Below are 69,336 nucleotides of genomic sequence, written 5' to 3'. Positions count from 1 at the left end.
GCTTATTTTCTGATAACATTTGGTTGTCTTCAGACAAGAGCTACGCTGGGCTGTGTCCTGAGATGGTGTGCGTTGGCGACGTATTTCTTCCACCAGCTGCACGGCCTCAATTACGCCACGCAGCTCCTGTTTGTGAAAGTGGGCGGCATGCGTGCCAGCTTGCGGGAGCTGCCTGTCTTCTACCAGGAACTGCTATGGGTTTGGAACTACGTCGCTTCCAGGCGGAGCTCTTACCCCTCTCGGGAGCAGCGGCTCTCCTTCGGGAGCTGTTGCTCAGGAATCCGCACCTCCACGACCGTGGGTTCGGGTGGCTGGCGGAGCACAAGGCTGTGCCTGGCAAGGTGACCAGAGTCGGGGATCTGCTCGATGGCGGAGGAGCGGGCTGGATGGCGCCAGAGGAGCTGGCGTGGCGCCTGTCCTGGGCCAACGTCCGGCTCGCGGTCCAAGCCATTGAGTCGGTGAAAATGGCACTGGGCCCCGGCTCCACTAGGTGTATCGAGGCGGCTTGAGCACGTGGGGCGATACCGTCCGAGCTTGCCCCCGTTCAGACGGAGTTCCTAATCGGCGCCCGGCCCCGAAACTCCCCTCGGAAACCGGCTCCTCACAACTTGCGCCGTCTCGAGGAAAGACCCTCCGTGCCTTTTCATTCCGCGCGGAGGAGTTTCCTGTACGGGCTGCTCCTGCGCAGACACCACTTTGCTGTCTGCGTCTGCCGTCCGGACACGCCTTGGCGTGGCGTCTTGCTGACCGGCGGTGGCGGAGGTCCCCAATGGAGGGCTCTCTATGCGGGAGTCCTCCCTTGTTCCATCGGGGACTTGGCCTGGAGGGTGTTGCACGGAGCGGTCCCGTGCAATATGGTTTTAAATAGGTTCACGGACCCCCAGGCCGCCTGCATTTTTTGCGGCCTGGAGGAGTCCGTGTTTCACGTTTCCATAGAATGAGAGAGGTTGCAGCCCCTCTTTCATTACCTGAAGAGGCTGCTCCTCGATTTTTGGTTGCACTTCAGTCCCACGCTCCTGATCTACGGTCACCCTTGTGGGCCTGGCTAAAAAAGCCATCAATTGGTCCAGGGGGTCGTTCAGCCGGATTGCCTGCCTCTCTTCCGCGGCCATGTTCGCGCCCGGGTGGCCCTGGAGATGGAGCACGCGGTGTCCGCCGGCACGCTTGAGTATTTCCGCCACCGGTGGGCGCCGCGGGGACTGGAGTGCCTCGTCAACCCGGAAAACCAAATTTTAATTTGATTTAAGTTTTAGTTGAACTTTTGTTAATTTACAGTCAAATTTGTTGTTGGTCCCAACTAAAAGAGTACACTGGGCTGTGTTTACACAGAATGTGAGGTGGCAGTCCTCCTTTCATTCATTATGTGAAAGGAGCTGCTCAATTTTGGGTTGCACTTCAGTCCCACGCTCCTGATCTTCGGTCACCCAGTGTGGAGGGAGCAGGCAGATGAGAGGACCTTCTCGGAGGACTGCTCCTGGGCCTTCCCAAAAAGGCCATTAACTGGTCCAAGCAGCGGGCGGTTGAGTGTTGTTCGGCCCGATTGCCTGCCTGTCTTCCGTGGCCATGTTTGCGCCTGGTTCTCCCTGGAGATGGAGCACGCGGTGTCGGCCAGCATGCTCGAGCCCTTCTGTGACGGGTAGGCTCCGCAGCGACTGGAATGCATCATCAACCCCAGCAACCAAATTTTAAGTTTCATTTGATGTTTTAAGTTGCAGACAATTTGTTTAAACACCCAATCTAGTCTAATAGAATTGTCCTAATTCAAATCTGGGAGTTCCAACTGGCCTTTATGGGATACTTTTCTTGGTGAAGATCATTTCTGTTGGTGGGGAGGGGGTGAAGAACAATACTCTCTTCATGGAGTCCCATTGGCTTAGAACCACACTGCACTAGGTTCCTATGGCTAAAGCTGCCACTTCTAAGTCTAATGGAGAGTTGGAGAATAGGGCAAGGTAACTATAGGATAAACAATTAGAGACGTGGTCACAGTGTTAGAGCTTTATCTGAGTTTTGACCTTGGGTGAAAATCTGAGGTTATTCTCAACATACCTGTATCACATGAACACGTGTGTCAGTCCACTAGTCCCACTTTTCCTTACTTCATCTTTCATTCAATAGTGTTAGACCTTTGATGTGCTTTCTTAGCCTGTTCCTTCCTGTTGATCCCACAGTGTTGTGGTCCAATCAGGAACACAAGGTATCCATGGAACCCCAGCACCATCCTTCCCTGACCAGATTGAGGGAAACCTCAGTAATTCTCATCTCAGAATGATTTACTGGACTTCCTGTTCCACCAGAGAAGATTCACCAGTCTCCTCGCCTCTTTCCATTTGTACTTTCCTTCTCGACAGTCAAACATCAAGAGAGATTAATCACTAAAACAAGTCTATAACAGATAGTCTCTTCACATCAGTGGAACAAAGTCTACACAACCAACACTACACACAGTGATTGCCAGCAACTGGGTCCAGGCAGCAGAGGGTCATTCGGCCGACTGACTGCCGCTCTTCCGTGGCCACGTTCGTGCCCGGGTGTCCTTGGAGATGGAGCACGCGGTGAACCCGGCACGCTCGAGGCCGCCTGCGACCGGTGGGCCCCGTGGGGACTGGAGTGATTCATCACCCAGCAACCAAATTTCAACTTAATTTGTTAAGTTTCACTTAATGTTTTGAGTTTAGTTAGTCTCTTTGTTTATGGGTTGCTCAAAAAGAGTACACACAGTGATTGCCTCTCTTCCTGCAATCCCCCCAATCCCGTCAGCTTAACTCAAACATCCTTTCCCCGGCGGATAGACCAGACTTACCCCAGTACATGTCAAATACATGGAATGTACTCGTGCAAAAGGTAATATTTAAAACATTACAAAAACACACATACACAGTTAACCATCATTTAAAGCTGGCATGAATCTAATAATGGGGGTGAGGCGGACCTACAAATACAAAGGGATCGGGATAGGTGGGTGGAAAATGGCATATAATGTGGGAAAATACAAAAGAATGAGACTAGGGAAAAGAAAGACTTGCATTTCTATAGCGCCTTTTACGACCACCGGACGTCTCAAAGCACTTGACAGCCCATGAAGTACTTTTTGAAGTGTAGTCACTGTTGTAATGTAGGAAGCATAGCAGCCAATTTGCACACAGCAAGCTCCCACAAACAACAATGTGATAATGACTGGATCATCTGTTTTTGTTATGTTGGTTGAGGGATTAATATTAAAAGAAAGCACAATTTACACTTCATCTAGAGCCATCCTTTGTTTCTTAACCTGTCCCATTACCATCTCCCTTTGCCTTGAATATCTCTCAATGTCTCTTAATCTCTCCTGCCGTCCATCCTATCACAGACCGTCCCTTTTGTTCTTTCCTCCCCTCCCCCCTTTCCCAGCCTCTTCACTTGCTTAAGAATCTGTTCCATTTCTGGCTTTTTTCCAGTTCTGACGAAAGGTCATCGACCTGAAACGTTGACTCTGTTTCTCTCTTCACAGACGCTGCCTGACCTGCCGAGCGTCTCCGGCATTTTCTGTTTTTATTTGAGGGATAAATAGGACAACCCAGCCTATCCAATCTTTCCTCATAGCTAAAATTCTTCAGCCCAGGCAACATCCTCGTAAATCTCCTCTGTACCCTCTCTAGTGCAATCACATCCTTCCTGTAATGTGGTGACCAGAACTGCACGCAGTACTCTAGCTGCGGCCTAACCAGTGTTTTATACATTTCAAGCATAACCTCCCTGCTCTTATATTCTATGCCTCGGCTAATAAAGCAAGTATCCCGTGTGCCTTCTTAACCACCTTATCTACCTGTCCAGCTACCTTCAGGGATCTGTGGACATGCACTCCAAGGTCCCTCTGATCTTCTGCACTTCTGTGTCCTACCCTTGTGTATTCCCTTGCCTTGTTAGCCCTCCACAAATGCATGACCTCACACTTCTCCAGATTGAATTCCTTTTGCCACTGTTCTGCCCACCTGACCAGTCCATTGATATCTTCCTGCAGTCTTCAGCTTTCTTCATTATCAACCACACAGCCAATTTTTGTATCATCTGCAACCTTCTTAATCATACTTCTTACATTCAAGTCTAAATCATTGATATATACCACAAAAAGCAAAGGACCCAGTACTGAGCCCTGCGGAACCCCACTGAAAACAGCCTTCCAGTCACGAAAACACCCTTCGACCATTACCCTTTGTTTCCTGCCTCTGAGCCAATTCTGGATCCAACTTGCCCCTTTGCCTTGGATATCATGGGCTTTTACTATTGTGACCAGTCTGCCTTGCAGGACCTTATCAAAAGCCTTGCTAAAATCCATATAGATTACATCAAACGCACTACCCTCATCGACCCTCCTCAAAAAATTCAATCAAGTTAGTCAGACAGGATCTTCCCTTAACATATCCATGCTGACTGTCCCTGATTAATCCGTGTCTTTCTAAATGAAGATTTATCCTGTCGCTCGGAAATGTTTCCAATAATATTCCCAACACTGATGTTAGGCTGACTGGCCTGTAATTATTCGGTCTATCCCATTCTCCATTTTTAAACTTCTTCTTCTCCTTCGGCAGTCCCTCCGAACCGAGGATGACTTGCTTCCACATTTAAAACGAGTTCTCAGGTGACTGATGAGTCCAATGCAGGACCTGCAGTCTCTGTCACAGGTGAGGCAGACGGTGGTTGAAGGGGGCGGGTGGGTGGGGTGCTTGGGTTGACGTGCGCTCCTTGCGCTGCCTGCGCTTAGCTTCCGCTTGCTCCCGGCGAAGAGACTCGATGTGTTCGGCGCCTTCCCGGATTCTTCTACTCCACTTTGTGCGGTCTTGGGCCAGGGATTCCCAGGTGTCGGTGGGGGATGTTACACTTTTTCAAGGAGGCTTTGAGGGTGTCCTTGATGCATTTCCTCTGCCCACCTGGGGCTCTCTTGCCGTGCCGGAGCTCCGAGTAGAGCGCTTGTTTTGGGAGTCTCGTATCGGGCATGCGGACAATGTGACCCGTCCATCGGAGCTGATCGAGCGTTGTCAAAGCTTCGATGCCGGTGATGTTGGCCTGAGCGCGATCACTGACGTTGGAGTGTCTATCCTGCCAATGGATTTGCAGGATCTTGCGGAGGCAGCGTTGGTGGTACCTCTCCAGTGCTTTGAGGTGCTTGCTGTACATGGTCCCTTTTTAAACAACGGTACCACGTTAGCAGTCCTCCAGTCCTCTGGCACCACACCTGAAGCCAGAGAAGATTGGAAAATGATGGTCAGAGCCTCTGCTATTTCACACGCACTTTCCATTCGCCTGACCCGCTTTGCAGACTCACTGATCTGGTTGGATGTTGCCTCAAACCCACAGATACCTGAAAATGACCAACCCACTGAACCACGCAGAACTATTAAAAAGACACTGACTCGCAAACAACGGAGGATTCAATTAACCTGGGCAAGGTGGCCCTCAACTGGTCCAGGCAGAGCGCAGTCGATGGGGGGGGGTGGTGTTCGCTCCGGCTGCCCGCCTCTCTTCCGTGGCTACAACCAATGCCTGGGTGTCCCTGAAGAGGGAGCACGCAGTGTCTGACGGTTCCCTTTGAGGCTTTCCCTAACCGGTGGGCACCAGAGGGACTGCAGTGCAGAGTGGATCCAGGGAACTCAATTATAATTTAAAAGGTTTTTATTTTAGTTTTGTCATAATTTGGAACTTATTGTTTGTGCCCCTTTAAAAAGGGGGTAACTTATGGTTTAAATGTTTCTGATTGATGATTTAATCGTCCCAATGGATTAGCCGAAAGATAAGCCTGTGATTCCAGATATTCAAACTGTGTTTGAGGAAAGTCAGGGCGATTGGGATCCTTATTTTTTTTCTATAAATTTAAATGCCCCAGCTGCTGTGGATGGATTTCAACTCACGTCCCATTAATCAAAGCCTCTGGATTACTAGTTCAGTAAATTTACCACTAGGCTACTGTTCCCTTCCCTTGGGGTCCTTATTGCCTTGTCAGCCAATGACACTCATTTTTCAAAGTTCTGATTGGCTCTGGGAGTCATCTCCCCCTCCTCCCTTTACTTGATCCTCTTTTTGTGAAAACATAAATTTAGACAACTAAAAACTGTAAATAAACCATTAAAACTTCAAATAAACCTTAAGAATCAAATTAAAATTTGGTTTTCCAACCCAATTGTGCACTCCAGTCCCCGCGGCGCCCACCGGTCAGGAAAGTGATCGAGCGCGCCGGCGGACACCGCGTGCTCCATCTCCAGGGCCACCCGGGCGCGAACATGGCCACGGAAGAGAGGGAGGCAATCCGGCCGGATGACCCCCTCGACCGCCCGCTGCCTGGACCAATTAATGGCTTTCTTTGCCAGGCCCAGGAGCAGACCCACGAGGAGGTCCTCCAAACCGCCCGCTCCCCTCCGCACCGGGTGACCATAGATCAAGAGCGTGGGGCTGAAGTGCAACCAAAACTTGAGGAGCAGCCCCTTCAAATAATGGAAGAGGGGCTGCAACCTCTCACACTCGATATATATATGAAATACGGACTCCTCCAGACCGCAGAACAAACATGCGGTCCGGGAGTCCGTGAACCTACTTAAATACCTATTGCACGGGACTGCCCTGTGCAACACCCTCCCGGCCAAGTCCCCAATAGAACAAGGGAGGACTCCCGCATAGAGAGCCCCCCATTGGGGACCACCGCCTCCGTCGGAAGGTAAAACGGCACGCCACGGCGTGTCCGGACGGCAGGCGAAGATGGCAAAGTGGAAGGTGTGCAGGAGCAGCCCGTACAGGAAACCCCTCCGTGCGGAATGAAAAGGCACGGAGGGTATTTCCTCGAGACGGCTCAAGTTGTGAGGCGCCGGCTCCCGAGGGGGGGTTCGGGGCTGGGCGCCGACAAGGAATTCCGTCTGAACGGGGGAAAGCTCAGACGGGATCGCCCCACACGCCTGAGCCACCTCGATACGCCTCGTGGTGCCCGGGCGCACTTTCGCCTTTATCGACTCGATGGCATCGGCCGCGAGCTGGACGTTGACCCAAGACATGCGCCTCGCCAACTCCTCCGGCGCCATCCAGCCCGCTCCTCCGCCATCGAGCAGATCCCCGACTCGAGTCACCTTGCCAGCCACAGCTCTGCGCTCTGCCAGCCACCCGAACCTGCGGACGTGGAGGTGCGGATTCCTGAACAGTGGCTGCCGAAGGACAGCCACCATTCCTGTCGGGGGAGAGCTGCGCCTGGAAGCGACCTGATTCCAAGCCCATAGCAGTTCCTGGTAGAAGACAGGCAGCTCTCGCAGGCTGGCACGCGTGCCACCCACATTCACAAACAGGAGCTGCGTGTCATAATTGAGGCCGCGCAGCTGGCGGAAGAAATACGTCGCCAGCGCACACCATCTTGGAGGAATCTCAACATACAGGTATCTCTGCAGCGTCTGAAGACGGAAAGTCGCAGCCTGGGTGCGAAGGCACACCAGCGCCTGACCGCCCTGCCTAAGCGGGAGACTCAGAACCGCGGCAGAGACCCAGTGCATCCTGTTGTTCCAGAAGAAGTCGACGAGCTTCTTCTGTATCTTGGTGACAAACGCAGGGATCAGAGTAACCAACCGGTACCACAACATGGCGGCCACCAGTTGGTTTATGACCAATGCCCGACCCCTGTAGGACAACACTCGGAGCAATCCTGTCCAGCGTCCTAAGCGAGTGGCGACTTTGGCCTGCAACTCGTGCCAGTTCGCCGGCCAGGCGTCCTCGGCCGGGCTGAGGTAGACTCCCAAGTAGAGGAGGTGCGTAGTGCTCCAGGCGAAGGGCCTGAACTCCTCCGGCAGGGAGTCCACCCGCCACTGACCCACCAGGAGTCCGGAACATTTCCCCCAGTTGATCCTGGCGGAGGATGCGTCCGAGTAAATCTGCTGGCATTCCCGCATCCTCCGCAAGTCAACGGGATCCGTGACCATGAGGAGCACGTCATCGGCGTAAGCCGAGAGGACCACCTCCACGCCCGGCCCTTGCAGAGCCAGTCCCGCCAACCTCTTCCGCAAGACGCGCAGGAAAGGCTCTACGCAAATGGCATATAACTGGCCGGACATGGGGCATCCCTGACGCAACCCCCTCCCGAAGCGAAGGGGCGCCGTCAAGGACCCGGTAACTTTAATCAGACACTCCGCGGCAGCGTACAGAAGTCGGATCCGGGCGACAAAATGCGTCCCGAACCCGAATGCGCGCAGAGTCCCGAAAAGATACTCGTGATCCACCCTGTCGAACGCCTTCTCCTGATCCAGGGAAAGGAAGGCAACTGACAGACCAGCCCTCTGGGAATGGTGGACCAGGTCCCGGACCAGATGGATGTTATCATGGATAGACCGGCCCGGGACCGTGTAGGACTGGTCGGGGTGGATCATGTGGGCCAGCACGGCGCCAAGGCGAGCAGACATGGCCCTGGCAAAAATTTTGTAATCCGTGCTGAGGAGGGAGACCGGGCACCAGTTCTTAAGGAGGTGGAGATCGCCCTTCTTTGGCAGCAGGACAATCATCGCCCTGCACCAAGAGAGGGGCATCTCCCCGGTCGCCAAACTTTCCCCCAGGACCCGCGCGTAGTCGCCCCCCAAGACGTCCCAGAACGCCCTGTGGAACTCCACGGTCAGCCCGTCCAGCCCCGGGGACTTCCCCCTAGAGAGCTAGCGGAGGGCGCTGGTCAGCTCCTCCAGACTCAGAGGAGCGTCCAATTTTTCGGTGCCCTCCAGGCCGACCTTCGGCAGGTCCTCCCACAAAACTCTGCGCGCATCCTCGCTGGACGGATCCGGTGAGAACAGAGCCCCGTAATAGGCGCGGGTCTCCGCGCGGATTCCCTCCAGATCCGAGACCAGAGATCCATCGTCGGCCAGCAGCTCCAAGAGCTGCTTAGGGACCCCCCGTCTTTTTTCCAGCGAGTAGAAGAAGGGGGAGCCGCGGTCCAGGTCCCGCAGGAACTGGATCCGCGACCTCACGTACGCGCTTCGGGACCCGACGAGCTGCAGGTCCTTCAGCGCGCCCTTCTTCTCTTCGTACACCAACCGCAGGGCCGGGTCCTCGACGACTTGACCGAGATGGGACTCCAGGTCGAGCACCTCCTTCTCCAACCGCCCGACCCGGGCCTCCCGCCTCTTGGTCGACCCCCTCGCATACTCCTGACAGAAGAGACGGACGTGAGCCTTGCCCACGTCCCACCATAGCCTCAAGGAGGGGAAGCCCCCCTGTTTCCTTCTCCAGCCAGCCCAGAACCGACTAAACGAATCCCGGAACCGTGCGTCCTCCAGCAGCAGGTTGTTAAAGTGCCAGTACGCGGACCCCCCCCGCGCGCGCAGCGGAACGAGCTCCGCCCACACCAGGTGGTGGTCCGTGCATGGCACTGGCCGCATGGAAGCCGCCGGAACGCAGGAGACGTATGCCCGGGAAATGTAGAGGCGGTCGATTCTGGATGCTCCTCTCCCAGACCTCACGCAAGTGAAGGCGCTGGAGTCGGGATGGAGATTTCGCCAGACGTCCACCAAGTCGAGGGACCCGACCAGGTCCCTCAACTTCTCCATCGCCGCCGGGCTTCGCAGGCCGCCCGTGCGGTCCTTTGCCTCGAGGGTGCAGTTAAAATCCCCCCCGAGGATGACGCACTCGCCCGCGTCGATGGAGCCCGGAAGAGTGGACACTTCTTCAAAGAAGCGCGCTTGCTGCGCACCGGTCTGAGGGGCGTACACGTTCACTAGACGGAGCGGCACGCCCCCCAGGCGAACAGTGACCTGGAGCAAGCGGCCCGGCACGAGCTCCTTGACCCCCAAGATCTCCGGCTGAAAATGCGGGGCCTGCAAGATAGCCACCCCACTGGAAACACTGGAGAGGTGACTCATGCTGACCCCTCCTTGCCACTCCAGGAGCCACGTGGCCTCGTCTCCCGGAACGGTGTGGGTTTCTTGCAGGAAGCACACCGCATACTTCCCGTCCCGAAGGATCGAAAAGTTATTAAATCTGCGGCTAAATGTTCTGATTGGCTCTGGGAGTCATCTCCCCTCCTCCCTTTACTTGATTGGTGCTCTGAGAGAGGCTGCCACTTCTGATTGGGTATTGAGGAATGTCACTCATCATCTAGGCGGCCACGCCCTGGATTATCCAGCGGTATAAATATTAGGAGTTTGGGGGGTTGGTTAAATCCCAGCTTCTTACTTTAGCAAAGTTTAGATTTAGCAAAAAATAATAATTAGGATGGCTTCTCAAGTGTGTCAGAACTACCACAAGGACTGTGAGGATGCTGTCAACAAGCAGATCAACATGGAGTTCTATTCCTCCTATGCTTATCTCTCCATGGTGTGTCTTGTATTTCTGACCACTTCACAATGGAGACTATGTAATGTTACTTTACTAAATTCTGTGCTGTGTCTAGCCCATCCCTCAATCTATGCACAGTAAATTCATTTTTTAAAGCTAAAATATAATGCAATTTATCATTTTGTGTGTCCATTAACAAACTGCCTCTCTGGTCCTTGCAGTAACTGAACCATATTATGAGTATCTTAATGACTCTCTTTCCTGGGCTCTTGAGTGTGTTGTTGAAGTTTATATTTGGAATACACTCTGCATTCAATGTGTGGAAATCAGAATTGTTATCCTCAATTCTAAATCACTCCATGGCCTTTCCCTACTTTGCTTTTGCAATAAGGGGATGTAATCTTAAAATTAGAAATAGCCCTTTTAGGAGGGAAGTCAGGAGGCACTTCTTCACAAGGGTGGTGGAGATCTGGAACACTTTTTTTTTTCTTTACCTGCTTTTCCCCCCCAGCTGTGGATGCTGGGACAATTGGAGCTTTCAAGACAGATGCTTTTCTTGGGTAAGTGCCTCAAGGGGGATGGAGTAAAGCTACAGGTCAGCCATGATCAAATTGAATGGTGGAGCAGGCTCGAGTGGCTGAATGGCCTACTCATGTTCCTAATATTAACCTTAGTTTTAACTGTCAGTTTGTGCCCTTCTGTCTTTTCGCTAACTCCCTTTGCCGTACTGGTGGTAAATCCGTCAGCCACTTTGACCCTACTCGGGAACTCTCCCTTAACTCTGCTTTCCTACTACTTGACCTTGACCAAGCACTTCAAATTCTGAAGGTTTATGAACCTTTATTCCTTGGTATGTGGTTCTCCTCTGAAATGCCTTGATTAGTGTTGAAGGTGCCAAATTAATGCTGCTTGTGGTAATTTTAGTTCCATGGGATGAATGTAGCCAGTAAGATTCAGACCAGTTTCTCCTCTTTGATGTATTACATGAATTGTGTACTGTGACTAGACTCTACTTTAATGGGTTTGTTTCTAGTGCCCCTTGGCAATAGATCTGAGCCAATATTTGCAAGTTACTATTTAATCTGCTCCCACCACCCTTTCAGGCAGTGCATGCACTTGAGTTTCCTCCTGTAGCCTCTGGTTCTTTTGCCATTTCCATTGGCCAGTTTCCCTATTGCTAGGGGTCAGATTGTCCACTCTCTACCAGGTTAGTGAAGTAAGTAGGCCTGTGCTAGTTTTCATGTACAACGAGTTCAGTGAGACGTTAAACCTTTGAAAGAAAGCAAAATCCAGGTTGGCTTTATGTACAATACCCATGATAGATCTGCCATTGGATACCCAACTACTTTTCTGATCTCTCCATAGTCCTTCTACTTTGACCGGGATGATGTTGCCCTGCGTCACTTTGCCGAGTTCTTCAAGGAGCAGTCGCACGAGGAACGGGAGCACGCGGAGAAACTGATGAAATTCCAGAATCGGCGTGGAGGCCGAATCATCTTGGAGGACATCAAGGTTTGGCTCAATAAACAAGTGACGTTCTGTCTTGTAAGATTCGAAATTTTCAGCAATAATCACGCAAGAAAACAGGATAAAATAAGACAGTTTATTGACCAAAGTAAGCTTGCACAGGAAAAAACCTTTGATAAAAGGGCATACAAAATGGCCGCCGGGCCTCGTGATCAGTTTTCTGGACCATTTGATTTCTGTTACTGCAAGCCAGACAGGCTTGTGGATTGAAGACAGTAAGCCCGCGAAAGCCAGTATCGGGGAACCGAAACTCAGGGAAACAGCATACATATTCAATGGATTCTAAGTACAGGATGGGGCCCATCAAGATATGGGCGGACAATGCACGAACACTTATACCCATTTAATGTACAAAGGAGAAACCGTTTAACAGCCATCAAGGGAAATCTCCAGACCGATCAATATGCGAACCGAGTCACGATGACAATGTAAAAGACATTAAAAGACATTATCGGCCAGGAAGGCCAGTTAAGTTATCACCGGCTCCCGTTACAAGACAAAGCGCCCCTGCAGAGATTTCTGCCCGCCAAAATTAATACAAAGACAAGACTATGATTTGGCGGGAGATAAGACTGTCCCAAAAGGGTATAACTATGGATTGAAAGTCCATCAAAGTTACGGACGGTGACGGTTACACAGATCCAGGATCAAGCGCGCCTCTTCTACCTCAGTAGCTTCGGAATCGATCAAGACGCTTCGTCTTTTTAAAGACGCTTCGGACGGACAATTTCGGTGAAAAGACAACGTGGTCGGTGTTCAGCCAGACAAGGCTCGGTGACGACGAGGGTGGCCCGGGTACTGTTGTCGGGAGATCATCGACGACCCAGGCCGAAGGAGAAGACACCCTCTGGAAAGCCACCGAGCCAGGCGGGAGCGAGAAAGGTCCTCGACATACCATTCGGCCAGAGACCTTCAGATTCTCCCATTTGCATCCAGTTCTTCAACAGCTTTTAGCTGATCCAACCTTGATGAGCGCTCATCGAGGCTGTGTCTACCCCGCCGCCTCGAGAGAGAGAGAGAATATCGACTGCGCCAGAAGTTTCCAAATCCACGTGACGACGGAAAGCTGTGCCAAAAGGCTGCGAACCCCCTTTTTCGCGATTTTGAGAGTGGTGAGCATGATCCCGAGTTCCTCAGGTCAAAACTTAGTTTAGGTATAGGGGAGGGAGTTAAGGGTAATCGTAATGTGTTTTCCCTTTTACGATGTGCCGTGTGTTCCCCATTTCCATAGAGTCAAGTTCATAAATTTGTGCATGATTGTAGTTACTTTAATCTGTGCCTATGACATGTATTTTGTAATGCTTCAAACTGTTTAAAAATAAAAGCATCCATTTCGTGCTATTCAACCTGGTCTATTGAGTCCTTTCTCTGCACTACAGTTCTCTGCATCTAAGTCCAAGGTCTAGAACCGTAGGGGAGAGTGGGTCGAACCACTCAAGGGTAATTATTGCACAAAGCCTGGCAGGAGACCAGAACGAGCAAGAGAAACCCCCTACAGTCTGGGACCCGTAGACTGATTGTTTCAAATACTTTCTAAAGCCATTGGTTCCAATTTATAACAAACAGGCCATTTGGCCAAGTGGGTCCATGACAGAGTTTATACTCCACGAGCCATGCTTCATCTAACCCTATCTGCATATCCTTCTATACACCTCTCCCTAGTACTTATCTAGCTTCCCCTTAATTACATCTGTTATTTGACTCCAGTAGTTGTGTTGGGGTGTCTCCTGGGTTCTTAAGGGGGTTGGGGTGAGGATGGGACAGTTGGCCTTATGTGGACATTGAGAATAAGTGTGTCGCAGTGGTTCCAGGATCTAAGCATCTATTGTACAGGAATTACTAGATCATTTGAGCAAATTTACATCATCTCAATTACACCACTTGACTATCCTCCAGTCCATGAGGATTAAAATCCCAACTCTAGAGGAAGTGGGGGGAGCTTGGATGTTCCTTGATATCTGCTACTGGCTATAACTAGTTTCACTTTTTTTGTTTCTTTCAGTTGTGTGACTTCCTGGAGACCCACTACTTGGATGAGCAAGTGAAGATGATCAAGAAGCTTGGAGATCACATCACCAACTTGAAGAGACTGGGAGCCCCTGAGAATGGCATGGGAGAGTACCTGTTTGACAAGCACACCCTGGGGGAGAGTGACTGAAGCTTATTGTGTTCAGTACTCATGTTTATATAATTGTGTGGGAGACCCTGTCCTTCAGGGAATGATGGGTTGTGTGACTTTGTACAAAGAGCTGTGAGACCTGGGCTCTATGTAATATCAACTGTCACTAACTGTAAATAAACTGTCCAACATTGGACTGGATTTTGTCTCCTTGTAAATTTGAGTGGTTGCTTATTTTCTGATAACATTTGGTTGTCTTCAGACAAGAGCTACGCTGGGCTGTGTCCTCTGAGATGGTGTGCGTTGGCGACGTATTTCTTCCACCAGCTGCACGGCCTCAATTACGCCACGCAGCTCCTGTTTGTGAAAGTGGGCGGCATGCGTGCCAGCCTGCGGGAGCTGCCTGTCTTCTACCAGGAACTGCTATGGGTTTGGAACTACGTTGCTTCCAGGCGGAGCTCTTCCCCCTCTCAGGAGCAGCGGCTCTCCTTCGGGAGCCGTTGCTCAGGAATCCGCACCTCCACGATCGTGGGTTCGGGTGGCTGGCGGAGCACAGGGCTGTGCCTGGCAAGGTGACCAGAGTCGGGGATCTGCTCGATGGCGGAGGAGCGGGCTGGATGGCGCCAGAGGAGCTGGCGTGGCGCCTGTCCTGGGCCAACGTCCGGCTCGCGGTCCAAGCCATTGAGTCGGTGAAAGTGGCACTGGGCCCCGGCTCCACTAGGTGTATCGAGGCGGCTTGAGCACGTGGGGCGATACCGTCCGAGCTTGCCCCCGTTCAGACGGAGTTCCTAATCGGCGCCCGGCCCCGAAACTCCCCTCGGAAACCGGCTCCTCACAACTTGCGCCGTCTCGAGGAAAGACCCTCCGTGCCTTTTCATTCCGCGCGGAGGAGTTTCCTGTACGGGCTGCTCCTGCGCAGACACCACTTTGCTGTCTGCGTCTGCCGTCCGGACACGCCTTGGCGTGGCGTCTTGCTGACCGGCGGTGGCGGAGGTCCCCAATGGAGGGCTCTCTATGCGGGAGTCCTCCCTTGTTCCATCGGGGACTTGGCCTGGAGGGTGTTGCACGGAGCGGTCCCGTGCAATATGGTTTTAAATAGGTTCACGGACCCCCAGGCCGCCTGCATTTTTTGCGGCCTGGAGGAGTCCGTGTTTCACGTTTCCATAGAATGTGAGAGGTTGCAGCCCCTCTTTCATTACCTGAAGAGGCTGCTCCTCGATTTTTGGTTGCACTTCAGTCCCACGCTCCTGATCTACGGTCACCCTTGTGGGCCTGGCTAAAAAAGCCATCAATTGGTCCAGGGGGTCGTTCAGCCGGATTGCCTGCCTCTCTTCCGCGGCCATGTTCGCGCCCGGGTGGCCCTGGAGATGGAGCACGCGGTGTCCGCCGGCACGCTTGAGTATTTCCGCCACCGGTGGGCGCCGCGGGGACTGGAGTGCCTCGTCAACCCGGAAAACCAAATTTTAATTTGATTTAAGTTTTAGTTGAACTTTTGTTAATTTACAGTCAAATTTGTTGTTGGTCCCAACTAAAAGAGTACACTGGGCTGTGTTTACACAGAATGTGAGGTGGCAGCCCTCCTTTCATTCATTATGTGAAAGGAGCTGCTCAATTTTGGGTTGCACTTCAGTCCCACGCTCCTGATCTTCGGTCACCCAGTGTGGAGGGAGCAGGCAGATGAGAGGACCTTCTCGGAGGACTGCTCCTGGGCCTTCCCAAAAAGGCCATTAACTGGTCCAAGCAGCGGGCGGTTGAGTGTTGTTCGGCCCGATTGCCTGCCTGTCTTCCGTGGCCATGTTTGCGCCTGGTTCTCCCTGGAGATGGTGCACGCGGTGTCGGCCAGCATGCTCGAGCCCTTCTGTGACGGGTAGGCTCCGCAGCGACTGGAATGCATCATCAACCCCAGCAACCAAATTTTAAGTTTCATTTGATGTTTTAAGTTGCAGACAATTTGTTTAAACACCCAATCTAGTCTAGTAGAATTGTCCTAATTCAAATCTGGGAGTTCCAACTGGCCTTTATGGGATACTTTTCTTGGTGAAGATCATTTCTGTTGGTGGGGAGGGGGTGAAGAACAATACTCTCTTCATGGAGTCCCATTGGCTGAGAACCACACTGCACTAGGTTCCTACGGCTAAAGCTGCCACTTCTAAGTCTAATGGAGAGTTGGAGAATAGAGCAAGGTAACTATAGGATAAACAATTAGAGACGTGGTCACAGTGTTAGAGCTTTATCTGAGTTTTGACCTTGGGTGAAAATCTGAGGCTATTCTCAACATACCTGTATCACATGAACACGTGTGTCAGTCCACTAGTCCCACTTTTCCTTACTTCATCTTTCATTCAATAGTGTTAGACCTTTGATGTGCTTTCTTAGCCTGTTCCTTCCTGTTGATCCCACAGTGTTGTGGTCCAATCAGGAACACAAGGTATCCATGGAACCCCAGCACCATCCTTCCCTGACCAGATTGAGGGAAACCTCAGTAATTCTCATCTCAGAATGATTTACTGGACTTCCTGTTCCACCAGAGAAGATTCACCAGTCTCCTCGCCTCTTTCCATTTGTACTTTCCTTCTCGACAGTCAAACATCAAGAGAGATTAATCACTAAAACAAGTCTATAACAGATAGTCTCTTCACATCAGTGGGACAAAGTCTACACAACCAACACTACACACAGTGATTGCCAGCAACTGGGTCCAGGCAGCAGAGGGTCATTCGGCCGACTGACTGCCGGTCTTCCGTGGCCACGTTCGTGCCCGGGTGTCCTTGGAGATGGAGCACGCGGTGAACCCGGCACGCTCGAGGCCGCCTGCGACCGGTGGGCCCCGTGGGGACTGGAGTGATTCATCACCCAGCAACCAAATTTCAACTTAATTTGTTAAGTTTCACTTAATGTTTTGAGTTTAGTTAGTCTCTTTGTTTATGGGTTGCTCAAAAAGAGTACACACAGTGATTGCCTCTCTCTTCCTGCAATCCCCCCAATCCCGTCAGCTTAACTCAAACATCCTTTCCCCGGCGGATAGACCAGACTTACCCCAGTACATGTCAAATACATGGAATGTACTCGTGCAAAAGGTAATATTTAAAACATTACAAAAACACACATACACAGTTAACCATCATTTAAAGCTGGCATAAATCTAATAATGGGGGTGAGGCGGACCTACAAATACAAAGGGATCGGGATAGGTGGGTGGAAAATGGCATATAATGTGGGAAAATACAAAAGAATGAGACTAGGGAAAAGAAAGACTTGAATTTCTATAGCGCCTTTCACGACCACCGGATGTCTCAAAGCACTTTACAGCCCATGAAGTACTTTTTGAAGTGTAGTCACTGTTGTAATGTAGGAAGCATAGCAGCCAATTTGCACACAGCAAGCTCCCACAAACAACAATGTGATAATGACTGGATCATCTGTTTTTGTTATGTTGGTTGAGGGATTAATATTAAAAGAAAGCACAATTTACACTTCATCTAGAGCCATCCTTTGTTTCTTAACCTGTCCCATTACCATCTCCCTTTGCCTTGAATATCTCTCAATGTCTCTTAATCTCTCCTGCCGTCCATCCTATCACAGACCGTCCCTTTTGTTCTTTCCTCCCCTCCCCCCTTTCCCAGCCTCTTCACTTGCTTAAGAATCTGTTCCATTTCCGGCTTTTTTCCAGTTCTGACGAAAGGTCATCGACCTGAAACGTTGACTCTGTTTCTCTCTTCACAGACGCTGCCTGACCTGCCGAGTGTCTCCGGCATTTTCTGTTTTTATTTGAGGGATAAATAGGACAACCCAGCCTATCCAATCTTTCCTCATAGCTAAAATTCTTCAGCCCAGGAAACATCCTCGTAAATCTCCTCTGTACCCTCTCTAGTGCAATCACATCCTTCCTGTAATGTGGTGACCAGGACTGCACGCAGTACTCTAGCTGCGGCCTAACCAGTGTTTTATACATTTCAAGCATAACCTCCCTGCTCTTATATTCTATGCCTCGGCTAATAAAGCAAGTATCCCGTGTGCCTTCTTAACCACCTTATCTACCTGTCCAGCTACCTTCAGGGATCTGTGGACATGCACTCCAAGGTCCCTCTGATCTTCTGCACTTCTGTGTCCTACCCTTGTGTATTCCCTTGCCTTGTTAGCCCTCCACAAATGCATGACCTCACACTTCTCCAGATTGAATTCCTTTTGCCACTGTTCTGCCCACCTGACCAGTCCATTGATATCTTCCTGCAGTCTTCAGCTTTCTTCATTATCAACCACACAGCCAATTTTTGTATCATCTGCAACCTTCTTAATCATACTTCTTACATTCAAGTCTAAATCATTGATATATACCACAAAAAGCAAAGGACCCAGTACTGAGCCCTGCGGAACCCCACTGAAAACAGCCTTCCAGTCACGAAAACACCCTTCGACCATTACCCTTTGTTTCCTGCCTCTGAGCCAATTCTGGATCCAACTTGCCACTTTGCCTTGGATATCATGGGCTTTTACTATTGTGACCAGTCTGCCTTGCAGGACCTTATCAAAAGCCTTGCTAAAATCCATATAGATTACATCAAACGCACTACCCTCATCGACCCTCCTCAAAAAATTCAATCAAGTTAGTCAGACAGGATCTTCCCTTAACATATCCATGCTGACTGTCCCTGATTAATCCGTGTCTTTCTAAATGAAGATTTATCCTGTCGCTCGGAAATGTTTCCAATAATATTCCCAACACTGATGTTAGGCTGACTGGCCTGTAATTATTCGGTCTATCCCATTCTCCATTTTTAAACTTCTTCTTCTCCTTCGGCAGTCCCTCCGAACCGAGGATGACTTGCTTCCACATTTAAAACGAGTTCTCAGGTGACTGATGAGTCCAATGCAGGACCTGCAGTCTCTGTCACAGGTGAGGCAGACGGTGGTTGAAGGGGGCAGGTGGGTGGGGTGCTTGGGTTGACGTGCGCTCCTTGCGCTGCCTGCGCTTAGCTTCCGCTTGCTCCCGGCGAAGAGACTCGATGTGTTCGGCGCCTTCCCGGATTCTTCTACTCCACTTTGTGCGGTCTTGGGCCAGGGATTCCCAGGTGTCGGTGGGGGATGTTACACTTTTTCAAGGAGGCTTTGAGGGTGTCCTTGATGCATTTCCTCTGCCCACCTGGGGCTCTCTTGCCGTGCCGGAGCTCCGAGTAGAGCGCTTGTTTTGGGAGTCTCGTATCGGGCATGCGGACAATGTGACCCGTCCATCGGAGCTGATCGAGCGTTGTCAAAGCTTCGATGCCGGTGATGTTGGCCTGAGCGCGATCACTGACGTTGGAGTGTCTATCCTGCCAATGGATTTGCAGGATCTTGCGGAGGCAGCGTTGGTGGTACCTCTCCAGTGCTTTGAGGTGCTTGCTGTACATGGTCCCTTTTTAAACAACGGTACCACGTTAGCAGTCCTCCAGTCCTCTGGCACCACACCTGAAGCCAGAGAAGATTGGAAAATGATGGTCAGAGCCTCTGCTATTTCACACGCACTTTCCATTCGCCTGACCCGCTTTGCAGACTCACTGATCTGGTTGGATGTTGCCTCAAACCCACAGATACCTGAAAATGACCAACCCACTGAACCACGCAGAACTATTAAAAAGACACTGACTCGCAAACAACGGAGGATTCAATTAACCTGGGCAAGGTGGCCCTCAACTGGTCCAGGCAGAGCGCAGTTGATGGGGGGGGGTGGTGTTCGCTCCGGCTGCCCGCCTCTCTTCCGTGGCTACAACCAATGCCTGGGTGTCCCTGAAGAGGGAGCACGCAGTGTCTGACGGTTCCCTTTGAGGCTTTCCCTAACCGGTGGGCACCAGGGGGACTGCAGTGCAGAGTGGATCCAGGGAACTCAATTATAATTTAAAAGGTTTTTATTTTAGTTTTGTCATAATTTGGAACTTATTGTTTGTGCCCCTTTAAAAAGTGGTTAACGTATGGTTTAAATGTTTCTGATTGATGATTTAATCGTCCCAATGGATTAGCCGAAAGATAAGCCTGTGATTCCAGATATTCAAACTGTGTTTGAGGAAAGTCAGGGCGATTGGGATCCTTATTTTTTTTCTATAAATTTAAATGCCCCAGCTGCTGTGGATGGATTTCAACTCACGTCCCATTAATCAAAGCCTCTGGATTACTAGTTCAGTAAATTTACCACTAGGCTACTGTTCCCTTCCCTTGGGGTCCTTATTGCCTTGTCAGCCAATGACACTCATTTTTCAAAGTTCTGATTGGCTCTGGGAGTCATCTCCCCCTCCTCCCTTTACTTGATCCTCTTTTTGTGAAAACATAAATTTAGACAACTAAAAACTGTAAATAAACCATTAAAACTTCAAATAAACCTTAAGAATCAAATTAAAATTTGGTTTTCCAACCCAATTGTGCACTCCAGTCCCCGCGGCGCCCACCGGTCAGGAAAGTGATCGAGCGCGCCGGCGGACACCGCGTGCTCCATCTCCAGGGCCACCCGGGCGCGAACATGGCCACGGAAGAGAGGGAGGCAATCCGGCCGGACGACCCCCTCGACCGCCCGCTGCCTGGACCAATTAATGGCTTTCTTTGCCAGGCCCAGGAGCAGACCCACGAGGAGGTCCTCCAAACCGCCCGCTCCCCTCCGCACCGGGTGACCATAGATCAAGAGCGTGGGGCTGAAGTGCAACCAAAACTTGAGGAGCAGCCCCTTCAAATAATGGAAGAGGGGCTGCAACCTCTCACACTCGATATATATATGAAATACGGACTCCTCCAAACCGCAGAACAAACATGCGGTCCGGGAGTCCGTGAACCTACTTAAATACCTATTGCACGGGACTGCCCTGTGCAACACCCTCCCGGCCAAGTCCCCAATAGAACAAGGGAGGACTCCCGCATAGAGAGCCCCCCATTGGGGACCTCCGCCTCCGTCGGAAGGTAAAACGGCACGCCACGGCGTGTCCGGACGGCAGGCGAAGATGGCAAAGTGGAAGGTGTGCAGGAGCAGCCCGTACAGGAAACCCCTCCGTGCAGAATGAAAAGGCACGGAGGGTATTTCCTCGAGACGGCTCAAGTTGTGAGGCGCCGGCTCCCGAGGGGGGGTTCGGGGCTGGGCGCCGACAAGGAATTCCGTCTGAACGGGGGAAAGCTCAGACGGGATCGCCCCACACGCCTGAGCCACCTCGATACGCCTCGTGGTGCCGGGGCGCACTTTTGCCTTTATCGACTCGATGGCATCGGCCGCGAGCTGGACGTTGACCCAAGACATGCGCCTCGCCAACTCCTCCGGCGCCATCCAGCCCGCTCCTCCGCCATCGAGCAGGTCCCCGACTCGAGTCACCTTGCCAGCCACAGCTCTGCGCTCCGCCAGCCACCCGAACCTGCGGACGTGGAGGTGCGGATTCCTGAACAGTGGCTCCCGAAGGACAGCCACCATTCCTGTCGGGGGAGAGCTGCGCCTGGAAGCGACCTGATTCCAAGCCCATAGCAGTTCCTGGTAGAAGACAGGCAGCTCTCTCAGGCTGGCACGCGTGCCACCCACATTCACAAACAGGAGCTGCGTGTCATAATTGAGGCCGCGCAGCTGGCGGAAGAAATACGTCGCCAGCGCACACCATCTTGGAGGAATCTCAATGTACAGGTATCTCTGCAGCGTCTGAAGACGGAAAGTCGCAGCCTGGGTGTGAAGGCACACCAGCGCCTGACCGCCCTGCCTAAGCGGGAGACTCAGAACCGCGGCAGAGACCCAGTGCATCCTGTTGTTCCAGAAGAAGTCGACGAGCTTCTTCTGTATCTTGGTGACAAACGCAGGGATCAGAGTAACCAACCGGTACCACAACATGGCGGCCACCAGTTGGTTTATGACCAATGCCCGACCCCTGTAGGACAACACTCGGAGCAATCCTGTCCAGCGTCCTAAGTGAGTGGCGACTTTGGCCTCCAACTCGTGCCAGTTCGCCGGCCAGGCGTCCTCGGCCGGGCTGAGGTAGACTCCCAAGTAGAGGAGGTGCGTAGTGCTCCAGGCGAAGGGCCTGAACTCCTCCGGCAGGGAGTCCACCCGCCACTGACCCACCAGGAGTCCGGAATATTTCCCCCAGTTGATCCTGGCGGAGGATGCGTCCGAGTAAATCTGCTGGCATTCCCGCATCCTCCGCAAGTCAACGGGATCCGTGACCATGAGGAGCACGTCATCGGCGTAAGCCGAGAGGACCACCTCCACGCCCGGCCCTTGCAGAGCCAGTCCCGCCAACCTCTTCCGCAAGACACGCAGGTAAGGCTCTACGCAAATGGCATATAACTGGCCGGACATGGGGCATCCCTGACGCACCCCCCTCCTGAAGCAAAGGGGCGCCGTCAAGGACCCGTTAACTTTAATCAGACACTCCGCGGCAGCGTACAGAAGTCGGATCCGGGCGACAAAATGCGTCCCGAACCCGAATGCGCGCAGAGTCCCGAAAAGATACTCGTGATCCACCCTGTCGAACGCCTTCTCCTGATCCAGGGAAAGGAAGGCAACCGACAGACCAGCCCTCTGGGAATGGTGGACCAGGTCCCGGACCAGATGGATGTTATCATGGATAGACCGGCCCGGGACCGTGTAGGACTGGTCGGGGTGGATCATGTGGGCCAGCACGGCGCCAAGGCGAGCAGACATGGCCCTGGCAAAAATTTTGTAATCCGTGCTGAGGAGGGAGACCGGGCGCCAGTTCTTAAGGAGGTGGAGATCGCCCTTCTTTGGCAGCAGGACAATCATCGCCCTGCACCAAGAGAGGGGCATCTCCCCGGTCGCCAAACTTTCCCCCAGGACCCGCGCGTAGTCACCCCCCAAGACGTCCCAGAACGCCCTGTGGAACTCCACGGTCAGCCCGTCCAGCCCCGGGGACTTCCCCCTAGAGAGCTAGCGGAGGGCGCTGGTCAGCTCCTCCAGACTCAGAGGAGCGTCCAATTTTTCGGTGCCCTCCAGGCCGACCTTCGGCAGGTCCTCCCACAAAACTCTGCGCGCATCCTCGCTGGACGGATCCGGTGAGAACAGAGCCCCGTAATAGGCGCGGGTCTCCGCGCGGATTCCCTCCAGATCCGAGACCAGAGATCCATCGTCGGCCAGCAGCTCCAAGAGCTGCTTAGGGACCCCCCGTCTTTTTTCCAGCGAGTAGAAGAAGGGGGAGCCGCGGTCCAGGTCCCGCAGGAACTGGATCCGCGACCTCACGTACGCGCCTCGGGACCCGACGAGCTGCAGGTCCTTCAGCGCGCCCTTCTTCTCTTCGTACACCAACCGCAGGGCCGGGTCCTCGACGACTTGACCGAGACGGGACTCCAGGTCGAGCACCTCCTTCTCCAACCGCCCGACCCGGGCCTCCCGCCTCTTGGTCAACCCCCTCGCATACTCCTGACAGAAGAGACGGACGTGAGCCTTGCCCACGTCCCACCATAGCCTCAAGGAGGGGAAGCCCCCCTGTTTCCTTCTCCAGCCGGCCCAGAACCGACTAAACGAATCCCGGAACCGTGCGTCCTCCAGCAGCAGGTTGTTAAAGTGCCAGTACGCGGACCCCCCCCGCGCGCGCAGCGGAACGAGCTCCGCCCACACCAGGTGGTGGTCTGTGCATGGCACTGGCCGCATGGAAGCCGCCGGAACGCAGGAGACGTATGCCCGGGAAATGTAGAGGCGGTCGATTCTGGATGCTCCTCTCCCAGACCTCACGCAAGTGAAGGCGCTGGAGTCGGGATGGAGATTTCGCCAGACGTCCACCAAGTCGAGGGACCCGACCAGGTCCCTCAACTTCTCCATCGCCGCCGGGCTTCGCAGGCCGCCCGTGCGGTCCTTTGCCTCGAGGGTGCAGTTAAAATCCCCCCCGAGGACGACGCACTCGCCCGCGTCGATGGAGCCCGGAAGAGTGGACACTTCTTCAAAGAAGCGCGCTTGCTGCGCACCGGTCTGAGGGGCGTACACGTTCACTAGATGGAGCGGCACGCCCCCCAGGCGAACAGTGACCTGGAGCAAGCGGCCCGGCACGAGCTCCTTGACCCCCAAGATCTCCGGCTGAAAATGCGGGGCCAGCAAGATAGCCACCCCACTGGAAACACTGGAGAGGTGACTCATGCTGACCCCTCCTTGCCACTCCAGGAGCCACGTGGCCTCGTCTCCCGGAACGGTGTGGGTTTCTTGCAGGAAGCACACCGCATACTTCCCGTCCCGAAGGACCGAAAAGTTATTAAATCTGCGGCTAGCTTCCCTGCCGCCGTTGATCTTGAGGCTGGCTATGTTTATCTTCATTTCAGAAGCATAATCCAACCCCTACTTATCACTAATGGGGGAAGGGAGGGCGGCCGCTAGTCGACCGCCACTCCCTTTGCAGCCCAGTGAGGAAGGACCGGAACTGACGCAGCTCGAGCGGGTCCACGCCCGCGTCCGCGACCATGGTCTTGAAGGCGACGCGGGCCGACCCGACGAGCAGCGCCAGCCCCGACCATCTATCGAGGGCCAGCCGGGTCCTTTGACGACCCTGGCACGTGGCCACAAAGTCCCGGAGATCCTCAATGGGAATGAGGGGGGGTCCCGGCGAGGGGCGCGAGGTCCTCCATCTCCTCATCAGCGATGGAATCGCATTCCTCCTCCGCCCCCACCAGCGAGTCCCCGTCCTCCTCCGGGGGGTCGCCACCGGCGGCCGACCCGTCCGCCACGCGGCGCGCAGCGAGCGGCTCGGCCGCGACGGCCGGCCCCGCCTCCGCCCGGATCCCACCCCCAGGATCGGTAGCGGAGGATTCCTCCCTGGGCTCCTCTAGGGGCGCCGGGCCAGAAGACGGCGGCGGTTCAGAGTCCCCCCCTGCCCCGGGCGCCGGAACGACCGGAGAGATCAGAGAGTACGTAAAAACGAACTCCTCCATGTCGCCCGGCACCGGAGACAGAGACAGAGGGCCTTCCTCTTCTGCGCCACCGGCCTCCGACCCAGCGGATGGGGTAATCTCATTTAACCCCTCGACGAGGTCGAGCAGCACCTGGGAGATGACCGGGTCACTTTGGGCGAGCTCATTATCCGAGGACTCGCCCGACCCGGACCCCAGGCCGCCCGACCCGTCGAGAGGTAACGGTACTGAAAGAGGATCTACTTCTGCCGCGGGTTGCTCCGCGACCCCCCCCACGGGCAGGGTCTCGTCCCCATCCCCGGGAGGCACGAGCTGGGCAGACACCTCTGCCTCAGCCCCCCTAGGGACAGGCGACCCCTGCCGTTCGCCCGTGATGGTATTAGCGGTGGGGTGTGGTGCAGTACCCGCGGCGGGCGACGACGCCTCCTGACCGGAGGGACCTTCCTCCTCCCGGTCCTCCTCCTCATCCAGGGGGTCGCGCCTTCTTTTAAGTGCGGAGGGGTAGAGGGAAACCTCCATTTCCGCACAGGCCTCCCCCGCTCCCCCCGGTGGAGCGGGTTTCTCGGGTCCCTCGGGCCCAAGCCCGGCCGCAGGTTCTGGCGCTACCGCCTCGGCGGTCGCGGCCACAGGCTCGGGCACGAGGTCCCCCCCGCCGCCGCACTCCGCGATTAACGCGGCGACGCTCTCTGGCGTCAGGGGCTCCATATTGTGGGGCACGCCCTCCTCGGGGGGACCCGCCCTCCGGTATTTACTTTTCCCCCGCGTCTTCTTCCCGACCGGACAACCCTCCTCCCCCCCCGCCGGAGGCCAGGATGGCATCGACCTCCGACGACGACCGCACCCCGGTGGTATTTGTTTGAGGGGGGGCACGGCTACACCCGGGGGGAGGAGCGGCGGCGGCGCCAGCTACGGCCACGCCAGACGATCTGGCGGCCTTGGAGGCGGGGCAGTTCTTACGGATATGCCCCACCTCCTTGCAGGCGTGCAACCGCACGCCGTCCGTCGTATAGAAGACGCGGTACGGGGTCCCCTCGCGGAGGACGGAAAAGGCCCCGTCCATCTCCCCCTCCCGCGCCAGCTGGATAAAGGCCTGGCGCCGGAAGGAGAAGACATGGCGAAGGCTGGGTTCCCAGAATCCGAGCGGGATCGGCGTAATCCCCGACCTCACCTCCCCAAGTTGGTGCAAGTGGGGGAGGAGGAGCTCACCGGAGATGAAGGGCGGGACGTTAGACAACACGACCCTCTGCGCGGTGGCCTCAAGAGGGTCCACCGGCAGGAAGGTCCCGCCCACGGTGAGCCCCTGGGCGATGGCCAGGGCCACCGCCCGCTCGGACTCCAGGAAGAACACAGCCTTCCCATACATCCTCGAGGCGGCGAGGATGGCTGAAGGGCCGACAACCCCAGCCATCGCCTTCACACATTCCTCGATAGTCATGTTGGGGTGAGTGTAGCTCTTCACCCCGAGCTTCTTCGTAATAAGTCGGAACGGTGACAGGGCAGCGGAAGGAGCGGGAGCAGCCGCGGCTTTGGCCGTCACCGCCGCATACGTTCTCGCTGGCCCCGTCACCGCCGAAGACGTCGAAGCCATACTGGGGTGATTTTTTGGGAGCTACACACACCCCAAGTCACAGGCCGTGTGGTATTAAGTGGCCTCAGTAAAAATGTAAGGTCTGCCACCGAGCAGAGGGAGTTTAAAGCCAATGGCCCACCTCTCCCCTTGATGGAATGATTGGGAGAGGGGCCTCCTCCTCTCTGCTCAAAGTGGCTATTGGTGATTTTAAGGGAGGTGCCCTTTGAGAGAGACAAAAGAGAGGGATAAAGAGAGAGAGAGGGGGGGTGGGTGAGAAGGAGGGGGGGGGCCCGCAAAGGCAGGGTCACCACTCTAGGTGGTATTTGGTGGGTGGGTGTCAGCAGGGGGTGCACTCCCCGATGGTAACAAAGTCTATGAAGATGATCTTCGGGCAGGGGGAGAAGATGTCTTCGCCTGGGTAGGCTGGAAAAAGCCCAGGCTCAGCCCCACACCAGGTCTTCTCGATGCAGGTAAGCGAGTAAGAGGCTTCACCTGGGCAGCTCCAGCCGACCCAGGCCAGGCTTTCCGGCCCGTCTTCTTTCCTCCCCCCGCCTAGAATACACAGTCTTTTGGGGAATGCCCAAAAAAGACACCCACCTGCAGATGTTGGAAGTAACGATGCAGCTCCTCCCCTCCTTCCAAGTAGAAGTTGGCTGGTGTTCCTCTCCCCTCTCTCCCTCTCCTGAGATGGAGGCCTTTCCTCTCCTCCTCTCCCTCCAGGCACCTCAGTTGTAGATGGTCTGGCTGTTGGTGGACTGGTGCTTCTCCTTCTTGCCAGGTCAGGAGGCCACCACGCTCTTCTTTCCTCCTGCAGCACTCTGAGGAAGCCAGAGACAACCTGCAGCACTCAGAGCAAGGCAGAGAATGATTCAGGCCTCTGGATTACTGGTTCACTAAATTTACCACTAGGCTACTGTCCCCTTCCCTTGGGGTCCTTATTGCCTTGTCAGCCAATGACACTCATTTTTCAAAGTTCTGATCCTCTTTTTGTGAAAACATAAATTTAGACAAATAAAAACTGTAAATAAACCATTAAAACTGTAAATAAACCAATAACACTTCAAATAAACCTTAATAATCAAATTAAAATTTGGTTCTCCAGCCCAATTATGCACTCCAGTCCCCGCGGCGCCCACCGGTCACGAAAATGATCGAGCGCGCCGGCGGACACCGCGTGCTCCAGCTCCAGGGCCACCCGGGCGCGAACATGGCCACGGAAGAGAGGGAGGCAATCCGGACGGACGACCCCCTTTCAAAGTTCTGATTGGCTCTGGGCGTCATCTCCCCTCCTCCCTTTACTTGATTGGTGCTCTGAGAGGCTGCCACTTCTGATTGGGTATTGAGGAATGTCACTCATCACCTAGGCGGCCACGCCCTGGATTATCCAGCAGTATAAATACTAGGAGTTCGGGGGGTTGGTTAAATCCCAGCTTCTTACTTCAACAAAGTTTAGATTTAGCAATAAATAATAATAATTAGGATGGCTTCGCAAGTGTGTCAGAACTATCACAAGGACTGTGAGGATGCTGTCAACAAGCAGATCAACATGGAGCTCTATTCCTCCTATGTTTATCTCTCCATGGTGAGTCTTGTATTTCTGACCACTTCATAGTGGAGTCTATGTAATGTTACTTTACTAAATTCTGTGCTGTATCTAGCCCACCCCTCAATCTATGCACAGTAAATTCATTTTTAAAGCTATAATTAATATAATGTAATTGATCATCTTGTGCATTAATTAAAAAACTGCCTCTCTGGTCCTTGCAGTAACTGAACCATATTCTGAGTATCTTAATGACTCTCTCTTTCCTGGGCTCTTGTGAGTGTGGTGTTGAAGTTTATATTTGGAATACACTCTGCATTCAAAGTGTGTAAATCAGAATTGTTATCCTCACTTCTAAATCACTCCATGGCCTTTCCCTACTTCGCTTTTGCAATGAGGGGATGTAATCTTAAAATTAGAAGTAGCCCATTTAGGAGGGAAGTCAGGAGGTACTTTTTCACAAGGGTGGTGGAAATCTGGAACACTTTCTTTACCTGCTTTCTCCTCCCCCCACCTCCTAGCTGTGGATGCTGGGACAATTGGAGCTTTCAAGACAGATGGTTTTGTTGGGTAAGGGTCTCGAGGGGGATGGAGTAAAGCTACAGGTCAGCCATGATCAAATTGAATGGTGAAGTAGGCTTGAGTGGCTGAATGGCCTACTCCTGTTCCTAATATTCTTAATCTCCTAGTTTTAAGTATCAGTTTGTGCCCTTCTGTCTTTTCTCTAACTCCCTTTGCTTTAATGGTGGTAAATCCTTCAGCCACTTTGACCCTACTCAGGGGAACTCTCCCTTAACTCCTCTGCTTTCCTACTTCTTGACCTTGACCAAGCACTTCAAATTCTGAAGGCTTATGAACCTTTATTCCTTGGTATCTGGTTCTCCTCTGAAATGCCTTGATTAGTGTTGAAGGTGCCAAATTAATGCTGCTTGTGGTAATTTTAGTTCCATGGGATGAATGTAGCCAGTAAGACTCAGACCAGTGTCTCCTCTTTGTACTACATGAACTGTGCACTGTGACTAGACTTTAATGGGTTTGCTTCTAATGCCCCTTGGCAATAGCTCTGGGCCAATAATTGTAAGTTACTATTTAATCTGCTCCCACCACCCTTTTCAGGCAGTTCATGCACTTGAGTTTGCTCATGTTGCCTCTTTTTTGCCATTTCCATTGGCCAGTTTCCCTATTGCTAGGGGTCAGATTGTCCACTCTACCAGGTTAGTGAAGTAAGTAGGCCTGTGCTAATGTACAACAAGTTCAGTAAGACTTGAACCCTTTTGAAAGAAAGCAAAATCCAGGTTGGCTTTATGTACAATAACCATGATAGGTCTGCTATGAGATACACAACGACTTTTCTGATCTCTCCATAGTCCTATTACTTTGACCGGGATGATGTTGCCCTGCGTCACTTTGCCGAGTTCTTCAAGGAGCAGTCACACGAGGAACTGGAGCACGCGGAGAAACTGATGAAATTCCAGAATCGGCGTGGAGGCCGAATCATCTTGGCGGACATCAAGGTTTGGCTCAATAAACGAGTGACCTTCTGTCTGGAACCCCTCGGACTGATTGTTTCAAATACTTTCTAAAGCAATTGGTTCCAATTTATAACAGGCCAAGTGGGTCCATGACAGAGTTTATACTCCACGAACCAGTTCCCACCGTGTGTCATCTAACCCTATCTGCATATCCTTTTATACACCTCTCCCTAGTACATATCTAGCTTCCCCTTAAATACATCTGTTATTTGACTCCGGTAGTTGTGTTGGCTTAATGCAGTAGTTCTATTTTCTTCAAACACATTGATTCATGGTAAGAGTAGACATTTGCACCCCTAATTTCCTTCAATGCTTGTTTGTTTAATCCATTGTACAGTGAACTGTCTGTATTTCCCTTTCCAGAAACCAGCGCAGGATGAGTGGAGCAATGGTCTGGAGGCGATGCAGAGCGCTCTGCAGCTGGAGAAGAATGTCAACCAGAGTCTGCTGGATCTGCACAAACTCTCCACTGAGAGGACTGACGCTCATGTAAGTTCTTGATGCTGTAATGTGGGCATTTGTTAAATTGGAGGTGGTGGAACCTTGAGCCTATTCAAAAGATCTCCATGCCCAATAGCTTTTGTGTTGGTGCTTCTTAGGTTTTTGATTGGTGGGAGCTTGGCCTACTGTGGACATTGACTAGTAAATGTGTCCCAGTGATTCTAGGATCTATGCCCCTATTGTGCAGGAAGTTTAATCTAATGATGCAGTAATTCCATTAATCTCAATTGCACCACTAGACTGTCCTGCAGTCCAAGAGGATTAAACACTCAGGGGAAAGCGAGGATGTTCCTTCAAATCTGCTGCTGGACATAACTAGTTTCCCTCTTTTTCCAGTTGTGTGACTTCCTGGAGACCCACTACTTGGATGAGCAAGTGAAGATGATCAAGAAGCTTGGCGATCACATCACCAACTTGAAGAGACTGGGAGCCCCTGAGAATGGCATGGGAGAGTTCCTGTTTGACAAACACAGCCTGGCGGAAGAGTGACTGAAGTGACTGCAGGGATGAAGCCTATTGTGTTTAGTACTTGTATTTATAATTGTGTGCGAGACTCCTGTCCTGTAGGGAATGATGGCTTGTGACTTTGTACAAGAGCTGAGACCTGGGCTCTTAATGTGAAATGTCACTAACTGTAAATAAACTGTTCAATATTGGACTGGATTTTGACTCTTTGTAAATTTTAGTAGTTTTTGTTCCAGTTAGCATAACTTGGTGACATTTCCAGTATTACACTAGGCTGTGCAGCAGTGTTGTCATGGGATTTGGTCATAGAATGGTTATAGCACAGGAGGCCATTCGGCCCGTTGAGCCCGTACGGCTCTCTGCAGGAGCATTTCAGCTCATCCCACTCCCCCACCCTTTTCTTCCTGTAGTCCTGCAATTTTTTTCTTTCTGGTATTTTCTAGTTCCCTTTTGAAAGCCACGATTGAATCAACCTCCACCACCCTCGGGTAGTGCATTCTAGATCCTAACCACTCCCTGCATAAAAATGTTTTTCCTCATGTTGCCTTTGGGCCTCCTGCCAATCACCTTCAATTGGTGGCCTCTGGTTCTTGAACCTTCTGCCAATGGGAACAGTCATATGAATTTTTTTTTTGCTGCTGTAATTTGACTATATTTAACTTGGATATTCAGACACAGGTTGAAAGATCTCCTTTCAATTGTAGGTATTTCTTGCAAATACTTCAATCTTGTGTTGCAAACGAAGGGCAATGATTCAGCATCCACAGTGCTCTGGGGTAGAGAATTCCAAAGATATCTTACTAGGAAAGTGTGAATACCCTATTGGGCTTTGTTCTGGGACCCCTCTCTTCCCCCACCATGGTTGACCAACCTGCCAACACTCATGGTCTTGGGTAAGGTATTGAAGGATGAGGAATCCATGTGGAACTATATTCCCACAAAATATAATCCTTCTGGAAGGAGTAAATGTATTTCATTAAATGAACAAAGTACAACCCCCAAGTTAAATAGATACTTTTCCTGAAACTCTCTTTTCCCCCCTCCCTGCCTGTTCCATCAATGTATAAACCCAATACCAGCAGCTCCTCCATAAATGTATTGATTGGTATTCAGGCCCATTGTGCAGTTCGCACCAAATAGCAATCATCCTTTCCAAATCCTACTGCATCTCCATTTGTGTCCTTCACCCCCAGGAATGGATTCAACCGTTGATGCTGAAGCTGCAACACGCCAGTGTTTACACGCTAATTTAGGAACTTAGCTGAGAACTGCAGCGGGTGCAATGAAATTGCCGTCTTCAGCCATTCCACGTTGATGTCTTTGCAGCTCTCGGAGGCATTTCTGGGGTATCTGAGTTCCCCACATTTCACACGACGATGAGCCGCAATTCTACGAGTCGGGATGGGTTTGCATGCTGACGGGTTTGATGGCTTCATGTTTCAGACAAAACAAAGTCTTCAGCTCACTCGATGTGAAAAACTTTACAGGCACCCGTGTTTTAAGAATTACATCAAATTTACAGCACAGAAACAGGCCATTCGGCCCGACTGCTCCGTGCCAGGGTTTATGCTCCACACGAGCCTCCTTCCCGCCCTTCTTCATCTAATCCGATCAGCATATTCTTCTACTCCTTTCTTACCAAACTTCACCTTAAATGCATCTCTGCTCTTCGCCTCAACTACTCCATGTGGTAGCGAGTTCCACATTCTAACCACTGAAGAAGTTGCTCCTGAATCCCCTGTTAGATTTATTAGTGACTATCTTATACTTATGGCCCTGAGTTCTGGACTCCCCCACAAGCGAAAGCATTGCCTGCCTCCGTTCCGCGGCTATGTTCGCGCCCGGGTGGCCCTGGAGATGGAGCACGCGGTGTCCGCCGGCACGCTCGAGGCCTTCCGAGACCGGTGGGCGCCGCGGGGACTGGAGTGCATCGTCACCCCGGCCGATGTCATTCTAATCTAAGTTGATAAGCCTTATTTGACGTTTTCCTTAAATTTGCAGATAAATTGTACAACCAAAAGGAGGGACAACTGATCCCTGGCCGATGTTACTTTAATTTAAGTTGATAAACTTTATTTGACATTTTCTTAAGCTGCAGATAAATTGTGCAACCACAAAAGACCACAAGTGAAAGCATTTTCTCTCCATCTGCCTTATCAAAACACCTTCATCATTTTAAAGACCTCTATTAGGTCACCCTTCAGCCTTCTTATTTCTAGAGAAAAGAGCCCCAGCCTGTTCAGTCATTCCTGATCGATATAACCTCTCAGTTCTGCTGTCATTCTTGTAAATCAAATGTGCACCTTCTCCAGTGCCTCTATATCCTTTTTGTAATATTCTCCTTAGAGCAGAGAAGGCTAAGGGGAGATTTGACAGAGGTGTTTAAAATCATGAAGGGTTTCGATAGAGTAAATAAAGAGAAACTGTTTCCAATGGCTGAAGGGTCGGTAACCAGAGGACACAGATTTAAGATGATTCGCAAAAGAACCAGAGGCGACAGGAGGAAAAACTGTGTTACACAAGGAGTGGTTAGGATTGGGAATGCGCTGCCTGATGGGGCGGTGGATACAGATTCAATAGTGGCCTTCAAAGGGGAATTGGATAAATACTTGAAGTAGAAAAAATTCCAGGTTCCTGGGGAAAGAGCGGGGAAGTGGGACTAACTGGATTGCTCTTTGAACGAGCCGGGACAGACTCGATGGGCCGAATGGCCTCCTTCTGTGCTGCACTATTCTATGATTCTATGGAGACCAGAACCGTGCACCGTACTCCAAGTGTAGTCTAACCGAGGTTCTATACCAATTTAACACGTTGAACTCGGGTGCGGTTCGGCTGCAAGCACTCCCCGCACTGAGGTCAGAACGGCACTAATGGTAACTGTTTGCATCTCACAAAATCTATGAGGTCGACGTTCACCCCGCTCCGTGCCGATACATTTCCTACAGTCTGACTACAAAGAAGTACAGCCCTGGTAGCAGCTCCCCGAGTGACGGGCTAGAAAATACACCCCTGTTTTTCTGTGAGAAATTCCTGTCTTTACATCCGAAGGGATTGTGTGATGGGGAGAAATATTTAATGGAAAGTCAAGCCTCATGGGTCCCGGTTCTACAGAATCTGAAAATGTGAATGAATAATACTCTGGTGTAGGTTCCATAACACACAAAGGTGTTTCCAATCAATTTATTCCATTTTTTGAATATTAATTCATGGGATGTGGGCGTCGCTGTCAACGGCCAGAATTTCTTGTCCGGCGCGAGTCTCCCTGGAGAAGGTGGTGGTGAGCCGCCTTCTTGAACCGCTGCAGTCCGAGCGGTGAAGGTACTCCCACAATGCTGTTAGGGAGGGAGTTCCAGGATTTTGACCCAGCGACGACGAAGGAACAATTGTAGGAAAATACATCGATAGCGAAGGATGATTCTCAGCACCTTGAGCTTTTCGAAAGCAGCAAATTGTCATTTAATTCAAATGAGAGCATCAAACAACGAGAGACTTTCCGATTTGAAGAAGGTCAAGGACCCCAAAAGCAGTGACATCACCGAGACTGATCTCCCAAACCTGCCGGTTTTCCATAGCTCTGATTGGCTCTGGGTCTCTCACCCCCCTCCCCCACACCCCCTCTCCTTTGTTAATTGGTGCCTGGATTCAGGAAAGATTCCTGATTGGCTCTCAGCGATTGTCAATCATCATTGGTGATGTCATTCCTTGTTTGAATGCAGGCTGCCCCACTAGTATAAATACAAGAGCTTGGGTTAAAAAGAGTCAGTTCTTGAATTGTCTAGGTGATAGTGAGCAGTAATAGTATAACAGATAATAGTGAAGATGGCCTCCCAAGTGCGTCAGAACTACCACAAGGACTGTGAGGATGCTGTCAACAAGCAGATCAACATGGAGCTCTATTCCTCCTATGTTTATCTCTCCATGGTGGGTCTTGTATTCCTTGTTGCTGTATTGTGAAAAGTTGGAAATTCTGCAGTTCCATGAACTGGTTTTAAACTATATTTCTCTTGACTTCCTTACCTGGGGAAGCAATCTTTGGGCAGTGAGTACTTCAGGGTGATCTTGTTGAGTTAATGGCTTGCTCCTTGTAGCAGCTGCACTCTGTTGACCAGGTTTAATATATGGAACTAGCTCAGCTGCTGCCTGAGTTTGTAACAAGAACACAAACCTAGTCAAGTGACTGTTGGTGCTTGTTGACATGAAACAAAGTTCAGTTTCAGTGGGGTGACTGTAGTGAGTGACATGTTGGCAGGTCCTCACTGGCTTTCTCTTTAACTGGAAGTGAAGTCCTGGGAATCCTGGTGTTGAAGCCTTGTTCACTGAGCCTAGATCTTTTGCACTACATTGTAGTGTAAAACTACTGGAATTGAGGAAGTTTCTCCTTCCATGCCCAATGTTAGTTTAGATTTGGAAAAATAAGCATTTATATAGTGCCTTTTGACTACCTCCCAAAGTGCTTTTGTAGCCACCTGTTATGTGGGAAATGGAGCAGCCAATTTGTGCACAGTAAGCTCCCACAAACAATGAGAATGATCAGATCATCTGTTTTAGTGGTGTTGGTTGAGGGATAAATATTGTCCTGGGAAACTGGAGAGAACTCCCCTGTTCTCTGAAGTAGTGCCTTGAGATCTTTCACATCCACCTGAGGACAGACAGGGCCTCTGTTTAACATCTCATCTGAATGATGGGAAGTAGAGGAGGGACTACTTACCCAGCAGTAGAGTTTAGTTTGACTGGACATGAAATATAATCCTCCACATTAGTTTATAGTTTTGTGTTATTTGCTAGTTGAATCTTTCATCCTGGTTTTTTTATTGGGAGGAGAAGCTGTCCAACATGTTCAGATTAGTGAAGTGAATTGTATTTTGCTAGTTAACCAATGGCATCTTGAGGCTTAAGGGATATGGGGAGAAAGCAGGGACAGGGTACTGAATTTGGATGATCAGCCATGATCTCATTAAATGGCGGAACATGCTCGAGGGGCCGAATGGCCTACTACTGCTCCTATCTTTTTTATCTCTTTTTTTGCAAGATTAAGAACTCTCTAACTAGATAAACATAATAATCTTGCATTGTATTTGAAGATCTAGGTCTGATGAAGCTGTTTAAAATTCTCTCCACAGTCCTATTACTTTGACCGGGATGATGTTGCCCTGCGTCACTTTGCCGAGTTCCTCAAGGAGCAGTCACATGAGCAACACGAGGATGCTGAGAAATTGATGAAATTCCAGAATCGGCGTGGAGGCCGAATCATCTTGGAGGACATCAAGGTTGGATTCAATAAATGAGTGGCCTTCTGTTGGGATCCCCTTGTTTCCAATACTTTCTAAAGCAATTGGTTCCAATTTGATTCCATGGTTCTGGTGGCTTAATGCAGTAATTCTATATTCCTGTGACACATTGGTTCATGGTAACATGGAATTCTGGCTGCATTTCACCCCTGTTTTCCTTGTGCTGTCTTGTGTATTTTTGTTTAATTCATTGTAAGTGAACTGTGACTTTCCCCTTCAGAAACCAGAGCAGGATGAGTGGAGCAATGGTCTGGAGGCGATGCAGAGAGCTCTACAGATGGAGAAGAATGTCAACCAGAGTCTGCTGGATCTGCACAAACTCTCCACTGGGCACACCGACCCTCATGTAAGTTCTTAATGTGGGTTTTTGGAGGTGGTGGAACCTTGCTGTCCTTGAGCCTATTCAATATTCCCCATGCCCAATCGTTTTGTGTTGGTGTCTCTCCTGGGTCCTTAAGTGGGTTGGGGAGAGGACTGGACAGTTGGCCTAATGTGGACATTGAGAATAAAGCTGTTGGTGTTCTTAGCATCTATTGTACAGGAATTACTGGTTCATTGGAGCAAATTTACATCATCTCAATTACACCACTTGACTATCCTCCAGTCCAAGAGGATTAAAATCCCAACTCTAGGGTGGGGGGAGTGGTTGGGGGGGGAGATCATGTTCCTTGATATCTGCTACTGGCCATAACTAGTTTCACTTTGTTTCTTTCTTTCAGTTGTGTGACTTCCTGGAGACCCACTACTTGGATGAGCAAGTGAAGATGATCAAGAAGCTTGGAGATCACATCACCAACTTGAAGAGACTGGGAGCCCCTGAGAATGGCATGGGAGAGTACCTGTTTGACAAGCACAGCCTGGGGGAGAGTGACTGAAGCTTATTGTGTTCAGTACTTGTGTTTGTATAATTGTGGGGGAGACCCTGTCCTTCAGGGATGGGTTGTGTGACTTTGTACAAAGAGCTGTGAGACTGTCACTAACTATAAATAAACTGTTCAACATTGGACTGGATTTTGTCTCCTTGTAAATTTGAGTGGTTGCTTATTTTCTGATTAACATTTGGTTGTCTTCAGACAAGAGCTACACTGGGCTGTGTTTACACAGAATGCGAGAGGTTGCAGCCCCTCTTTCATTATTTGAAGGGGCTGCTCAATTTTTGGCTGCACTTCAGTCCCACGCTCTTGATCTTCGGTCACCCGGTGCGGAGGGAGCAGGCAGATTGGAGCACCTCCTCGTAGGACTATTCCTGGGCCTTCCCAAAAAGGCCATTAACTGGTCCAAGCAGCGGGCGGTCGAGGGAGTTCTTCGGCTCACCTGCCTTCCTCTCTTCTGTGGCCATGTTTGTGCCCGGTTCTCCCTGGAGATGGAGCACGCGGTGTCTGCCAGCGCGCTCGAGCCCTTCCATGACCGGTAGGGACTGGAGTGCATCATCATGCCCAACAACCAATTTTTAATTAAGTTTCATTTGATGTTTTAAGTTGCAGACAATTTGTTTAAACACCCAATCTAGTCTAGCGGCATTGTTCTAATTCAAATCGGAGTTCCAACTGGCCTTTATGCGATTCCTTTCTTTGAAGAAAATTTGTGGGGGTGGGGGGGGAGAGATGAATACTCTCTTCATGGAGTCCCATTGGCCTAGAACCACACTGGACTATGTTCCAACTGCCAAAGCTGCCACTTCTAAGCCTAATGGAGAGTTGGAGAATAGAGCAAGGTAACTACAGGATAACCAATTAGAGACTTGGTCACAGTGTTAGAGCTTTGAGTTTTGACCTACCTTGGGTGAAAATCCAAGGTTATTCTCAACATGCCTGTATCACATGAATACGTGTCAGTCCACCAGTCCCACTTTTCCTTACTTCATCTTTAATTCAATAGTATTCCACCTTTGATGCACTTTCTTAGCCTGTTCTTTGCTGTTGATCCCACAGTGTTTTGATCCTAGCGGGAGCACGAGGTATCCACGGAATCCCAGCACTGTCCTTCCCTCGCAAGATTTAGGGAAACGCCAGTAACTCTCATCTCAATGATTTACTGGACTTCCTGTTCCACCAGAGAAGATTCAACAGTCTCCTCGCCTCTTTGCATTTGTACTTTCCTCCTGGACAGTCAAACATCAAGAGATTAATCACTGAAACAAGTCTATACCAGATAGTCTCTTCTCACAAGTGGGACAATATCTACACAACCAGCACTACACACAGTGATTGCCAGCAACTGGGTCCAGACAGCAGGGGGTCGTTCGGCCCGACTGCCTGTCTCTTGTTCGTGCCCGGGTGGCCCTGGAGATGGAGCACGTAGTGTCCCCGGCACGCTTGAGGCCTCCCGCGACCAGTGGGTGCCGCGGGGACTGGAGTGCATCGTCACCCCCCGGCAAACCAAATTTCAATTTAATTTGTTAAGTTTCACTTATTGTTTTGTGTTTAGTTACAGTCTGTTTGTTTATGGGTTGCTCAAAAAGAGTACACCCAGTGATTGCCTCTCTCTTCCTGCAATCCCCCCAATCCCGTCAGCTTAACTCAAACATCCTTTCCCTGGCGGATAGACCAGACTTACCCCAGTACATGTCAAATACATGGAATGTACTCGTGCAAAAGGTAATATTTAAAACATTACAAAAACACACATACACAGTTAACCATCATTTAAAGCTGGCATAAATCTAATAATGGGGGTGAGGCGGACCTACAAATACAAAGGGATCGGGATAGGTGGGTGGAAAATGGCATATAATGTGGGAAAATACAAAAGAATGAGACTAGGGAAAAGAAAGACTTGAATTTCTATAGCGCCTTTCACGACCACCGGATGTCTTAAAGCACTTTACAGCCCATGAAGTACTTTTTGAAGTGTAGTCACTGTTGTAATGTAGGAAGCATAGCAGCCAATTTGCACACAGCAAGCTCCCACAAACAACAATGTGATAATGACTGGATCATCTGTTTTTGTTATGTTGGTTGAGGGATTAATATTAAAAGAAAGCACAATTTACACTTCATCTAGAGCCATCCTTTGTTTCTTAACCTGTCCCATTACCATCTCCCTTTGCCTTGAATATCTCTCAATGTCTCTTAATCTCTCCTGCCTTCCATCCTATCACAGACCTTCCCTTTTGTTCTTTCCTCCCCTCCCCCCTTTCCCAGCCTCTTCACTTGCTTAAGAATCTGTTCCATTTCCGGCTTTTTTCCAGTTCTGACGAAAGGTCATCGACCTGAAACGTTGACTCTGTTTCTCTCTTCACAGACGCTGCCTGACCTGCCGAGTGTCTCCGGCATTTTCTGTTTTTATTTGAGGGATAAATAGGACAACCCAGCCTATCCAATCTTTCCTCATAGCTAAAATTCTTCAGCCCAGGCAACATCCTCGTAAATCTCCTCTGTACCCTCTCCAGTGCAATCACATCCTTCCTGTAATGTGGTGACCAGGACTGCACGCAGTACTCTAGCTGCGGCCTAACCAGTGTTTTATACATTTCAAGCATAACCTCCCTGCTCTTATATTCTATGCCTCGGCTAATAAAGCAAGTATCCCGTATGCCTTCTTAACCACCTTATCTACCTGTCCAGCTAACTTCAGAGATCTGTGGACATGCACTCCAAGGTCCCTCTGATCTTCTGCACTTCTCAGTGTCCTACCATTTAACCCTTGCCTTGTTAGCCCTCCACAAATGCATGACCTCACACTTCTCCAGATTGAATTCCATTTGCCACTGTTCTGCCCACCTGACCAGTCCATTGATATCTTCCTGCAGTCTTCAGCTTTCTTCATTATCAACCACACAGCCAATTTTTGTATCATCTGCAAACTTCTTAATCATACTTCCTACATTCAAGTCTAAATCATTGATATATACCACAAAAAGCAAAGGACCCATTACTGAGCCCTGCGGAACCCCACTGGAAACAGCCTTCCAGTCACAAAAACACCCTTCGACCATTACCCTTTGTTTCCTGCCTCTGAGCCAATTCTGGATCCAACTTGCCCCTTTGCCTTGGATCTCATGGGCTTTTACTTTTGTGACCAGTCTGCCTTGCAGGACCTTATCAAAAGCCTTGCTAAAATCCATATAGGCTACAACAAACGCACTACTCTCATCGACCCTCCTTGTTACCTCCTCAAACAATTCAATGAAGTTAGTCAGACATGACCTTCCCTTAACATATCCATGCTGACTGTCCCTGATTAATCTGTGTCTTTCTAAATGAAGATTTATCCTGTCGCTCAGAAATGTTTCCAATAATTTTCCCAACACCGAGGTTAGGCTGACTGACCTGTAATTATTCAGTCTATCCCATTCTCCATTTTTAAACTTCTTCTTCTTCTTCTTTGGCAGTCCCTCCGAACCGAGGATGACTTGCTTCCACATTAAAAACGAGTTCTCAGGTGACTGATGAGTCCAATGCGGGACCTACTGTCTCTGTCACAGGTGGGGCAGACGGTGGTCGAAGGGGCGGGTGGGTGGGGTGCTTGGGTTGACGTGCGCTCCTTGCGCTGCCTGCGCTTGGCTTCCACTTGCTCCCGGCGAAGAGACTCGATGTGTTCGGCGCGTTCCCGGATTCTTCGACTCCACTTTGTGCGGTCTTGGGCCAGGGATTCCCAGGTGTCGGTGGGGATGTGACACTTTTTCGAGGAGGCTTTGAGGGTGTCCTTGAAGCCTTTCCTCTGCCCACCTGGGGCTCTCTTGCCGTGCCGGAGCTCCGAGTAGAGCGCTTGTTTTGGGAGTCTCGTATCGGGCATGCGGACAATGTGACCCGTCCATCGGAGCTCATCGAGCGTGGTCAAAGCTTCGATGCTGGGGATGTTGGCCTGAGCGAGATCATTGACGTTGGTGCGCCTCTCCTGCCAATGGATTTGCAGGATCTTGCAGAGGCAGCGTTGGTGGTACCTCTCCCGTGCTTTGAGGTGACTGCTGTACATGGTCCCTTTTCAAACATCGGTATCACGTTAGCAGTCCTCCAGTCCTCTGCCAGAGAAAATTGGAAAATGATGGTCAGAGCCTCTGCTATTTCCTCTCTTACTTCTGAGCGCTTGTGTTTGTCACATTCACCACACGCTCTTTCACTTCACCTGACCCGCTTTGCAGACTCACTGATCTGGTTGGATGTTGCCTCAAACCCGCAGATACCTGAAAATGACCAACCCACTGAACCACGCAGAACTATTAAAAAGACACTGACTCGCAAACAACGGAGGATTCAATTAACCTGGGCAAGGTGGCCCTCAACTGGTCCAGGCAGAGTGCGGTCGATGGGGGGGGTGTTCGCTCCAGCTGCCCGCCTCCCTTCCGCGGCTACAACCAATGCCTGGGTGTCCCTGAAGAGGGAGCACGCGGTGTCTGACGGTTCCCTTTGAGGCTTTCCATAACCGGTGGGCACCAGAGGGACTGGAGTGCAGAGTGGATCCAGGGAACTCAATTATAATTTTAAAGGTTTTTATGTTGGTTTTGTCATAATTTGGAACTTATTGTTTGTGCCCCTTTAAAAAGGGGCCACTTATGGTTTAAGTGTTTCTGATTGATGATTTAATCGTCCCAATCGATTAGCCTAAAGATAAGCCTGTGATTCCAGATATTCAAACCGTGTTTGAGAAAAGTCAGGGCGATTGGGATCCTTCTTTTTTTTCTATAAATTTAAATTCCCCAGCTGCTGTGGGAATTTAAACCCAGGTCTTGCAGATCATTAGTTCAAGGCCTCTGGATGACTAGTTCAGTAACTTAACCACTAGGCTACCATCCCCTGCCCTTGGGGTCCTTATTGCCTTGTCAGCCAATGACACTCATTTTTCAAAGTTCTGATCCTCTTTTTTTTTGAACCCATAAATTTAGACAATAAAAACTGTAAATAAACTATAAAACTGTAAATAAACCAATAAAACCTCCAAATAAACCTTAATAATCAAATTAAAATTTGGTTCTCCAGCCCAATTATGCACTCCAGTCCCCGCGGCGCCCACCGGTCACGAAAGTGATCGAGCGCCCCGGCGGACACCGCGTGCTCCAGCTCCAGGGCCACCCGGGCGCGAACATGGCCACGGAAGAGAGGGAGGCAATCCGGCCGGACGACCCCCTTTCAAAGTTCTGATTGGCTCTGGGAGTCATCTCCCCTCCTCCCTTTACTTGATCCTCTTTTGGTAAAACCATAAATTTAGACACATAAAAACTGTAAATAAACCATTAAAACTGTAAATAAACCAATCAAACTGTAATAAACCAATAAAACTTCAAATAAACCTTAATAATCAAATTAAAATTTGGTTCTCCAGCCCAATTAAGCACTCCAGTCCCCGCGGCGCCCACCGGTCACGAAAGTGATCGAGCGCGCCGGCGGACACCGCGTGCTCCAGCTCCAGGGCCACCCGGGCGCGAACATGGCCACGGAAGAGAGGGAGGCAATCCGGCCGGACGACCCCCTTTCAAAGTTCTGATTGGCTCTGGGAGTCATCTCCCCTCCTCCCTTTACTTGATTGGTGCTCTGAGAGAGGCTGCCACTTCTGATTGGGTATTGAGGAATGTCACTCATCATCTAGGCGGCCACGCCCTGGATTATCCAGCGGTATAAATAGTAGGAGTTTGGGGGGTTGGTTAAATTCCAGCTTCTTATTTCAACAAAGTTTAGATTTAGCAAAAAATAATAATTAGGATGGCTTCTCAAGTGTGTCAGAACTACCACAAGGACTGTGAGGATGCTGTCAACAAGCAGATCAACATGGAGCTCTATTCCTCCTATGTTTATCTCTCCATGGTGAGTCTTGTATTTCTGACCACTTCACAATGGAGACTATGTAATGTGACACTACTAAATTCTGTGCTGTGTCTAGCCCACCCCTCAATCTATGCACAGTAAATTCATTTTTTAAAGCTAAAATATAATGCAATTTATCATCTTGTGTGTCCATTAACAAACTGCCTCTCTGGTCCTTGCAGTAACTGAACCATATTCTGAGTATCTTAATGACTCTCTTTCCTGGGCTCTTGAGTGTGTTGTTGAAGTTTATATTTGGAATACACTCTGCATTCAATGTGTGGAAATCAGAATTGTTATCCTCACTTCTAAATCATTCCATGGCCTTTCCCTACTTTGCTTTTGCAATAAGGGGATGTAATCTTAAAATTAGAAATAGCCCATTTAGGAGGGAAGTCAGGAGGCACTTTTTCACAAGGGTGGTGGAGACCTGGAACACTTTTTTTTTTTCTTTACCTGCTTTTCCCCCCAGCTGTGGATGCTGGGACAATTGGAGCTTTCAAGACAGATGCTTTTCTTGGGTAAGTGCCTCAAGGGGGATGGAGTAAAGCTACAGGTCAGCCATGATCAAATTGAATGGTGGAGCAGGCTCGAGTGGCTGAATGGCCCACTCCTGTTCCTAATATTAACCTTAGTTTTAACTCTCAGTTTGTGCCCTTCTGTCTTTTCTCTAACTCCCTTTGCCGTACTGGTGGTAAATCCGTCAGCCACTTTGACCCTACTCGGGAACTCTCCCTTAACTCTGCTTTCCTACTTCTTGACCTTGACCAAGCACTTCAAATTCTGAAGGTTTATGAACCTTTATTCCTTGGTATGTGGTTCTCCTCTGAAATGCCTTGATTAGTGTTGAAGGTGCCAAATTAATGCTGCTTGTGGTAATTTTAGTTCCATGGGATGAATGTAGCCAGTAAGATTCAGACCAGTGTCTCCTCTTTGATGTACTACATGAATTGTGCACTGTGACTAGACTCTACTTTAATGGGTTTGTTTCTAGTGCCCCTTGGCAATAGATCTGGGCCAATATTTGCAAGTTACTATTTAATCTGCTCCCACCACCCTTTCAGGCAGTGCATGCACTTGAGTTTCCTCCTGTAGCCTCTGGTTCTTTTGCCATTTCCATTGGCCAGTTTCCCTATTGCTAGGGGTCAGATTGTCCACTTGCTACCAGGTTAGTGAAGTAAGTAGGCCTGTGCTAGTTTCCATGTACCACAAGTTCAGTGAGAATTGAACCCTTTGAATTAAAGCAAAATCCAGGTTGGCTTTATGTACAATACCCATGATAGATCTGCCATGGGATACCCAACGACTTTTCTGATCTCTCCATAGTCCTTCTACTTTGACCGGGATGATGTTGCCCTGCGTCACTTTGCCGAGTTCTTCGAGGAGCAGTCGCACGAGGAACGGGAGCACGCTGAGAAACTGATGAAATTCCAGAATCGGCGTGGAGGCCGAATCATCTTGGAGGACATCAAGGTTTGGCTCGATGAACAAGTGACCTTCTGTCTGGGACCCGTAGACTGATTGTTTCAAATACTTTCTAAAGCCATTGGTTCCAATTTATAACAAACAGGCCATTTGTCCAAGTGGGTCTATGACAGAGTTTATACTCCACGAGCCACCCCCCACTGTGCTTCATCTAGCCCTATCTGCATATCCTTCTATACACCTCTCCCTAGTACTTATCTAGCTTCCCCTTAACTACATCTGTTATTTGACTCCAGTAGTTGTGTTGGCTTAATGCTGTAGTTCTATTTTCTTCTAACACATTGGTTCATGGTAACATTAGATATTTGCACCCCTAATTTCCTTCAATACTTTGTTTGTTTATTCCATTGTACAGTGAATTGTCTGAATTTCCCTTTCCAGAAACCAGAGCAGGATGAGTGGAGCAATGGTCTGGAGGCGATGCAGAGAGCTCTGCAGCTGGAGAAGAATGTCAACCAGAGTCTGCTGGATCTGCACAAACTCGCCACTGTTAGGACTGACCCTCATGTAAGTTCTTGAAGCTGTAATGTGGGCATTTGTTAAGTTGGAGGTGGTGGTACCGTGAGCCTATTCAAAAGATCTTCACGCCCAATAGCTTTGTGTTGGTGCCTTTTAGGTTTTTGAGTGGTGGGAGGTTGGCCTACTGTGGACATTGACTAGTGAATGTGTCCCAGTGATTTTAGGATCTATGCCCCTATTCTGCAGGAAGTTTAATCTAATGATGCAGTAATTCCATTAATCTCAATTGCACCACAACACTATCCTGCAGTCCAAGTGGATTGAACTCTTTCGGGAAGCTAGGATGTTCCTTGAAATCTGCTGCTGGACATAACTAGTTTCCCTCTTTTTCCAGTTGTGTGACTTCCTGGAGACCCACTACTTGGATGAGCAAGTGAAGATGATCAAGAAGCTTGGAGATCACATCACCAACCTGAAGAGACTGGGAGCCCCTGAGAATGGCATGGGAGAGTACCTGTTTGACAAGCACACCCTGGGGGAAGAGTGACTAAACTGACTGCAGGGATGAAGCCTATTGTGTTTAGTACTTGTATTTGTAATTGTGTGCGAGACTCCTGTCCTGTAGGGAATGATTGTTTGTGACTTTGTGCAAGAGCTGAGAGACCTGGGCTCTTAATGTGAAATGTCACTAACTGTAAATAAACTGTTCTATATTTTGACTGGATTTTGTCTCCTTCTAAATTTTAGTGGTTTTTGTTCCAGTTAACATAACTTGGTTACATTTCCAGTATTACACTGGGCTGTGCAGCAGCGTTGTCATGGGATTTGGTCATAGAATGGTTACAGCACAAGAGGCCATTCGGCCTGTCGAGCCCATGCTGGCTCACTGCAGGAGCACTTTGGCTAGTACTATACCCTGCCCTTTCTGTGGAGCCCTGCCATTTTATCCTTCAGGTACTTGTCTAATTCCCTTTTGGAAACAGAGATTGAGTCTGCCACCATCACCCTCTCAGGCAGTGCATTCCACATCCTAACCACTCGCTGCGTTCAGTTTTTCCTCATGTTGTCTTTGGGCCCCCTTCCAATCGCCTTAAATCTGTGTCCTCTGGTTCTCGACCCTTCCACCAATGGGAACAGTTCTATTACTTTTTTTGGCAGGGTAATTTTAATCTATTTAACTTTGATATTCTATGTATTTCTTGGAAATTTGTCGATCTTGTGTTGCAAACAAACTGCAATGCTGTAATGCAACAGCTTAATGTACAAAGGTGTGTTCAGCCAAATGAGCTAATGGGACCAGGGACCCCTGAAGCTTGGTAAGAAGTAGGTTTTAGAGTCTTAAAGGAGGCAGAGAGGTTTAGGGAGGGCATTCCAAAGCTTGGGCTCTAGGCAGTTAAATAGAAGTACTTGCTGCCATGGTGATGAATATTCCCCCCTGCCCTTGAGAGCTTGAAGAGAGTTATAATTTAGCCATTACAATGAAATACAAGTTATAATAAACACAAGGATGATTTGCTGTGACTGTGTTCTGTCATTTCAGTCCAATGAAGAGAAAGCTCTGGTTTCGCATTCTCTAAGAATTATATTTTCCCTGGGGAAGAGCAGTTTGTATTCAGTAAACTGCTACAGATCCCCATCAGTCATTAGCGGGGGTAACTCCGTTAACAAACTCACCACTGCCGCTATAGCCTTTCTGGGCAGAGAAACAAATAACTGCTGCACAGACCAGCAATGTTGGAGCTCACTGAACTCATGATAAGGGGATTACAATTGATGTGGTGGTGGAGGAGAATCAACAATTGCCATATCGGCTTGCTATCCACATAACATAATTAGAAGCAGGAGTAGGCCATGCGGCCCTTGAGCCTGCTCCACCATTCAATAAAATCATGGCTGATCTTCAATCTCACCTCTACTTTCCAGCCCGATCTCCATATCCCTTGATCCCACTACAATCTAAAAATCTATCTGAGCCTTGAATATAGTTAATGGTTCAGCATCCACAGCCCTTTGGGGTAGAGAATTTGAAAATATCTTACTGGGAAACTGTGAGTACCCTACTGGGCTTTGTTCTGGGACCACTCTCCTTCCCCCTCCCCCACCATGTTTGACTAACCTGCCAACACTCATGGTCTTGGGTAAGGTATTGAAGGACGAGGAATACGTGCGGAACTGTATTCCCACAAAATATAATCCTTCCGGAAGGAGTAAATGTATTTCATTAAATGCACAAAGTGAAACCCCCAAGTTAAATAGATACTTCTCCTGAAACTCTCTTCCCCCTCCCTGCCTGTTCCATCAATGTATAAACCCAATACCGGCAGCTCCTCCATAAATGTATTGATTGGTATTCAGGCCCATTGTGCAGTTCATACCAAATAGCAATCATCCTTTCCAAATCCGACTGCATCTCCATTTGTGTCCTTCACCCCCAGGAATGAATTCATCCGTTGATGATGCTGCAGCTGCAACACGCCAGTGTTGACAAGCTAATTTAGGAACTTCGCTGAGAACTGCAGCGGGTGCAATGAAATTGCCGTCTTCAGCCATTCCACATTGATGTCTTTGCATCTCTCGGAGGCATTTCTGGGGTATCTGAGTCCCCAAATTTCACACGACGATGAGCCGCAATTCTACGAGTCGGGATGGGTTTGCGTGCTGACGGGTTTGACGGCTTCATGTTTCAGACAAAACAAAGTCTTCAGCTCACTCGATGTGAAAAACTTTACAGGCGCCCGTGTTTTAAGAATGACATTCAATTTACAGCACAGAAACTGGCCATTCGGCCCGACTGCTCCGTGCCGGTGTTTATGCTCCACACGAGCCTCCTCCTGCCTTTCTTCATCTAATCCGATCAGCATATTTTCTATTCCCTTCTTACCAAACTTCCCCTTAAATGCATCTCTGCTCTTCGCCTCAACTACTCCTATGTGGTAGCGAGTTCCACATTCTCACCACTGAAGAAGTTGCTCCTGAATCCCTTGTTAGATTTATTAGTGACTATCTTATATTTATGGCCCTGAGTTCTGGACTCCCCCACAAGTGAAAGCATTTTCTTTCCATCTACCTTATCAAAACACCTTCATAATTTTAAAGACCTCTATTAGGTCACCCTTCAGCCTTCTTATTTCTAGAGAAAAGAGCCCCAGCCTGTTCAGTCATTCCTGATCGATATAACCTCTCAGTTCTGCTATCATCCTTGTAAATCAAATTTCCACCTCCTCCAGTGCCTCTATATCCTTTTTGTAATATTCTCCTTAGAGCAGAGAAGGCTAAGGGGAGATTTGATAGAGGTGTTTAAAATCATGAAGGGTTTCGATAGAGTAAATAAAGAGAAACTGTTTCCAATGGCTGAAGGGTCGATAACCAGAGGACACAGATTTAAGATGATTAGCAAAAGAACCAGAGGCGACAGGAGGAAAAACGTTGTTACACAAGGAGTGGTTAGGATTGGGAATGCGCTGCCTGATGGGGCGGTGGATACAGATTCAATAGTGGCCTTCAAAAGGGAATTGGATAAATACTTGAAGTAGAAAAAAGTTCCAGGTTCCTGGGGAAAGAGCGGGGGAGTGGGACTAACTGGATTGCTCTTTGAACGAGCCGGGACAGACTCGATGGGCCGAATGGTCTCCTTCTGTGCTGCACTATTCTATGATTCTATGACGACCAGAACCGTGCATCGTACTCCAAGTGTAGTCTAACCGAGGTTCTATACCAATTTAACACGTTGAACTCGGGTGCGGTTCGGCTGCAAGCACTCCCCGCACTGAGGTCAGAACGGCACTAATGGTAACTGTTTGCATCTCACAAAATCTATGAGGTCGACGTTCACCCCGCTCCGTGCCGATACATTTCCTACAGTCTGACTACAAAGAAGCACAGCCCTGGTAGCAGCTCCCCGAGTGACGGGCTAGAAAATACACAGAGAAACATAGAAGATTGGAGCATCAGTCGGCCATTCAGCAACTCGAGCCTGTTCAGCCATTTAATGAGATCGCGGCTGATCATCCAAATTCAGTACCCTGTCCCTGCTTTCTCCCCATATCCCTTGATCCATTTAGCCTCAAGAAATATATTCAAATCCTTCTTGAATATATTTAATGAATTTTCCTCAACTGCCCTGTGTGGCAGAGAATTTCACAGGTTCACCACTCTCTGGGTGAAGAAATTCCTCCTCATCTCAGTCCTAAATGGCTTCCCACTTATCCTTAGACTGTGACCCCTGGTTCTGGACTCCCCGCCATCGGGAACATGCCTGTTTTTCTGGAAGAGAAATTTCTGTCTTTACATTCGAAGGGATTGTGTGATGGGGAGAAATATTTAATGGAAAGTCAAGCCTCATGGGTCCCGGTTCTACAGAATCTGAAAATGTGAAATGAATAATACTCTGGTGTATGTTCCATAACACACAAAGATGTTTCCAATCAATTGATTCCATTTTTAGAATATTAATTCACGGGATGTGGGCGTCGCTGTCAACGGCCAGAATGTATTGCTCGGCGCGAGTCGCCCTGGAGAAGGTGGGGGTGAGCCGCCTTCTTGAACTCCGTGCGGTGAAGGTACTCCCACAATGCTGTTAGGCAGTGAGTTCCAGGATTTTGACCCAGCGACGATGAAGGAACAATTGTAGGAAAATTCATCGATAGCGAAGGATGATTCTCAGCACCTTGAGCTTTTGGAAAGCAGCAAATTGTCATTTAATTCAAATGAGAGCATCAAACAACGAGAGACTTTCCGATTTGAAGAAGGTCAAGGAACCCAAAAGCAATGACATCACCGAGACTGATCTCCCAAACCTGCCGGTTTTCCATAGCTCTGATTGGCTCTGGGTCTCACCCCCTCCTCCCCCACACCCCCTCTCCTTTGTTAATTGGTGCCTGGATTCAGGAAAGATTCCTGATTGGCTCTCAGGGATTGTCAATCATCATTGGTGATGTCATTCCTTGTTTGAATGCAGGCTGTCCCAGTAGTATAAATACAAGAGCTTGAGTTAGAAAGGGTTAGTTTTTGAACTTTCTAGGTGCTAGTGAGCAGTAATAGTATAACAGGAAATAGTGAAGATGGCCTCCCAAGTACGTCAGAACTACCACAAGGACTGTGAGGATGCTGTCAACAAGCAAATTAACATGGAGCTCTATTCCTCCTATGTTTATCTTTCCATGGTGAGTCTTGTATTCCTTGTTGCTGTATTCTTAAAAGCTGGACATTCTGTAGTTCCATGAACTGGCTTTCAACTATATTTCTCTTGACTTCCTTACCTGGGGAAGCAATCTTTGAGCAGTGAGTACTTCAGGGTGAGCTTGTTGTGTTGATGGCCTGCTCCTTGTAGCAGCTGCACTCTGTTGACCAGGTTTAATATATGGAACTAGCTCAGCTGCTGCCTGAGTTTGTAACAGAAGAGCACAAACCTGGTCAAGTGACTGTTGGTGCTTGTTGACATGAGACAAAGTTCAGTTTCAGTGGGGTGACTGTAGTGAGTGACATGTTGGCAGGTCCTCACTAGCTTTCTCTTTAACTGGAAGTGAAGTTCTGGGAATCCTGGTGTTGAAGCCTTGTTCACTGTGCCTAGATCTCTTTGGCTACAAGGCACTTTGGGAGGTAGTCAATGAAGCCACCTGTTATGTGGGAAATGCAGCAGCCAATTTGTGCACAGTAAGCTTGCACAAACAATGAGACTCATCAGATCATCTGTTTTGGTTGAGGGATAAATATTGGTCTGGGAATCTGGAGAGAACTCCCCTGTTCTCTGAAGTAGTGCCTTGAGATCTTTCACATCCACCTGAGGACAGACAGGGCCTCTGTTTAACATCTCATCTGAATGACAGAAAGTAGAGGAGGGACTACTTATCCAGCAGTAGAGTTTAGTTTGACTGTTCATGAAATATAATCCTGAACTGTAGTTTATAGTTTTTATTTGTTGGTTGACTGTTTCATCCTGGTTCTTGGGAGAAGAAGCTGGCCAACATGTTCAGATTAGTGAAGTGAATTGCATTTTGCTAGTTAACCAATGGTATCTTAAGGATCAAGGGAGAAGCCAGGGACAGGGTACTTGTTTGGATGATCAGCCATGATCTCACTAAACGTTGGAACAGGCTCAAGGGGCCGAATGGCCTACTGCTCCTATCTTCTATGGTTCTATCTTTTTGCAAGATTAAGAACTCACTAGCTAACTAGGGGTAAATATAATCTTGCATTGTATATGAAGATCTAGGTCTGCTGAAGCTGTTTAAAATTCTCTCCACAGTCCTATTACTTTGACCGGGATGATGTTGCCCTGCGTCACTTTGCCGAGTTCCTCAAGGAGCAGTCACATGAGAAACACGAGGATGCTGAGAAACTGATGAAATTCCAGAATCGGCGTGGAGGCCGAATCCTCTTGGAGGACATCAAGGTTGGATTCAATAAATGAGTGGCCTTCTGTTGGGTTCCCCTTGTTTCCAATACTTTCTAAAGCAATGCTGTCATTTTATATTCCTGTGACACATTGGTTCATGGTAACATGGATTTCTGGCTGCTTTTCACCCCTGTTTTCCTTGTGCTGCCTTGTGTCTTTTTTGTTTAATTCATTGTAAGTGAACTGTGACTTTCACCTTCAGAAACCAGAGCAGGATGAGTGGAGCAATGGTCTGGAGGTGATGCAGAGAGCTCTGCAGATGGAGAAGAATGTCAACCAGAGTCTGCTGGATCTGCACAAACTCTCCACTGGGAGCACTGACCCTCATGTAAGTTCTTGGTGGGTTTTTGGGTATGTTGGAGGTGGTGGAACCTTGCTGTCCTTGAGCTGATTCAACAATCTACATGCCCAATCGCGTTGTGTTGGGGTGTCTCCTGGGTTCTTTAGGGGGTTGGGGTGAGGATGGGACAGTTGGCCTTATGTGGACATTGAGAATAAGTGTGTCGCAGTGGTTCCAGGATCTAAGCATCTATTGTACAGGAATTACTAGATCATTTGAGCAAATTTACATCATCTCAATTACACCACTTGACTATCCTCCAGTCCATGAGGATTAAAATCCCAACTCTAGATGAAGTGGGGGGAGCTTGGATGTTCCTTGATATCTGCTACTGGCTATAACTAGTTTCACTTTTTTTGTTTCTTTCAGTTGTGTGACTTCCTGGAGACCCACTACTTGGATGAGCAAGTGAAGATGATCAAGAAGCTTGGAGATCACATCACCAACTTGAAGAGACTGGGAGCCCCTGAGAATGGCATGGGAGAGTACCTGTTTGACAAGCACACCCTGGGGGAGAGTGACTGAAGCTTATTGTGTTCAGTACTCGTGTTTTATATAATTGTGTGGGAGACCCTGTCCTTCAGGGAATGATGGGTTGTGTGACTTTGTACAAAGAGCTGTGAGACCTGGGCTCTTAATGTAATATCAACTGTCACTAACTGTAAATAAACTGTTCAACATTGGACTAGATTTTGTCTCCTTGTAAATTTGAGTGGTTGCTTATTTTCTGATAACATTTGGTTGTCTTCAGACAAGAGCTACGCTGGGCTGTGTCCTCTGAGATGGTGTGCGTTGGCGACGTATTTCTTCCACCAGCTGCACGGCCTCAATTACGCCACGCAGCTCCTGTTTGTGAAAGTGGGCGGCATGCGTGCCAGCTTGCGGGAGCTGCCTGTCTTCTACCAGGAACTGCTATGGGTTTGGAACTACGTCGCTTCCAGGCGGAGCTCTTACCCCTCTCGGGAGCAGCGGCTCTCCTTCGGGAGCTGTTGCTCAGGAATCCGCACCTCCACGACCGTGGGTTCGGGTGGCTGGCGGAGCACAAGGCTGTGCCTGGCAAGGTGACCAGAGTCGGGGATCTGCTCGATGGCGGAGGAGCGGGCTGGATGGCGCCAGAGGAGCTGGCGTGGCGCCTGTCCTGGGCCAACGTCCGGCTCGCGGTCCAAGCCATTGAGTCGGTGAAAGTGGCACTGGGCCCCGGCTCCACTAGGTGTATCGAGGCGGCTTGAGCACGTGGGGCGATACCGTCCGAGCTTGCCCCCGTTCAGACGGAGTTCCTAATCGGCGCCCGGCCCCGAAACTCCCCTCGGAAACCGGCTCCTCACAACTTGCGCCGTCTCGAGGAAAGACCCTCCGTGCCTTTTCATTCCGCGCGGAGGAGTTTCCTGTACGGGCTGCTCCTGCGCAGACACCACTTTGCTGTCTGCGTCTGCCGTCCGGACACGCCTTGGCGTGGCATCTTGCTGACCGGCGGTGGCGGAGGTCCCCAATGGAGGGCTCTCTACGCGGGAGTCCTCCCTTGTTCCATCGGGGACTTGGCCTGGAGGGTGTTGCACGGAGCGGTCCCGTGCAATATGGTTTTAAATAGGTTCACGGACCCCCAGGCCGCCTGCATTTTTTGCGGCCTGGAGGAGTCCGTGTTTCATGTTTCCATAGAATGTGAGAGGTTGCAGCCCCTCTTTCATTACCTGAAGAGGCTGCTCCTCGATTTTTGGTTGCACTTCAGTCCCACGCTCCGGATCTACGGTCACCCTTGTGGGCCTGGCTAAAAAAGCCATCAATTGGTCCAGGGGGTCGTTCAGCCGGATTGCCTGCCTCTCTTCCGCGGCCATGTTCGCGCCCGGGTGGCCCTGGAGATGGAGCACGCGGTGTCCGCCGGCACGCTTGAGTATTTCTGCCACCGGTGGGCGCCGCGGGGACTGGAGTGCCTCGTCAACCCGGAAAACCAAATTTTAATTTGATTTAAGTTTTAGTTGAACTTTTGTTAATTTACAGTCAAATTTGTTGTTGGTCCCAACTAAAAGAGTACACTGGGCTGTGTTTACACAGAATGTGAGGTGGCAGCCCTCCTTTCATTCATTATGTGAAAGGAGCTGCTCAATTTTGGGTTGCACTTCAGTCCCACGCTCCTGATCTTCGGTCACCCAGTGTGGAGGGAGCAGGCAGATGAGAGGACCTTCTCGGAGGACTGCTCCTGGGCCTTCCCAAAAAGGCCATTAACTGGTCCAAGCAGCGGGCGGTTGAGTGTTGTTCGGCCCGATTGCCTGCCTGTCTTCCGTGGCCATGTTTGCGCCTGGTTCTCCCTGGAGATGGAGCACGCGGTGTCGGCCAGCATGCTCGAGCCCTTCTGTGACGGGTAGGCTCCGCAGCGACTGGAATGCATCATCAACCCCAGCAACCAAATTTTAAGTTTCATTTGATGTTTTAAGTTGCAGACAATTTGTTTAAACACCCAATCTAGTCTAGTAGAATTGTCCTAATTCAAATCTGGGAGTTCCAACTGGCCTTTATGGGATACTTTTCTTGGTGAAGATCATTTCTGTTGGTGGGGAGGGGGTGAAGAACAATACTCTCTTCATGGAGTCCCATTGGCTTAGAACCACACTGCACTAGGTTCCTACGGCTAAAGCTGCCACTTCTAAGCCTAATGGAGAGTTGGAGAATAGAGCAAGGTAACTATAGGATAAACAATTAGAGACGTGGTCACAGTGTTAGAGCTTTATCTGAGTTTTGACCTTGGGTGAAAATCTGAGGTTATTCTCAACATACCTGTATCACATGAACACGTGTGTCAGTCCACTAGTCCCACTTTTCCTTACTTCATCTTTCATTCAATAGTGTTAGACCTTTGATGTGCTTTCTTAGCCTGTTCCTTCCTGTTGATCCCACAGTGTTGTGGTCCAATCAGGAACACAAGGTATCCATGGAACCCCAGCACCATCCTTCCCTGACCAGATTGAGGGAAACCTCAGTAATTCTCATCTCAGAATGATTTACTGGACTTCCTGTTCCACCAGAGAAGATTCACCAGTCTCCTCGCCTCTTTCCATTTGTACTTTCCTTCTCGACAGTCAAACATCAAGAGAGATTAATCACTAAAACAAGTCTATAACAGATAGTCTCTTCACATCAGTGGAACAAAGTCTACACAACCAACACTACACACAGTGATTGCCAGCAACTGGGTCCAGGCAGCAGAGGGTCCTTCGGCCGACTGACTGCCGCTCTTCCGTGGCCACGTTCGTGCCCGGGTGTCCTTGGAGAAGGAGCACGCGGTGAACCCGGCACGCTCGAGGCCGCCTGCGACCGGTGGGCCCCGTGGGGACTGGAGTGATTCATCACCCAGCAACCAAATTTCAACTTAATTTGTTAAGTTTCACTTAATGTTTTGAGTTTAGTTAGTCTCTTTGTTTATGGGTTGCTCAAAAAGAGTACACACAGTGATTGCCTCTCTCTTCCTGCAATCCCCCCAATCCCGTCAGCTTAACTCAAACATCCTTTCCCCGGCAGATAGACCAGACTTACCCCAGTACATGTCAAATACATGGAATGTACTCGTGCAAAAGGTAATATTTAAAACATTACAAAAACACACATACACAGTTAACCATCATTTAAAGCTGGCATGAATCTAATAATGGGGGTGAGGCGGACCTACAAATACAAAGGGATCGGGATAGGTGGGTGGAAAATGGCATATAATGTGGGAAAATACAAAAGAATGAGACTAGGGAAAAGAAAGACTTGCATTTCTATAGCGCCTTTTACGACCACCGGACGTCTCAAAGCACTTGACAGCCCATGAAGTACTTTTTGAAGTGTAGTCACTGTTGTAATGTAGGAAGCATAGCAGCCAATTTGCACACAGCAAGCTCCCACAAACAACAATGTGATAATGACTGGATCATCTGTTTTTGTTATGTTGGTTGAGGGATTAATATTAAAAGAAAGCACAATTTACACTTCATCTAGAGCCATCCTTTGTTTCTTAACCTGTCCCATTACCATCTCCCTTTGCCTTGAATATCTCTCAATGTCTCTTAATCTCTCCTGCCGTCCATCCTATCACAGACCGTCCCTTTTGTTCTTTCCTCCCCTCCCCCCTTTCCCAGCCTCTTCACTTGCTTAAGAATCTGTTCCATTTCTGGCTTTTTTCCAGTTCTGACGAAAGGTCATCGACCTGAAACGTTGACTCTGTTTCTCTCTTCACAGACGCTGCCTGACCTGCCGAGTGTCTCCGGCATTTTCTGTTTTTATTTGAGGGATAAATAGGACAACCCAGCCTATCCAATCTTTCCTCATAGCTAAAATTCTTCAGCCCAGGCAACATCCTCGTAAATCTCCTCTGTACCCTCTCTAGTGCAATCACATCCTTCCTGTAATGTGGTGACCAGGACTGCACGCAGTACTCTAGCTGCGGCCTAACCAGTGTTTTATACATTTCAAGCATAACCTCCCTGCTCTTATATTCTATGCCTCGGCTAATAAAGCAAGTATCCCGTGTGCCTTCTTAACCACCTTATCTACCTGTCCAGCTACCTTCAGGGATCTGTGGACATGCACTCCAAGGTCCCTCTGATCTTCTGCACTTCTGTGTCCTACCCTTGTGTATTCCCTTGCCTTGTTAGCCCTCCACAAATGCATGACCTCACACTTCTCCAGATTGAATTCCTTTTGCCACTGTTCTGCCCACCTGACCAGTCCATTGATATCTTCCTGCAGTCTTCAGCTTTCTTCATTATCAACCACACAGCCAATTTTTGTATCATCTGCAACCTTCTTAATCATACTTCTTACATTCAAGTCTAAATCATTGATATATACCACAAAAAGCAAAGGACCCAGTACTGAGCCCTGCGGAACCCCACTGAAAACAGCCTTCCAGTCACGAAAACACCCTTCGACCATTACCCTTTGTTTCCTGCCTCTGAGCCAATTCTGGATCCAACTTGCCCCTTTGCCTTGGATATCATGGGCTTTTACTATTGTGACCAGTCTGCCTTGCAGGACCTTATCAAAAGCCTTGCTAAAATCCATATAGATTACATCAAACGCACTACCCTCATCGACCCTCCTCAAAAAATTCAATCAAGTTAGTCAGACAGGATCTTCCCTTAACATATCCATGCTGACTGTCCCTGATTAATCCGTGTCTTTCTAAATGAAGATTTATCCTGTCGCTCGGAAATGTTTCCAATAATATTCCCAACACTGATGTTAGGCTGACTGGCCTGTAATTATTCGGTCTATCCCATTCTCCATTTTTAAACTTCTTCTTCTCCTTCGGCAGTCCCTCCGAACCGAGGATGACTTGCTTCCACATTTAAAACGAGTTCTCAGGTGACTGATGAGTCCAATGCAGGACCTGCAGTCTCTGTCACAGGTGAGGCAGACGGTGGTTGAAGGGGGCAGGTGGGTGGGGTGCTTGGGTTGACGTGCGCTCCTTGCGCTGCCTGCGCTTAGCTTCCGCTTGCTCCCGGCGAAGAGACTCGATGTGTTCGGCGCCTTCCCGGATTCTTCTACTCCACTTTGTGCGGTCTTGGGCCAGGGATTCCCAGGTGTCGGTGGGGGATGTTACACTTTTTCAAGGAGGCTTTGAGGGTGTCCTTGATGCATTTCCTCTGCCCACCTGGGGCTCTCTTGCCGTGCCGGAGCTCCGAGTAGAGCGCTTGTTTTGGGAGTCTCGTATCGGGCATGCGGACAATGTGACCCGTCCATCGGAGCTGATCGAGCGTTGTCAAAGCTTCGATGCCGGTGATGTTGGCCTGAGCGCGATCACTGACGTTGGAGTGTCTATCCTGCCAATGGATTTGCAGGATCTTGCGGAGGCAGCGTTGGTGGTACCTCTCCAGTGCTTTGAGGTGCTTGCTGTACATGGTCCCTTTTTAAACAACGGTACCACGTTAGCAGTCCTCCAGTCCTCTGGCACCACACCTGAAGCCAGAGAAGATTGGAAAATGATGGTCAGAGCCTCTGCTATTTCACACGCACTTTCCATTCGCCTGACCCGCTTTGCAGACTCACTGATCTGGTTGGATGTTGCCTCAAACCCACAGATACCTGAAAATGACCAACCCACTGAACCACGCAGAACTATTAAAAAGACACTGACTCGCAAACAACGGAGGATTCAATTAACCTGGGCAAGGTGGCCCTCAACTGGTCCAGGCAGAGCGCAGTCGATGGGGGGGGGTGGTGTTCGCTCCGGCTGCCCGCCTCTCTTCCGTGGCTACAACCAATGCCTGGGTGTCCCTGAAGAGGGAGCACGCAGTGTCTGACGGTTCCCTTTGAGGCTTTCCCTAACCGGTGGGCACCAGAGGGACTGCAGTGCAGAGTGGATCCAGGGAACTCAATTATAATTTAAAAGGTTTTTATTTTAGTTTTGTCATAATTTGGAACTTATTGTTTGTGCCCCTTTAAAAAGGGGGTAACTTATGGTTTAAATGTTTCTGATTGATGATTTAATCGTCCCAATGGATTAGCCGAAAGATAAGCCTGTGATTCCAGATATTCAAACTGTGTTTGAGGAAAGTCAGGGCGATTGGGATCCTTATTTTTTTTCTATAAATTTAAATGCCCCAGCTGCTGTGGATGGATTTCAACTCACGTCCCATTAATCAAAGCCTCTGGATTACTAGTTCAGTAAATTTACCACTAGGCTACTGTTCCCTTCCCTTGGGGTCCTTATTGCCTTGTCAGCCAATGACACTCATTTTTCAAAGTTCTGATTGGCTCTGGGAGTCATCTCCCCCTCCTCCCTTTACTTGATCCTATTTTTGTGAAAACATAAATTTAGACAACTAAAAACTGTAAATAAACCATTAAAACTTCAAATAAACCTTAAGAATCAAATTAAAATTTGGTTTTCCAACCCAATTGTGCACTCCAGTCCCCGCGGCGCCCACCGGTCAGGAAAGTGATCGAGCGCGCCGGCGGACACCGCGTGCTCCATCTCCAGGGCCACCCGGGCGCGAACATGGCCACGGAAGAGAGGGAGGCAATCCGGCCGGACGACCCCCTCGACCGCCCGCTGCCTGGACCAATTAATGGCTTTCTTTGCCAGGCCCAGGAGCAGACCCACGAGGAGGTCCTCCAAACCGCCCGCTCCCCTCCGCACCGGGTGACCATAGATCAAGAGCGTGGGGCTGAAGTGCAACCAAAACTTGAGGAGCAGCCCCTTCAAATAATGGAAGAGGGGCTGCAACCTCTCACACTCGATATATATATGAAATACGGACTCCTCCAGACCGCAGAACAAACATGCGGTCCGGGAGTCCGTGAACCTACTTAAATACCTATTGCACGGGACTGCCCTGTGCAACACCCTCCCGGCCAAGTCCCCAATAGAACAAGGGAGGACTCCCGCATAGAGAGCCCCCCATTGGGGACCTCCGCCTCCGTCGGAAGGTAAAACGGCACGCCACGGCGTGTCCGGACGGCAGGCGAAGATGGCAAAGTGGAAGGTGTGCAGGAGCAGCCCGTACAGGAAACCCCTCCGTGCGGAATGAAAAGGCACGGAGGGTATTTCCTCGAGACGGCTCAAGTTGTGAGGCGCCGGCTCCCGAGGGGGGGTTCGGGGCTGGGCGCCGACAAGGAATTCCGTCTGAACGGGGGAAAGCTCAGACGGGATCGCCCCACACGCCTGAGCCACCTCGATACGCCTCGTGGTGCCGGGGCGCACTTTCGCCTTTATCGACTCGATGGCATCGGCCGCGAGCTGGACGTTGACCCAAGACATGCGCCTCGCCAACTCCTCCGGCGCCATCCAGCCCGCTCCTCCGCCATCGAGCAGATCCCCGACTCGAGTCACCTTGCCAGCCACAGCTCTGCGCTCCGCCAGCCACCCGAACCTGCGGACGTGGAGGTGCGGATTCCTGAACAGTGGCTGCCGAAGGACAGCCACCATTCCTGTCGGGGGAGAGCTGCGCCTGGAAGCGACCCGGTTCCAAACCCATAGCAGTTCCTGGTAGAAGACAGGCAGCCCCCGCAGGCTGGCACGCGTGCCACCCACTTCCACAAACAGGAGCTGCGTGTCATAATTGAGGCCACGCAGCTGGCGGAAAAAATACGTCGCCAGCGCGCACCATCTTGGAGGAATCTCAACGTACAGGTATCTCTGCAACGTCTGAAGACGGAAAGTCGCAGCCTGGGTGCGAAGGCACACCAGCGCCTGACCGCCCTCCCTAAGCGGGAGACTCAGAACCGCGGCAGAGACCCAGTGCATCCTGTTGTTCCAGAAGAAGTCGACGAGCTTCTTCTGTATCTTGGCGACAAACGCAGGGGGAGGGATCAGAGTAACCAACCGGTACCACAACATGGCGGCCACCAGTTGGTTTATGACCAACGCCCGACCCCTGTAGGACAACACTCGGAGCAATCCCGTCCAGCGACCTAAGCGAGTGGCGACTTTGGCCTCCAACTCGTGCCAGTTCGCCGGCCAGGCGTCCTCGGCCGGGCTGAGGTAGACTCCCAAGTAGAGGAGGTGCGTAGTGCTCCAGGCGAAGGGCCTGAACTCCTCCGGCAGGGAGTCCACCTGCCACTGACCCACCAGGAGTCCAGAACATTTCCCCCAGTTGATCCTGTCGGAGGATGCGTCCGAGTAAATCTGCTGGCATTCCCGCATCCTCCGCAAGTCAACGGGATCCGTGACCATGAGGAGCACGTCATCGGCGTAAGCCGAGAGGACCACCTCCACGCCCGGCCCTTGCAGAGCCAGTCCCGTCAACCTCTTCCGCAAGAGGCGCAGGAAAGGCTCCACGCAAATGGCATATAACTGGCCGGACATGGGGCATCCCTGACGCACCCCCCTCCCGAAGCGAAGGGGCGCCGTCAAGGACCCGTTAACTTTAATCAGACACTCCGCGGCAGCGTACAGAAGTCGGATCCGGGCGACAAAATGCGTCCCGAACCCGAATGCGCGCAGAGTCCCGAAAAGATACTCGTGATCCACCCTGTCGAACGCCTTCTCCTGATCTAGGGAAAGGAAGGCGACCGACAGACCAGCCCTCTGGGAATGGTGGAGCAAGTCCCGGACCAGATGGATGTTATCATGAATAGACCGGCCCGGGACCGTGTAGGACTGGTCGGGGTGGATCATGTGGGCCAGCACGGCGCCAAGGCGAGCAGACATGGCCCTGGCAAAAATTTTATAATCCGTGCTGAGGAGGGAGACCGGGCGCCAGTTCTTAAGAAGCCGGAGATCGCCCTTCTTAGGCAGCAGGACAATCACTGCCCTGCGCCACGAGAGGGGCATCTCCCCGGTCACCAAACTTTCCCCCAGGACCCGCGCGTAGTCGCCCCCCAGGACGTCCCAGAACGCCCTGTGGAACTCCACGGTCAGCCCGTCCAGCCCCGGGGACTTCCCCCTAGAGAGCTGGCGGAGGGCGCCGGTCAGCTCCTCCAGACACAGAGGAGCATCCAATTTTTCGGCGCCCTCCATGCCGACCTTCGGCAGGTCCTCCCACAAAACTCTGCGCGCGTCCTCGCTGGACGGATCCGGAGAGAACAGAGCCCCGTAATAGGCGCGGGTCTCCGCGCGGATTCCCTCCGGATCCGAGACCGGAGATCCGTCGTCGGCCAGCAGCTCCAGGAGCTGCTTACGGACCCCCCGTCTTTTTTCCAGCGAGTAGAAGAAGGGGGAGCCGCGGTCCAGGTCCCGCAGGAACTGAATCCGCGACCTCACGAACGCGCCTCGGGACCCGACGAGCTGCAGGTCCTTCAGCGCGCCCTTCTTCTCTTCGTACACCAACCGCAGGGCCGGGTCCTCGACGACTTGACCGAGACGGGACTCCAGGTCGAGCACCTCCTTCTCCAACCGCCCGACCCTGGCTTCCCGCCTCTTGGTCGACCCCCTCGCATACTCCTGACAGAAGAGACGGACGTGAGCCTTGCCCACGTCCCACCATAGCCTCAAGGAGGGGAAGCCCCCCTGCTTCCTTCTCCAGCCGGCCCAGAACCGACGAAACGAATCCTGGAACCGCGCGTCCTCCAGCAGCAGGTTGTTAAAATGCCAGTACGCGGACCCCACCGCCGCGCGCAGCAGAACGAGCTCCGCCCACACCAGGTGGTGGTCCGCGCACGGCACCGGCCGCACGGAAGCCGCCGGAACGCAGGAAACGTATGCCCTGGAAATGTAGAGGCGGTCGATTCTGGACGCACCTCTCCCAGGCCTCACACAAGTGAAAGCGCTGGAGTCGGGATGGAGATTTCGCCAGACGTCCACCAAGTCGAGGGACCCGACCAGGTCCCTCAACTTCTCCATCGCCGCCGGGCATCGCAGGTGGCCGGTGCGGTCCCTTGCCTCGAGGGTGCAATTAAAATCCCCCCCGAGGACAACGCACTCGCCCGCGTCGATGGAGCCCAGAAGAGTGGACACTTCTTCAAAGAAGCGCGCTTGCTGCGCACCGGCCCCAGGGGCGTACACGTTCACTAAATGGAGCGGCACGCCCCCCAGGCGAACAGTGACCTGGAGCAAGCGGCCCGGCACGAGCTCCTTGACCCCCAAGATCTCCGGCTGAAAATGCGGGGCCAGCAAAATAGCCACCCCACTGGAAACATTGGAGAGGTGACTCATGCTGACCCCTCCTTGCCACTCCAGGAGCCACGTGGCCTCGTCTCCCGGAACGGTGTGGGTTTCTTGCAGGAAGCACACCGCATACTTCCCGTCCCGAAGGACCGAAAAGTTATTAAATCTGCGGCTAGCTTCCCTGCTGCCGTTGATGTTGAGGCTGGCTATGGTTATCTTCATTTCAGAAGCATAATCCAACCCCTACTTAACTCTAACGGGGGAAGGGAGGGTGGCCGCTAGTCGACCGCCACTCCCTTTGCAGCCCAGTGAGGAAGGACCGGAACTGACGCAGCTCGAGCGGGTCCACGCCCACGTCCGCGACCATGGTCTTGAAGGCGACGCGGGCCGACCCGACGAGCAGCGCCAGCCCCGACCATCTATCGAGGGCCAGCCGGGTCCTTTGACGACCCTGGCACGTGGCCACAAAGTCCCGGAGATCCTCAATGGGAATGAGGGGGGTCCCGGCGAGGGGCGCGAGGTCCTCCATCTCCTCATCAGCGATGGAGTCGCATTCCTCCTCCGCCCCCACCACCGAGTCCCCCTCCTCCTCCGGGGGGTCGCCACCGGCGGCCGACCCGTCCGCCACGCGGAGCGCAGCGAGCGGCTCGGCCGCGACGGCCGGCCCCGCCTCCGCCCGGATCCCACCCCCAGGATCGGTAGCGGAGGATTCCTCCCTGGGCTCCTCTAGGGGCGCCGGGCCAGAAGACGGCGGCGGTTCAGAGCCCCCCTCCGCCCCAGGCACCAGAACGACCGGAGAGATCGGAGAGTAGGTAAAAACGAACTCCTCCATGTTGCCCGGCGCCGGAGACAGAGACAGAGACAGAGGGCCCCCCTCTTCCGCGCCACCGGCCTCCGACCCAGCGGATGGGGTAATTTCGGTCAACCCCTGGACGAGGTCGAGCAGCACCTGGGAGACGACCGGGTCACTTTGGGCGAGCTCATCATCCGAGGACTCGCCCGACCCGGACCCCAGGCCGCCCGACCCGTCGAGGGGTAACGGTACCGATAAGGGGTCTACTGCCGCGGGTTGCTCCGCGACCCCCCCCACGGGCAGGGTCTCGTCCCCATCCCCGGGAGGCACGAGCTGGGCAGACACCTCTGCCTCAGCCCCCCTAGGGACAGGCGACCCCTGCCGTTCGCCCGTGATGGTATTAGCGGTGGGGTGGGGCGCAGTACCCGCGGCGGGCGACGACTCCCCCTGACCGGAGGGACCTTCCCCCTCCCGGTCCTCCTCCTCATCCAGGGGGTCGCGCCTTCTTTTAAGGGCTGAGGGGCAGAGGGAGACCTCCATTTCCGCAGAGGCCACCCCTGCTCCCTCCGGCGGAGCGAGTTCTTCGGGTCCCCCGGGCCCGAGCCCGGCCGCAGATTCTGGCGCTACCGCCTCGGCGGTCGCGGCCACAGGCTCGGACACGAGGGCCCCCCCCCCACCGCACTCCGCGACTAGCGCGGCGACGCTCTCTGGCGTCAGGGGCTCCATATTGTGGGGCACGCCCTCCCCGGGGGGACCCGCCCTCCGGTATTTGCTTTTCCCCCGCGCCTTCCTCCCGACCGGACAACCCTCCCCCCCCCCGCCGGAGGCCAGGATGGCATCGACCTCCGACGACGACCGCACCCCGGTGGTATTTGTTTGAGGGGGGGCACGGCTAGACCCGGGGGGAGGAGCGGCGGCGGTGCCAGCTACGGCCACGCCAGACGATCTGGCGGCCTTGGAGGCGGGGCAGTTCTTACGGATATGCCCCACCTCCCTGCAGGCGTGGCACCGCACGCCGTCCGTCGTGTAGAAGACGCGGTACGGGGTGCCCTCGTGGAGGACTGTAAAGGCCCCGTCCGTCTCCCCCTCCCGCGCCAGCTGGATAAATGCCTGGCGCCAGAAGGAGAAGACATGGCGAAGGCTGGGTTCCCGGAATCCGAGCGGGATTGGCGTAATCGCCGACCTCACCTCCCCAAGTTGGTGCAAGTGGGGGAGGAGGAGCTCACCGGAGATTAAGGGCGGGATGTTTGACAACACGACCCTCTGCGCGGTGGCCTCAAGAGGGTCCACCGGCAGGAAGGTCCCGCCCACGGTGAGCCCCTGGGCGATGGCCAGGGCCACCGCCCGCTCGGACTCCAGGAAGAACACAGCCTTCCCATACATCCTCGAGGCGGCGAGGATGGCTGAAGGGCCGACAACCCCAGCCATCGCCTTCACACAATCCTCGATTGTCATGTTGGGGTGAGTGTAGCTCTTCACCCCGAGCTTCTTTGTAATAAGTCGGAACGGCGACAGGGCAGCGGAAGGAGCGGGAGCAGCCGCGGCTTTGGCCGTCACCGCCGCATACGTTCTCGCTGGCCCCGTCACCGCCGAAGACGTCGAAGCCATACTGGGGTGGTTTGTTTTTTGGGAGCTACACACACCCCAAGTCACAGGCCCTGTGATATTAAGTGGCCTTGGGAGTAAATTTTAATGTCTGCCACCGAGCAGAGGGAGCTTAAAGCCAATGGCCCGCCTCTCCCCTTGATGGAATGATTGGGAGAGGGGCCTCCTCCTCTCTGCTCCAAGTGGCTATTAGTGGTTTCAATGGAGGTGCCCTCTGAGAGAGACAAAGGAGAGGGATAAAGAGAGAGAGAGGGGATGGGTGGGAAGGAGGGGGGGCCGCAAAGGCAGGGTCCGCACTCTAGGTGGTTGTTGGTGGGTGGGTGTCAGCAGGGGTGCACTCCCCGATGGTGACAAAGTCTATGCAGATGGTCTTCGGGCAGGGGGAGAAGATGTCTTCGCCTGGGTAGGCTGGAAGAAGCCCAGGCTCAGCCCCACACCAGGTCTTCTCGATGCAGGTAAGCGAGTAAGAGGCTTCACCTGGGCAGCTCCAGCCGACCCAGGCCAGGCTTTCCGGCCCGTCTTCTTTCCTCCCCCCGCCTAGAATACACAGTCTTTTGGGGAATGCCCAAAAAAGACACCCACCTGCAGATGTTGGAAGTAACGATGCAGCTCCTCCCCTCCTTCCAAGTAGAAGTTGGCTGGTGTTCCTCTCCCCTCTCTCCCTCTCCTGAGATGGAGGCCTTTCCTCTCCTCCTCTCCCTCCAGGCACCTCAGTTGTAGATGGTCTGGCTGTTGGTGGACTGGTGCTTCTCCTTCTTGCCAGGTCAGGAGGCCACCACGCTCTTCTTTCCTCCTGCAGCACTCTGAGGAAGCCAGAGACAACCTGCAGCACTCAGAGCAAGGCAGAGAATGATTCAGGCCTCTGGATTACTGGTTCACTAAATTTACCACTAGGCTACTGTCCCCTTCCCTTGGGGTCCTTATTGCCTTGTCAGCCAATGACACTCATTTTTCTAAGTTCTGATCCTCTTTTTGTGAAAACATAAATTTAGACAAATAAAAACTGTAAATAAACCATTAAAACTGTAAATAAACCAATAACACTTCAAATAAACCTTAATAATCAAATTAAAATTTGGTTCTCCAGCCCAATTATGCACTCCAGTCCCCGCGGCGCCCACCGGTCACGAAAGTGATCGAGCGCGCCGGCGGACACCGCGTGCTCCAGCTCCAGGGCCACCCGGGCGCGAACATGGCCACGGAAGAGAGGGAGGCAATCCGGACGGACGACCCCCTTTCAAAGTTCTGATTGGCTCTGGGCGTCATCTCCCCTCCTCCCTTTACTTGATCCTCTTTTGGTAAAACCATAAATTTAGACACATAAAAACTGTAAATAAACCATTAAAACTGTAAATAAACCAATCAAAGTGTAATAAACCAATAAAACTTCAAATAAACCTCAATAATCAAATTAAAATTTGGTTCTCCAGCCCAATTAAGCACTCCAGTCCCCGCGGCGCCCACCGGTCACGAAAGTGATCCAGCGCGCCGGCGGACACCGCGTGCTCCAGCTCTAGGGCCACCCGGGCGCGAACATGGCCACGGAAGAGAGGGAGGCAATCCGGCCGGACGACCCCCTTTCAAAGTTCTGATTCGCTCTGGGCGTCATCTCCCCTCCTCCCTTTACTTGATTGGTGCTCTGAGAGGCTGCCACTTCTGATTGGGTATTGAGGAATGTCACTCATCACCTAGGCGGCCACGCCCTGGGTTATCCAGCAGTATAAATACTAGGAGTTCGGGGGGTTGGTTAAATCCCAGCTTCTTACTTCAACAAAGTTTAGATTTAGCAATAAATAATAATAATTAGGATGGCTTCTCAAGTGCGTCAGAACTACCACAAGGACTGTGAGGATGCTGTCAACAAGCAGATCAACATGGAGCTCTATTCCTCCTATGTTTATCTCTCCATGGTGAGTCTTGTATTTCTGACCACTTCATAGTGGAGTCTATGTAATGTTACTTTACTAAATTCTGTGCTGTATCTAGCCCACCCCTCAATCTATGCACAGTAAATTCATTTTTAAAGCTATAATTAATATAATGTAATTGATCATCTTGTGCATTAATTAAAAAACTGCCTCTCTGGTCCTTGCAGTAACTGAACCATATTCTGAGTATCTTAATGACTCTCTCTTTCCTGGGCTCTTGTGAGTGTGGTGTTGAAGTTTATATTTGGAATACACTCTGCATTCAAAGTGTGTAAATCATAATTGTTATCCTCACTTCTAAATCACTCCATGGCCTTTCCCTACTTTGCTTTTGCAATGAGGGGATGTAATCTTAAAATTAGAAGTAGCCCATTTAGGAGGGAAGTCAGGAGATACTTTTTCACAAGGGTGGTGGAAATCTGGAACACTTTCTTTACCTGCTTTCTCCTCCCCCCACCTCCTAGCTGTGGATGCTGGGACAATTGGAGCTTTCAAGACAGATGGTTTTGTTGGGTAAGGGTCTCGAGGGGGATGGAGTAAAGCTACAGGTCAGCCATGATCAAATTGAATGGTGAAGTAGGCTTGAGTGGCTGAATGGCCTACTCCTGTTCCTAATATTCTTAATCTCCTAGTTTTAAGTACTAGTTTGTGCCCTTCTGTCTTTTCGCTAACTCCCTTTTGCTTTAATGGTGGTAAATCCTTCAGCCACTTTGACCCTACTCAGGGGAACTCTCCCTTAACTCCTCTGCTTTCCTACTTCTTGACCTTGACCAAGCACTTCAAATTCTGAAGGCTTATGAACCTTTATTCCTTGGTATCTGGTTCTCCTGTGAAATGCCTTGATTAGTGTTGAAGGTGCCAAATTAATGCTGCTTGTGGTAATTTTAGTTCCATGGGATGAATGTAGCCAGTAAGACTCAGACCAGTTTCTCCTCTTTGATGTACTACATGAACTGTGCACTGTGACTAGACTTTAATGGGTTTGCTTCTAATGCCCCTTGGCAATAGTTCTGGGCCAATAATTGTAAGTTACTATTTAATCTGCTCCCACCACCCTTTCAGGCAGTTCATGCACTTGAGTTTGCTCATGTTGCCTCTTTTTTTTTTTTTTTTTTTTTTTTTTTTTTGCCATTTCCATTGGCCAGTTTCCCTATTGCTAGGGGTCAGATTGTCCACTCTACCAGGTTAGTGAAGTAAGTAGGCCTGTGCTAATGTACAACAAGTTCAGTGAGGCTTGAACCCTTTGAAAGAAAGCGAAATCAAGGTTGGCTTTATGTACAATAACCATGATAGGTCTGCTATGAGATACACAACGACTTTTCTGATCTCTCCATAGTCCTATTACTTTGACCGGGATGATGTTGCCCTGCGTCACTTTGCCGAGTTCTTCAAGGAGCAGTCACACGAGGAACTGGAGCACGCGGAGAAACTGATGAAATTCCAGAATCGGCGTGGAGGCCGAATCATCTTGGCGGACATCAAGGTTTGGCTCAATAAACGAGTGACCTTCTGTCTGGAACCCCTTGGACTGATTGTTTCAAATACTTTCTAAAGCAATTGGTTCCAATTTATAACAGGCCAAGTGGGTCCATGACAGAGTTTATACTCCACGAACCAGTTCCCACCGTGTGTCATCTAACCCTATCTGCATATCCTTTTATACACCTCTCCCTAGTACATATCTAGCTTCCCCTTAAATACATCTGTTATTTGACTCCGGTAGTTGTGTTGGCTTAATGCAGTAGTTCTATTTTCTTCAAACACATTGATTCATGGTAAGAGTAGACATTTGCACCCCTAATTTCCTTCAATACTTGTTTGTTTAATCCATTGTACAGTGAACTGTCTGTATTTCCCTTTCCAGAAACCAGCGCAGGATGAGTGGAGCAATGGTCTGGAGGTGATGCAGAGCGCTCTGCAGCTGGAGAAGAATGTCAACCAGAGTCTGCTGGATCTGCACAAACTCTCCACTGAGAGGACTGACGCTCATGTAAGTTCTTGATGCTGTAATGTGGGCATTTGTTAAATTGGAGGTGGTGGAACCTTGAGCCTATTCAAAAGATCTCCATGCCCAATAGCTTTTGTGTTGGTGCTTCTTAGGTTTTTGATTGGTGGGAGCTTGGCCTACTGTGGACATTGACTAGTAAATGTGTCCCAGTGATTCTAGGATCTATGCCCCTATTGTGCAGGAAGTTTAATCTAATGATGCAGTAATTCCATTAATCTCAATTGCACCACTAGACTGTCCTGCAGTCCAAGAGGATTAAACACTCAGGGGAAAGCTAGGATGTTCCTTCAAATCTGCTGCTGGACATAACTAGTTTCCCTCTTTTTCCAGTTGTGTGACTTCCTGGAGACCCACTACTTGGATGAGCATGTGAAGATGATCAAGAAGCTTGGCGATCACATCACCAACTTGAAGAGACTGGGAGCCCCTGAGAATGGCATGGGAGAGTTCCTGTTTGACAAACACAGCCTGGCGGAAGAGTGACTGAAGTGACTGCAGGGATGAAGCCTATTGTGTTTAGTACTTTTATTTATAATTGTGTGCGAGACTCCTGTCCTGTAGGGAATGATGGCTTGTGACTTTGTACAAGAGCTGAGACCTGGGCTCTTAATGTGAAATGTCACTAACTGTAAATAAACTGTTCAATATTGGACTGGATTTTGACTCTTTGTAAATTTTAGTAGTTTTTGTTCCAGTTAGCATAACTTGGTGACATTTCCTGTATTACACTAGGCTGCGCAGCAGTGTTGTCATGGGATTCGGTCATAGAATGGTTATAGCACAGGAGGCCATTCGGCCCGTCGAGCCCGTACGGCTCTCTGCAGGAGCATTTCAGCTCATCCCACTCCCCCACCCTTTCTTCCTGTAGTCCTGCAATTTTTTTCTTTCTGGTATTTTCTAGTTCCCTTTTGAAAGCCACGATTGAATCAGCCTCCACCACCCTCGGGTAGTGCATTCTAGATCCTAACCACTCCCTGCATAAAAATGTTTTTCCTCAGGTTGCCTTTGGGCCTCCTGCCAATCACCTTCAATTGGTGGCCTCTGGTTCTTGAACCTTCTGCCAATGGGAACAGTCATATGAATTTTTTTTTTGCTGCTGTAATTTGACTATATTTAACTTGGATATTCAGACACAGGTTGAAAGATCTCCTTTTCAATTGTAGGTATTTCTTGCAAATACTTCAATCTTGTGTTGCAAATGAAGGGCAATGATTCAGCATCCACAGTGCTCTGGGGTAGAGAATTCCAAAGATATCTTACTAGGAAAGTGTGAATACCCTATTGGGCTTTGTTCTGGGACCCCTCTCCTCCCCCACCATGGTTGACCAACCTGCCAACACTCATGGTCTTGGGTAAGGTATTGAAGGATGAGGAATCCATGTGGAACTGTATTCCCACAAAATATAATCCTT

At 50.7% G+C, this 69,336-nt stretch overlaps 5 protein-coding genes across 5 annotated transcripts in view; all 5 read left to right on the top strand.

Annotated features, from left to right (window-relative positions):
- The window catches only part of LOC147099831 (ferritin heavy chain, oocyte isoform-like), a 3,756-nt gene extending 2,455 nt beyond the window's left edge, over positions 1-1,301 (top strand). The window contains exons 4-5 of the mRNA XM_085969250.1: positions 34-67; positions 1,276-1,301. Of these exons, the coding sequence (XP_085825376.1) occupies positions 34-67; positions 1,276-1,301 (60 nt within the window). The remainder of the gene's footprint in view (positions 1-33; positions 68-1,275) is intronic.
- An 8,868-nt stretch (positions 1,302-10,169) lies between these two features.
- On the top strand, positions 10,170-14,198 carry LOC147099830 (ferritin heavy chain A-like). Its single transcript, XM_085969249.1, has 3 exons — positions 10,170-10,299; positions 11,626-11,805; positions 14,169-14,198. The coding sequence occupies exons 1-3, from the start codon at positions 10,198-10,200 to the stop codon at positions 14,196-14,198; spliced, it is 312 nt and encodes a 103-aa protein (XP_085825375.1). The 5' UTR covers positions 10,170-10,197.
- Positions 14,199-27,742: 13,544 nt separating this feature from the next.
- Positions 27,743-31,077, top strand: LOC147099829 (ferritin heavy chain, oocyte isoform-like). Its single transcript, XM_085969399.1, has 4 exons — positions 27,743-27,900; positions 29,229-29,375; positions 29,757-29,882; positions 30,231-31,077. The coding sequence occupies exons 1-4, from the start codon at positions 27,799-27,801 to the stop codon at positions 30,381-30,383; spliced, it is 528 nt and encodes a 175-aa protein (XP_085825525.1). The 5' UTR covers positions 27,743-27,798; the 3' UTR covers positions 30,384-31,077.
- Positions 31,078-34,094: 3,017 nt separating this feature from the next.
- LOC147099828 (ferritin heavy chain B-like) lies at positions 34,095-45,055 on the top strand. Its single transcript, XM_085969147.1, has 6 exons — positions 34,095-34,280; positions 35,480-35,626; positions 35,868-35,993; positions 43,714-43,860; positions 44,254-44,379; positions 44,726-45,055. Exons 1-6 carry the CDS (start codon positions 34,179-34,181, stop codon positions 44,876-44,878), a joined length of 801 nt encoding a protein of 266 aa, XP_085825273.1. The 5' UTR covers positions 34,095-34,178; the 3' UTR covers positions 44,879-45,055.
- A 3,736-nt stretch (positions 45,056-48,791) lies between these two features.
- Positions 48,792-68,587, top strand: LOC147099827 (ferritin heavy chain-like). Its single transcript, XM_085969248.1, has 6 exons — positions 48,792-48,857; positions 50,576-50,722; positions 50,928-51,053; positions 67,253-67,399; positions 67,781-67,906; positions 68,255-68,587. The coding sequence occupies exons 1-6, from the start codon at positions 48,792-48,794 to the stop codon at positions 68,405-68,407; spliced, it is 765 nt and encodes a 254-aa protein (XP_085825374.1). The 3' UTR covers positions 68,408-68,587.
- The last annotated feature ends 749 nt before the right edge of the window (positions 68,588-69,336 follow it).

This window comes from Somniosus microcephalus, chromosome 28, assembly GCF_052327205.1.
Source record: "Somniosus microcephalus isolate GS21.2 chromosome 28, FLI_Smic_1.0, whole genome shotgun sequence".
In the NCBI taxonomy this organism is placed as follows: domain Eukaryota; kingdom Metazoa; phylum Chordata; class Chondrichthyes; order Squaliformes; family Somniosidae; genus Somniosus; species Somniosus microcephalus.
The sequence above is the reverse complement of the archived record's forward strand: the minus strand, read 5'-3'. Positions and strand labels throughout refer to the sequence as shown.

Excerpts from the sequence above, each read along its gene's own strand:
- LOC147099830 (XM_085969249.1), top strand. The coding sequence starts at position 10,198 with ATGGCTTCTCAAGTGTGTCAGAACTACCACAAGGACTGTGAGGATGCT. Across the intron at positions 10,300-11,625 it reads CCTATGCTTATCTCTCCATG|TCCTTCTACTTTGACCGGGA; the intron begins GTGTGTCTTGTA and ends ATCTCTCCATAG. Across the intron at positions 11,806-14,168 it reads AACAAGTGACGTTCTGTCTT|ACAAGAGCTACGCTGGGCTG; the intron begins GTAAGATTCGAA and ends GGTTGTCTTCAG.
- LOC147099829 (XM_085969399.1), top strand. The coding sequence starts at position 27,799 with ATGGCTTCGCAAGTGTGTCAGAACTATCACAAGGACTGTGAGGATGCT. Across the intron at positions 27,901-29,228 it reads CCTATGTTTATCTCTCCATG|TCCTATTACTTTGACCGGGA; the intron begins GTGAGTCTTGTA and ends ATCTCTCCATAG. Across the intron at positions 29,883-30,230 it reads CTGAGAGGACTGACGCTCAT|TTGTGTGACTTCCTGGAGAC; the intron begins GTAAGTTCTTGA and ends CTCTTTTTCCAG.
- LOC147099828 (XM_085969147.1), top strand. The coding sequence starts at position 34,179 with ATGGCCTCCCAAGTGCGTCAGAACTACCACAAGGACTGTGAGGATGCT. Across the intron at positions 35,627-35,867 it reads TCATCTTGGAGGACATCAAG|AAACCAGAGCAGGATGAGTG; the intron begins GTTGGATTCAAT and ends TTTCCCCTTCAG. Across the intron at positions 35,994-43,713 it reads CTGGGCACACCGACCCTCAT|TCCTTCTACTTTGACCGGGA; the intron begins GTAAGTTCTTAA and ends ATCTCTCCATAG.
- LOC147099827 (XM_085969248.1), top strand. The coding sequence starts at position 48,792 with ATGTGGGCGTCGCTGTCAACGGCCAGAATGTATTGCTCGGCGCGAGTC. Across the intron at positions 48,858-50,575 it reads TCGCCCTGGAGAAGGTGGGG|TCCTATTACTTTGACCGGGA; the intron begins GTGAGCCGCCTT and ends TTCTCTCCACAG. Across the intron at positions 50,723-50,927 it reads TCCTCTTGGAGGACATCAAG|AAACCAGAGCAGGATGAGTG; the intron begins GTTGGATTCAAT and ends TTTCACCTTCAG.